This window comes from Leptosomus discolor, chromosome 1, assembly GCF_034619465.1.
Source record: "Leptosomus discolor isolate bLepDis1 chromosome 1, bLepDis1.hap2, whole genome shotgun sequence".
Taxonomy (NCBI): domain Eukaryota; kingdom Metazoa; phylum Chordata; class Aves; order Leptosomiformes; family Leptosomidae; genus Leptosomus; species Leptosomus discolor.
Window position 1 is genome coordinate 135,207,789 of NC_141391.1, and position 71,255 is coordinate 135,279,043.

The window sequence follows — 71,255 nt, forward strand, 5'->3', positions numbered from 1 at the left end:
TCTGCAGGAACATCTCACTTGTAACATGTTGATCTGATGGCTAAAGCCAATAGATTGGATCCACAGAGGCAGGACAATGTGAGTGCAGGGACAGAAAAGGTAGTGGAGTAGGGAGAGGAATCTGAACTCCATTTAAACAGGTCAATAACATGACCTTCAACCCACCCCCCTCAGGGTAGGGGCGGGGAGAGGAATAATTGAAAATTACCAGACTCAGAGACCCTTTCTGCTCACAGAAGGGAAGGATCAGGTCTGCAGAGATCTCATGATGCCCTTCACTGAACTAGTTCAATATCTAAAGTAAGAACTTGTAGCCACCACTTTTCTCCTGATCTGACTGGAAGGCTTTAGAGATCCCTTCAAAACAGGGAGAGAAGCAACAGAGAATAACAAAAGGAGACAGGCAGAAACAAACAGGAATTGCCAGTGACAAAGAGGGAAAGAGAGAAAGAAAAACCTGAAGGGCAGAGAAGGATAGACCCAGAGGAGGACAGAAAGAGGTAGAGCAGGAAGAAGAGATTGAATTCAACACACAACAAGGAATCTGCTCCTTCTCCTGGTGAGTGTACTGGTGAGGATGAACTGCAACTAGAAAGGACAAGAAGACATCAAGCAGCTTGAGTCACCAAGAGGCCACAGAAACACCCTGCGGGGATGCATAACCCACTCATGATCTGCTTTGTTTTAGGGTGTTTCTTATGGGTAAGTCACATCCCAGGTTCCTTCTTATGGGGTCTCTGCTCAGTTATGGAGTTGCCTTGGAAAGATGGAGGGTCCTTAGCAACTGACAGTCACAATAATATTGCTGATATCAGAAAGAACTGGACATATACAAAAGGCAGACATGCAGCAAAGAAGAATATTTGCTGCTATTCCAGAGACAGTAACACAGAGGTCAGGATACCCAAGGAAAAGGAATGAGAAGGGTAGGAGTGCCAGAGGGACAGAGTAGAATTCAAGTCAGAGTCTGTATAACATGAGGCAGGACATTTACACGTTCTTAATATTTGAGCATGGAGGAGGATCTACATTTGTGGCATGACATAGCTTGTGGTGGGGAACAGCAAATCTGTGGTGAGGGGGAAGGCAAGTTGGGGTCTGTGCTAGGAAGAGTGCTAAGCAGGATTTTAATGACTATGGGAAGTTAAGATATGAAACAATGCAGCTGACATCACAGTAACTTCAAATCTACAGCAGAATATATAATGGAAACAATTGAAGATAGATAACAGTAAGTCCTTACCAGAGGAGATTCAGACTGGTAATAGTTCAGGTGACAGAGATAAAAGTTGCATATGACAAAGACTTAATTCACTCTAGCTGTGTTTTGTTTGGTTTTCTCCTCCTAGTGCCCCCAGGTAAGCGGTGAGGAAGGTTGTCTCAACACTGAACTGTGAGTATTTGTTGATCTTGCACACTTTTAAGAAGGGTTATGACATGGTGGCTGACATCTTCCAGAAAAGCTTACTTTAATTGTGGCTATTGAAAACTCACATAAAATTTCTGTTCTTTTGAATTTGATATGTATTATTTACTATCTACTCAACATACTGATCATGTAGTACTCTTCCTGCTGCCTATTTGGATAACTGTAATGGTTAAGAGCTTTCTGGTGTAATTTTGATTGACAGAGATCATAAATTTGGAATTGAACTTTCCTTGAAAAATTATTTGAAATATTCTTCTTGGTGATGTCATTTGTAACAGTAACAGAAATCAAGATAAAACAAGTTAAAAAAATTGCCTAGGGGATTCTTTTTTGACTAAAAAAATGTCTTTAAAAACACACAGGCAGGTCTACTAACTAAAACTAAAGGAACATATGACACAGCATCCAAAATGTACCCACGGGGCCTGAAAGAAATCAAAGAGAAAGTCAGAAACAAACAAACAAAAAAAAAAAGGCAAAAGATAACAGGGTTGGGTAGGCTAAATTGTGAAAAAAAGTATATAAAAGAAGGGAAGTTCAGAAATTATAACATGATGCAGATCCCTAAGGTTTGCAAACAGATTGGGTAGGCACAAATATCACAAGAATAATTAAAAGATAAAGCCAAAAAGAAGGCAAACTCACCTAACAGAGATTGATGAGGATAGACAACTGTCTTCTCCATGAAGCATGGTGAGTTTCTCATCATTGTGCCATTTAGAAGCTGGAGTGTAATTGAGGAGCCTGAGGGGAGCTAGAAGAGAATACAGTAGTGATCTTCCCATTTATTTGGCATTCTGTGGCTAACTGTATGTTGTACCCCTTTCTCCTCAGCTGTTCAGGAACAGAGTGGGACCATTTGTGGTATATTTGGTAAGATGGCACATGTTTACTTTAAATATCTGCATCACTGGACAATTCTAGTAGCAAAGTCTGGGATTAAATGTGACCCCCTCAAGTGTGATGCCACCCCCACTTTCCCTTGGGACACTAGTGCTCTATAGTAGCAAGGCAACTCCTTAGCTATCACATCATATTTAACAAATGTTGACTTGCCAGCCTCCTTTTTTATTCCACCTATTAATTTAGTCAGGTGAACAATATTAATAAAGCATTCATGGCACAACATGCCTTTTAAAAGGCCCATTTTTAAAGCAATTTCAGTCTGATTCCTTAGTAATTCTCAACAGAGGAGATTAAAAAGGATGGTAGTTGTTGGACATCTACAAGGTTGCACTAATAAGAGTAGATGTCTGTAGATGTCTACTGCACTAATGCCAGTAGACTGAGACACACGAATTTTCCTCTCTGCTTGCCACTCATGAGGACACATCTGGAATATATAGTCCAGTCTTAGTCCAGTCTTGGCACCTCAGTACACAAGAGATGTTCACAAACTGGAGCAAGTCCACTGGAGAGCTGATAAAATGGTCAGGAGTCCAGAGGACATGATGTATGAGGAGGGGCTGAAAGGACCAGGTCTGTTGAGCCTGAAGGAGGCTAAGGGGGCAACCTAACTGCAGTTTTCCATGACCTATAGTGGATCTAGAGAGATCTCTAGATCTTCTCAGAAGTGCCCAGTAGAAGGACCTGAGATGACTGGCCAGGCTGCATCCAGGGAAATTCTAATTTGACAGAAGGAAAAAATTCTTCCCCCAAGGCTGGTGCAGAACTGGAACGGGTGTGTGGAAGGGACACAGGGTCTCCAACCTTGGAGACTGTTCAAACTCTGCTGGACAAGGCTTCAAATTACCGTGTCTAGCTTTGAGGTTAGCCCTATTTCAAGCAGGAAGAGAGCTCAAAAGCCCCCTGAAAAGAAACTCTGTCCTAATTCTGTGTCCTCTCCCTTTCCAGGCTGGTGCTTGTGATCGGTGGGCTGCTGCTCCTCTGTGGCCTGGTTTCCATCTGTGTGAGATGCTGTTTTCATTGCCATCAGACAGGGGAGGAATCAGGTCCTCAGCCCTACGAGGTCACTGTCATTGCTTTTGATCATGACAGCACCCTCCAGAGCACCATTACCTGTGAGTTGGCTTCGACAGAGGCTGGGGACCTCAGCACAGCCCAGTGTGAGGGGCTGCACTGTGAAAAGCCCAGATTGCAGCACCCCAAGGCTGACAGAGGGAAATTCATGGCAGGATGTGGGGAAAGCGGCATCTGTACATAGTACAAACTAAGGTGCTCACTAGGCTTCATGTAGAAAATGCAGCCAGATGGTAAATCAGCTGTGAGACACGTTTAGGTGGAATTAGGGCAGCTACGGGCCTCAGTGGCATTTGAGTTGTGGGTTGTTCACAAGGGTTTGTGGTGATTGACGAGGGGTAATGGTTTTAAGCTAGAAAAGGGTAGATTTTGGTTGCACATTAGGAAAAAGTTCTTTAATATGAGGCTGGTGGATCACTGGAACAGATTGCCCAGAGAGGTAGTGGAAGCCCTGTCCCTATTCATGGTCAGGCTTGATGGGCTCTGAGCAAACTGACCTAGTTAGAGATGTCCCTGCTTATTGTGGGGGGGTTGGACTAGATGACCTTTAGAGGTCCCTTCCAACCCCACACATTCTATGATTCTATGTTGCTGAGGGGGTTTCACACCCTTTTTAGGGAAGGCTGAAGGGGCAGGAAAAGGAAAACAGGCTGTGGGGAAAGAAAAGCCTGTGTGCTGCAGATATACTTGTCCTCCTCTAATCGCATGGTGCTTTCAGGATGAGGCAAACAGCTTTTTTCTCCTCCCTTTCAGCTCTCCATTCTGTGTTTGGGCCTGCTGCCAGGAGGATATTAGCGGTGGCACACTCCCACAATGCTGCACAGGGAACGCCACCCCTCTCAGCATCAGACACTCCTCCAGTCTACGAAGAAGCTCTGCGCATGAGCAGATTCACAGTTGCCAAGACGGGGCAGAAAGTGCCAGACCTGGATCCAGTGCCGGAGGAAAAGCCGCAGGCATTTGCTGAGGGCAAGGATGCCCAACCAGCCCTCCCAGGACACTAGTGCCTGTTTTTACTTAACAGCAAATAATAGAGAATAGTTACATACAGAGACTAATTCTTCTGAGCAGGGTTAGGAATATCAGATTAACCTCCCTGGTCTAATGAGAAAGGGGGAAAAAAAAGAGTAAAATAGTTTCAGATCCAGCATCTTTTGATGGCTCATTTTGACATCTCCTTGAGATAATTGACGATTTGCCCTCCCAATATCCATTTATTACACACACACACACATCACTAGTATCATGCTTTGCACAAACATGCAGGCAGCAGGATCAAAGTGCTGAGCCCCTTTGCAGGCTAGTGACCTGCAGGGAGATTGCAGATGCTGTCTCATTCTGCTTGCCTCCAGACTCAGTTTCCTGGGGATGGCAGAGAGGTTTTCACAACAGGAAAAACAAAGACATGCAAGAAGGTTTTAATACCTAATAATAGCAAACTTCTGGAAAGTGCCAACTATTTGTAGAAAATTTAAAAAAAAAAAAAAAAAAAAAAAAAAGTAGCTGTGTAGGACCACAATCTGCATGTAAACAAAAGACAGCATACATTGGTAGTTATGTGCAGTATGTGCCCTAAATGCCCTACAGGATATATAGAATGAAGAACATATTCAGTCTGGTTCTGAATAGAGTATATAGCAATTCTGAAATAGTAGTCACAAGCTCTTATATTCAAATTAAAAATCATGATGTATGTGCTAACAGATCAAACAAGGGGAGGAGCAAGGACACTAACCCTGAAATAAAGCTCAATCATATTTTAGTTGCATTTATATTGTATCATTTATTAATTGCTCCTAATTTGCTGTCAAAAGCAGATCAAATTAAATAAGACCATTTAAAATATTTAAGCCATTTCTCAAATAGAAATAATTTGTGAGTCTTTCCTGATTGATACAAATATGTTGATGGTTGGACTTGATGAACTTAGAGGTCTTTTCCAGCCTTAATGATCCTATGAGTCTATGATTCTATGTTGAATCATCCAAAAACATCAGTCAAACTGTTTGGATGAACACAGCTATGGACCACCTGTAAAGTGTTTTCTTGGACTAGGTATACATACGAAGGTAACTGTGGAATTGCATCAGTATTTTCTCTACCCCAGGTTCAGCAACTGAAATCAAGCAGAACGACAGCCAATATCAAATGATAAGCAGTCATGAATGATTTGCATGTATATGTTAATGTTGAAATGAAAAGTGTTTCTGAAGTAGCTGCATGGCCCTTTCTTCTGGAGTATCCAAATTCTTGCTGTTCTTAATATGCCAATCTTCACAACGCTCCTGCAAAAATACAGAAAATATGCTTATTTTGTGGATAAGGAGAACAAAGATCAGGTGCCCAAATATGTTTAGGAACCTAAGTGCTGTTTTGATTACAGCCATGGAGAATTTTAGAGAAGGTTGATAAGACAGCCTCAGGGATAGCATAAAGCAGAACTGAATGACCAAAACACCTTTGATGATGTCCCAGACCTTGTCCAGTCACGGGAATTCTGTATCCAAAGGAATTTAACAAGAGTCTTGATTTCCTAGGTCACAAACTTCTTCCTGAATTGCCTAGTTGTTACCTAACTACCATTAATGGGTGATGAACTGGAATGGAGTAAATAAATAAGTGATGTATAAGGTTATGTCTCTTCTGCTACACAGCACACCTGAAATAATAATAATAGCTGTCACAATCATAGAATCATAGAATCACAGAATCATAGAACAGTTTCGGTTGGAAGAGACCTTCATTATCATCGAGTCCAACCTTTCTCCTAGCCCTACCAACACCACTAAACCATGTCCCTAAGTACAACATCTACCCATCTCTTAAACACCTCCAGGGAGGTGACTCCACCACCTCCCTGGGCAGGCTGTTCCAATGCCTGACAACCCTTTCAGTAAAGAAATTCTTCCTAATATCCAGCCTGAACCTCCCCTGGTGCAGCTTAAGGCCATTTCCCCTTGTTCTATCGCTCGTTACTATGGAGAACAGACTGACTCCCACCTCACTACAACTTTCTTTCAGGTAGAGAGCAATAAGGTCTCCCCTCAGCCTTCTCTTCTCCAGGCTAAACAGCCCCAGATCCCTCAGCCATTCCTCATATGAGACACACTCCAAATCCTTTACTGGCTCGATAGCCCATCTCTGTACCCTCCAGCACCTCAATGTCCTTCTTGTAGACAGGGGCCCAAAACTGGACACCGTACTCGAGGTGCGGCCTCACCAGTGCCAAGTACAGGGGAATGATCACCTCCCTGCTCCTGCTGACAACACTATTCCTGATACAGGCCAGGATGGCATTGGCCTTCTTGGCCACCTGAGCACGCTGCTGGCTTGTGTTCAGCCGGCTGTCAGTCAACAGTCCCAGGTCCCTCTCTGCCTGGCAGCTCTCCAGCCTCTCCTCCCCAAGCCTGTAGCGCTGCTGGGTGTTGTTGTGGCCAAAGTGCAGGACCCAGCACTTGGCCTTATCAAAACTCATGGAATTGGCCTTGTCCCGGCAATCCAGCCTGCCTAGATCCATCTGTAGATCTTCCCTACCCTCAAGTAGATCGACACTTCCACCCAGCTTGGTGTCATCTGCAGACTTATTAAGGGTGCACTCCAACCTCTCGTCCAAATCATTGATAAAGATGTTAAACGAGAGTGGCCCCAGTGCTGAGCCCTGGGGGACACTGCCCGTGACTGGTCGCCAACTGGATTTAACTCCATTGACCACAACTCTCTGGACTCAGCAATCCAGGCAGTTTTTCACCCAGCAAAGCGTATGCCCATCCAAGCCAAGAGCAGCCAATTTCTCTAGGAGAAAGCTGTGGGAAACAGTGTCAAATGCCTTACTAAAGTTGAGGTAGATGACATCCACAGCCTTTCCCTCATCCAACAAGCGGGTCACCCCGTCATAGAAGGAGATCAGGTTTATTAAATAGGACCTGCCCTTCATAAACCCAGGCTGATGGGCCTGACCACCTGGTTGTCCTGCATGTGCTGCACAACGGAACTCAGGATGATCTGCTCCATCAGCTTCCCTGGCCCTGAAGTCAAACTGACAGGCCTGTAATTCCTCAGATCATCCTTCCATCCCTTCTTATATATGGGTGTTATATTGGCTGTCTTCCAATCTGCTGGGACCTCCCCAGTCAGCCAGGACTGCTGATAAATGATGGCCAGCGGCTTGGTGAGCACCCCTGCCAGTTCTCCCAGCACTCTAGGATGTAGCCCATCCGGCCCCATAGATTTGCGCACATTGATGTGGAGCAGCAGGTCACTGACCATCTCCTCCTGGATTGTGGGGGCAACACTTTGCTCCTGGCCCCGTCTCTTGGCTGGTGTTTCTATTACTAAAGACTGAGGCAAAGATGGCATTAAACACCTCAGCCTTTGTGGAACATCTACCACAGTTACCTATTTCATCAGCCGCTCTCTGAAGTCCAGTTCAAGCCTGACTTCTCCACCAAGCTGCAGAACATTTCCTGGAAGGCTCTTGTTTACTCCACAGTAAAGACAAGCAGAGACATTTGGATCTGCTGAACATGCGTCAAGCACTATCAAGCCCAGAAACTTCCTGGAAGCCTTCACAATCATTTCCAGCGGGAACATACTGTTTCTCCGCCCCCTCCACCCCTTTCCTCCTCCCTGCGAGCCCCGAGCTGTGCGGGCATTTAACACGAGATGGCAGCCCTGCTCCACAGGGCAGCAATCCTGCCTAGCAAAACAGGCATGCGCGATTTTTAGTAGTTTGCAATAACAATTACACCGTAATTTTTTTCTAAGATGTGCAATAAAAAGGGAAGTTTTAAAATTCTTACTGTCCCTCTCCTCTGCATCAAATGACATCTGCTGTCACCTTTCTCAGTTTCAAGAGGAAAAGTTACAGGTCACTTGTACCCAGAGCTGGGCGTTACCTGCTGATTTCAGTATTTTTCCCTTGACCAGGGCCAGTATTGTCTAACTCTCCTGTCCCTTCCTGTCTGCTCACATCTTTCTTTGCTTGTGTCAGTCCTAGTTGTTAGGTGCTAGAGCAGGCACCTTCAAGCTGTTTTTTTTCTGGCAAGACATTCCAAATATGACAAGTGACAATAATGATAGATATAACTTCACTTGCTCAGGGATTGTTTCCTACAAAACTGACTTCAGATGAGCACTCAGAGCCCATAGGACATGATAAAACACCAGATTAAAACAAACAAAAAACAGGGGAAAAAAAAAAAAAGAAAAGCAAAAAGTAAAACAGAAGCAGACCTACACACTGCTGAGTGGCTGGAAAGCTGCCCGGCGGAAGAGGGCCTGGGGGTGCTGTTTGACAGCCAGCTGAACATGAGCCAACAATGTGCCCAGGTGGCCAAGAAGGCCAACAGCATCCTGGCCTATATCAGAAATAGTGTGGCCAGCAGGAGTAGGGAAGTCATCATTCCCCTGTACTTGGCACTGGTGAGGCCACACCTTGAATACCGTGTGCAGCTTTGGGCCCCTCACTACAAGAAGGACATTGAGGTGCTGGAGCATGTCCAGAGAAGGGTAACAAAGCTGGTGAAGGGTCTGGAGAACAGGTCTTACGAGGAGTGGCTGAGGGAACTGGTGTTTTTTAGTCTGGAGAAGAGGAGGCTGAGGGGAGACCTTATTGCTCTCTACAACTACCTGAAAGGAGGTTGTAGCGAGGCGGGGATCGGTCTCTTTTCCCAAGTAACAAGCGATAGGAAAAGAGGAAATGGACTCAAGTTGCGTCAGGGAAGGTTTAGATTGGACATTAGGAAAAAATTCTTACTGAAAGAGTGGTTAAACTTTGGAACAGACTGCCCAGAGAAGTGATGGAGTCACTGTCCCTGGAGGTGTTCAAAAAACGTCTAGATATGGCACACTTTGGGACACGATTTAGTGGGCATGGTGGTATTAGGTCAATGGTTGGACTTGGTGATCTCAGAGGTCTATTCTAATGATTTTATGATTCTATGATTCTATAGAAGGTTGTGTACAAAAGCAAAGACCAGGTGTCAGTGACTGGAGACACTTCACTGTCACCCTCAGATCTGTTATGATTCAAAGATGTTGTCTCCTCACAAACAATCTAAAAATGGGGATGGAGTCAATAATGACCACATGTACTTCGTGAAAAAGCAGGATCACACCCCATACAAATATAGCAAGCTTACTTATTTACAGAGATAAACTGCTACTTGATACTGCAATTTGCTGTTGTTCAGATGGTTTTTTTTCCTCCATTAGTGGTGGTTCCATTTCACTGTTGAGTCTGGACATTGAATACACTTTGTGTGTTGCATTATATCAGCCAAAAAGTACTTGAAAATCTTTTCTGCTTTCAGCTTGAAAATTACACATTAAATACTATTAAACATTAAGGACTAATACTTTCATGCATTTAAATAAATATTCAATTAGCAACTGTTTTCCCTAAAATTAAGAGCAATACGGACATGAATTGCTCACAAATACAGAATAACATACATCGCAAAATAAACAAAAGGCTTCTATTAATCATTAAATAAATTTAGGGTTTGTTCAGCTGCTGTGTACAGCCACTGGTGTCAAGTTGGCTGCACTGGAGCACACATTTTCTGCAGACCACTCCAATATTCTGCACAACACAGAAAAGAATGCCATCAAAAGCAATTCTCTTTAGTTATGAATAATATCTGCAGCCAAAGATTCCTGTGCACTTTACAGACTTTGACCATATTGTCACACTGCCTATGCATCAGACGAGCCTTAATATTCACCTGTAGATGGGGAAAATGATGCACAAATTACTGAAGATAACTATATCATAACCAAGCCACTGACCCTTGGCTCATCTTTGGCTTGCTTGTTCACTCTACACTTGACCAAACACTGTGAAAAGGGTGGGGACCCGAGCAAGCATAGGACAAGTGATCTCAAAGGAGAAAGAGCAATCAGTCTCCACTGGCTACCTTTAGCCTGCATATGGATAATTTGGGCTGGAGCTACACGATGGGAACAAGATTACACCGACACCACTACAAAGGAGTTGTCCACATCACCCTTAGGTTCCCCTAGAACATGTGGTACTTAAAGACCAGTCTTCAGAAACACCCCACTGGCCCCACTGTTGTGTTGCTCCTTTGCTTTCACAGGACTGTAAGTAACAATGATACCCATCCCCCAACAAGCCACTCCAAACTGTTGGTTGAAACAAAGGGATCTCAGGCTTGTGTTATTCAGATCTGGGGTTTTGTCCTTTACTGCTGCTTTTCACTGCACAAGACGGTATTTTCCTTAATCTCTCATAATGTCATTTGTATGCATTTTAGCGACTTGAGCTAAGGCTGGGCCATGCAATCAGTTTGGGAGAAATGAGCAGCTTTTTTGTAAAAAATAAGAGGCTTTAGAAAATAGAGCAGTGAGATGGCAGTTCAGCAGAGGCAATACAGAGCCATTTCCTAGAGGAAAGGAAAACTTCCACACAATTAGCCATTGTTTGCTGGGAGTGACTAATCCTGTGCCCTCACCCAGGGCCAACATGCCCGTACTGGCACTGAGGCTGCTACAGATCCAGTGTCAAATGAAACTGGTGACCAGCCACAAGTGGTGCAGGAGAGACACCAGGCAAGGACTGTGCCATGGATGGACATCAAACAGAGCAGAATCACAAGTAACTTCAGGTACACCCTCTGTGGTTTAATCACCACTCACACTACAAAGTAGAAGCTTTCTGACAAAAGAGGTTTTGGTATGCTGAATCCACACTAAAGATTTTTTAAAAAATAGTCAGCCTATGGAGGCACAAATGGAATAATACCAAAGGGGAGGTACTGATGAAAGAAATATCCAGGGGAGGCCAGAGTCATAGGTAGCTGAACAGTAGCTCCAGGGGGCTGCCAAGAGGCATCCACCGAGACTATATCTCCAAGAAACACCGGGCAAATAACAAATATTTTTAATTTACAGAATTTTAGCAAGCTAGCTTCACTTCACAGTGAAGAGCTCCTAGCAGTGGCCCTGGAGCAGTGTTTGGTACAGCTCAGGCTGCAAACCTTGCCCCCAGATTCTGTGCAAACACTTTTATCTCCTGCTTCTATGGCTACAGCATTGGTAACACTCGGGGAATCCCTTTCAGAGTGAACCTCTGCCTACATGAGATGCAGACACAGCAATACACTATGTGCTCAGAGCTGTTCTGACACCCTAGGTTAAGAAAGAGTATATTGTTTTGACACTCTGTGGAGGACCACTTTGTGCTGGCAGTCCAGGGTAGGAAAACTAGCCAACCCCATTTCCAGTTCCTCCCTCTGGCACACAGACCCTGAATGTGGGGTGTCACATGCCCATGGGTTGACATTTTAATAAGAACTCTAAGTCAGATGATTAGCTGTTTGTCACTGCTTCTGCATGTATCATCTTCCTGCCTGCTGTTGTGCCCGTGATGTTACTGCTTTTATTGAGCTGGAGGAGAGGGCTGGGAATTCAGTGCCTGATGGGGAGGAAGTGGGGAAGTGGGAGGAGCGAGGCTTGTGGCTGCACATCCAGGTCTGCATCACCAGGGCAGGAAGAGTTCAGTAAGGAGATTTGTGATCCTCACGTAGGATTTGTTGGGGGAGGAGAACTCACTTAGCAATGCACTCGCAGGCCACATCTTTGCATCAGACCAGGGGAGAGCCCTGAAACACCTCTCTGATTTGTCAACAGAAATTCAAACTAGATGCTAGCTCAGCTGCCTTGTGTATAGTCCTGGAGATGGAAACTGTGATTTTCAGGACAACGTGAGTTTGCGAGCAGTCTGTTAAAATTGCCAGAATGTGTTGGTGGCCTGGGTGAAACAGGCTAGAAAATTTCCTCTCTTTTGTCCTTGAGGAAGAGGCATCTACATCACTACAGATCTTCAATACACTTTAGGAACTGTTATGCTGCAGGCATTTAGGAAGCAAGGAGACCAAACACGTGTATTACAGAAAGGCACAAAGCCAAAAAACCAGAATTTTCCCCAGGCCTAAACCCTGGGATTCCTTCAGTCTAGGCTATTCGCTATGGTACTGAACAAAAATAATGCCTTCCTTCTGACTCACCCTTCTGAGATGCTCTGGCACTCCCTGCAACCATGGGGAAATGTTGACATGTCCTAGGACAGACAGAAACAAGTTGATGATGCTCCCTGTACAAACCTTATGCACGTGAACTAGTGAAGGCTGAGACACACCAGTCTATGGCATTCCCACTGTGGGCTGCTCCATCCTTAAGAAATTTAGCCATGCACCTGTTGCAGCTGACCACTGAGCTGTACAGGAGGTGACACTACACCATACTGAATAGTAAAAGATCAGACACTAAAGCACCTGCCAGAGTTCTTGGGGACACACTTCGGCCTTCTAGATGCAGATGTCATGATTCACGTGAGAAAAATCCCACCCCAACATGCCTGTTTATTGCCATTGACCACAAAGGCAGTTTAAAGTGACAGGCTCAGCTGTACATGCTTACATTATAAGTGTAGGTGAGATCTCTATCCCACGCCCATTTACACTTCTGGCCAGGTGAGATTGTCTGGGAGTTGCCACCCCCTGAGCGCACCTGAAACTGAGTAAATGTGTTCCCTCTATGTGTCTCCTACTTACGGTCAAGATGAGAGATCACAGTGCACCAGGGCTTGAAGAGGGAGCATTACCAAAAGGCCTCTGCGTTCAAGAAGCAATGTGCTATTGAGTGCAAAGGTGGGTGGTCATCAACACACGACAGCTCCCTACAAGGCAGAAGGCACAAGCTAACACCCCGGATCTGCTGTGAGGATTTGTAACAGGCCCTTCATACCCCTGGTGTCAGGCTGAGTCCCACCCTGCAGGCAACTCAGGGGTGCATATCAATATACAGGTATAAAGCCACCAGTCTTAAAGGGCCAGCCTAAAGGATTTATATGAGCACTTCTAGAAAAAGACCAGGGCTTTATGTTCCACTGATCCTGTGTTTATTATTAAGGAGCATCCAGCTTGCTGTTCAATTTCTTCAGGATTCAAGCTGACTCGTTGCTATAGTCAGTATTTCTTCCTTCTAGCCATGCTGTAGGAGCAGAGCGCCAGAAAAATAGCAACAATGTGTTTTCCTACCCTTGTTCATTCTGGGTCAACACACTGGCACAGGCTTGAATCAGATACAGGAAACCTGGGTCCTCCCACCTCTGCCACTGGTGTGGCCTTGGAGAGTCGTTTTATGCATCCAAGGCAGTCTGCTGTCCCGCTCGGCCCCTAGTACTACAACTAATACCTCCTTGGAAGAGTTCAGCTTCTCTGGACGAGGCATGCAAAGAAAGGATTATTTGATACACTCCCATTGATTGTCCCCAGGGTAGCAGCAATTAATTTTTGTGCTGATTTGAGCATGCTGATCCATTAATTAATACCTTCTCTTTTGCTGGTCAGTAAACAATTGTGAGCAAAACTACTCCTAGAAAAAAAAAAAAAAAAACACAAAGATTTTCCAAGTCTGTATCAGGTGAGTAACTGGGCTAAAATTGGCTGGCTATCTTGGCTTGTTTGCAGACATTTCCCTTTAACTGTCAGCTGTTTGCACATTGCGTGACACACTTTCTGCCCCTTGTTGTTTAACTGAGAGGTTATAAACAAGGCAATAATCCAGATCCAACAGTCACAGGGACGGTCACGAAAACTAGCTTTTTTTATTTTTTTTGGCCTCACAGCCCCTTAAAGAACAGCTCAGGCGACCAACGCCGCGGAGCCGCTCGGGAGAGAGGGAGGAGCGACGCGGCCACCCCCGCAGTCCCGGGAGGGCGATGTGCCTGCTCGTGCCGTACTTATAACCCCTGAGTCATTCTGGGGGCGGCGGGGGGGTGTTTGCGGCGTCGCTCGATCCGATATTTATTTTGCTGCTTTATTAAAAAAATATATATCTTTTTTAACATTTTATTTGTGTATTTTATTATTTATTGCCGCGCGCGGGCTGGAAGGTGGGACACCCTTTCTCGCCCGCCGCCCCGATACGTGAAAGGCCTGCGCCCCCCCCCCACCCCGCCGCCCCACGGGCGGTGTGGACCCCAGCCCCGCCCGCAGCCACCGAGAGCCCCCGCCCCGGCGGCAGCGTGACAGAGCGGGGGGGTTGGGGGGTGTGGTGTGTACTTCCCCGTGACGTCACGGCTCCCAATTTGCCGTCAGCGGCTGGTGCGCTCCCGCGGCACGGCTCGGGGTTGCGCTCGGCTGCGCTGCGCTTGCGGGGGCGTGCGGGGGGCTCGCCAAGTCACCGGCCGTCGGGGAGGAAGGCGCAAGCAGCCCTCGGGAGGGAAGGTGACAGCCCGGCAGGATGAAGTTCCAGTACAAGGAAGACCACCCGTTCGAGTACCGGAAAAAAGAAGGGGAGAAAATCAGGAAGAAATACCCCGACAGAGTCCCTGTGAGTGTGGGGCGGGAGGGCAGCGGCGGCGGCGGCGGCTGGCCCAGCTTGCCTGGCAGCCCTCGGCGCTCTGCGCCTTCGTTTTCCTTGTCGGCTGTCGTCGGCGTCTTTTTTTTTTTTTTTTTATTTTTAAGGCCAAAGAAGTGAGATTAGTGAAGAGAATTGTGCTCGCGATGATCCGATTCAAATTCCAGGCTGCTTTTCTCTTTAGCGCAAAGCTGTGGCTATTTATTACGTAGGAAGGGCTGTGTTGGTGGGTGGGTGCGGGGTGTAATACCCCCTTTTTTGGGGATCCACAGTAACTCGACAGCGAGAATGCTGCTGATCTTTTTCTGGCAGCCTGCGTGCGTGGGGCTGGGGGGTGGGGAAGGAGCTTACCATGAGCTCAGTGAAAATGGAGGAGAACAATGAGTGAGTTAACCGGGTACTCTTCATAGAAAACAAGGTCTGTATCCGTGTGGTCTGGTACTTTCCCTTTATTTTTATTTTGCTTCCTTTTGGCCTGTCTTTTCGATATAGTCTTGCTCTGTTCTTTTCCTTTGCATGACAGAAAAATGATACTTTTTAGTCTTTTTACCTTTATGTTTAATCATCCTGTGGAGAAAACGTCGCTTGGAAAACAAGGTCATCTTCTAGCTAAACTTTGCTTCCTCATCCTTATGTCCCTTTGGAGTGCCTGTGGAAAACTTCTAGCTTTATAATTACTAATAATAATTGAAAAAAAAAGAAATGACAAATCGAATTAATTGTGATTTTTTTTTTTTTTTTTGGTTCCTTTCTAATAAACGTTTTGCAAATGTTCTTTCTTTCCATCCCCACTGGAGAGGGCTGTCCTAGATTTACTGCCCAGGGGTACTGCGTGCAAAATGACTTTAGACTCTCCAGTAAATCTAATGACAAGGGGGAACAGTTACACCATATGTTTTACCTGCAGGCTAACACCATTTTTTATCTTGCGAGTGTCCCTCAACTGGACTTGCAAAAGTTTTTGGAAGTCAGTATTTGGGCGCGTTTGTCCTAGCTGATTTTGGGACCCCTGGCATAGTATAGCAGGTTGAACATGCAGTGAGTCAGTCATGAAGTGTGTGCAGTTCTGTGGCTGATGATGAGGACCACAGAGGGCTCTGTAGGTCAGGAGTGAGACAAGCTGTAAACTGAGGATTAACATGGCAGATTGTACAGCAGAACCTGGTATATGTGTCTGGAAGAGCCATGTGGGGAGCCCATGATCAGACCTGGTCTGGCAAGAGGTAAAAGAGGTTGACAGGGGGTCATCAGCCAAGCTTTATGGAGAAAGCCAGGACCAGAGTAACAAGGTGTGCTGTAGTTAAGAATAAAAGATGACAACGCATGGCAAGGCCTAGATGTGAATTGTCCAGGGTAGCCTGTTGTCAGAGCTGCATACAGAGCAAGTGACTGCAGCAGACAACTGTTCTTTACATCACTCCTGTCTCTGCCCTTCCCGACAGCAGGATCCTTGACGATGACGTCCGTTTGGCTGCCTACACTGCAGTGCCCTGAGACAGCTTAGCATTTTGCTGAGGTTATACTGTTGGCACGGTCCCACATTACCACAGTCACCACCCAGCAACAACAGACATACAGATAATCTCTATCTGCCCTTTGGGTTTTCTTTGTAGGTTTGTGAAGGGTTTAGTGCTTCAGAAGAGATACCTGTGCTATCAGGCAAACTGACTACAGTTGATAGATTAGCAAGAGCACCTCCATTCCTTCCCTGCCTCTTTGGAAGAGGGAGATCTCCCTTAAGCTCAATGATGATCTGATTTAAATCTTTCCTAGGGGCTTAGAAGCCCCAACCCTCTCAACTCTTCCTCATAGGCATGACTTCTTTACCTTTATTGTCTAATAACCAAGCTACAAGCCACCATTTGAGTCAGGGTGGTCACATCAGTCTGCCAGCTAGCAGTTCTGCATGTCAGTAGTTTGCAAAATTGGAGGCAAGAATTAAATGTTTCTCTCCACTGCAAGTTATTGTGTTAGAAATTGCCTTGGTGGATGTACGGGTAAAAAAAATGTGCAACGTGCTGTTCAGCCTGCACCTGTTCAGTGAGGCTGTGGAACTATCCTTCCTTCATGGCATTTACCAACTGCATCTTATATGGAAATGCATGTCCTACCACAGACTTCCTGAAAGAGCTTGAATGCCTTGTACTAATTGCGGTGCTTGAAGTTCTTGAAGTAGCAGAGACAACCACTTTTCTATTTTAAAAACAAACTTAGGATTTTTGGGGGGGTTTGGCTGTGTTGGCAGCATCCAAATGGAGCACAGGGAAGAAACATCCAAGCTAGCATCTCTATGGAGTGATATACTTTGCAGATATTAACTCCTTCTAGGTCCAAGTGAACTTAACATGGCGCTTTGTCCAGGCTAAATACACCAAGCTCATCATCATAACATTTTTCTCTGGCATAGTGTCTCACTGACGTGTCAACACCATTTTGCTTCCAAAGAAGGCTTAGTCCACAGCAGTTCAGCCTTTGCCATTACACAACAGGTACAGTTGCTGATTTAGGTCACCGAAGAGCTACGGGAACATGGAGCCCTTAGAAATTAGCCCCACAATGTCTCAGATGGAGCATTTACAATTAGAGGATCTAACAGAATTAAAAAGTTGAGGAGGTTCAGAAAATCCAGCTTCTTACTTAGATCGTCAAAATGGCTTCTGCAGGACAAGCCACATAGATTAAATCATGTAATACATCTTTTACCAGTTCAAAAATACATATCACAAAAAACCAAACAAACAAAATCCAAAGAAAAACTGCCTGCATTTTTTTTTTATGCACAAACCCAGAAGTTCCAAAGGTTTCCAAGGCTTTTAATGGAAGGACATCAGATCACTTTGGAATGCTTCCTGCTTCTGAGGTAAACATTTTGCCTAGCTCTGGTAACAAAGTTATTCCTGTAGCAGAAGATGTCTTGGTCTGTTTGACCTTAAAGCTGCTGAGCTTCATATTTTTCTACATCATAATGACATTAGAATATAATGAGGGTTAGTATTTTGTGTCAAAGGTCTCTGTGAGTGCAGTTGCCCAGACAGTAGCCTGGTTTTTTAATTATTAGATTATTTATATGCATAAGGAAATGTCCATAACTGTATGAAGTAGGGAAAATAACCTGAAAGGATATGAATTTCAGAGTAGAAGATAACTACTGAAGAACTGGGGATTAAAAAAAAAAAACCAACCACCACTCCCCAATGAGCTGTAGTTTCTCTTTAATCCTTTGCTTCATTCTGGAGCACTTGGTAGTGGTGAACATAGAAATTAGGATGTGGGACTACTGGGAGTAGGGCTGATTTTGTGCCAGCCAGTTTGGAACTGTAACCTGGAAACAGTTCAGCTTACTTGTGATACTTCTTGTGTTCATGTATTAGCCTCCTGACAGATCCTTCATACAAAATTAACCTGCATTGGGACCATCAAGGTGACCTGATTATTTTTTTTCTTGGTCATTACGGTTTATTTTTGTGTCTGGTCCAGTCTCCGTTTTTTACTGTGCTTACTGCTGCACTCCTGGGCTCCCAGCACAGCTATTGCCAGTGATTTTAAGTCTTCTTCTCACTTACGTGGTTTTTTGTTGTTGTGTATTTGTTATAGATTAAATACATTTCTAAAGCCCTGGTAGCACCATCTGTCTCAAAGGGTAGTATTCTTTTCCACTGGTGCGTTTTGGTCCATTTCATTTTATGATACTCATGGTTTGTTTCTTGTGTTCGCTCTCTCCCTCTTTCCAGGTAATTGTGGAAAAAGCACCAAAAGCCAGAGTACCCGATCTAGACAAAAGGAAGTATCTTGTGCCTTCTGACCTCACAGGTAACAAAGTCTACCTCTTTTCTTCCCGATTTTCAGTGAGAAGGTCTCAGAATCACAGAATGGTAGGGGTTGGAAGGGACCTCTGGAGATCATCTAGTCCCAATGCTAAAGCAGGTTCACCTACAGCAGGTTGCACAGGACTGCGTCCAGGCGGTGCTTTTTACTCTAGTAGAGTACTTTTTACTCTAGAAGTGCTTTTTACTCTTATGTTCAGCACCAAGAAAATATCTAGGCAGGCTCAACATCTTATTGTTACCCCAGTTTACCTGGCTGTCCTTGTTATATTTATGTACCTTACAGCCTGGATTATAACATACAGAATTCTCTGAGATCTTCTGAGGTATCCTACTGACTTAGCTGCCATGCATGTGTCATAGCTGACTTCTAGCCATGATGAAAATGACTGAATTGTGTATCACAGGCAGTAGCATAATCATCAGTCAATGGTGACCTAGCTGCAGAGTTGCCAGAGGCTGCAATCCTTGTTGCAGGAAGAGGCACGTTCTTGAAATAGTCCCATCATTTTCCACCCCTGTGTGTCATGGCTACAAAGTTCCTTTTCCAAATGGTCATGGCCATTTTGTGTGTGATTACATTTCTTTTCATTTGAGAACAAGAATGAGTTAAAGAAACAGCATTTCTTTTTCTTGCAGTATATAATGGATTGTGGAATAGTTTCTTGTGCAACATAGCTCAAGCAAATAGTAAGGAATTTGTTTTCAGGAATTTTTCAGAAATGGTATGACCATTTACACCAATGCTAAATTCTCTAAGGTGTCTTTGATCTATAGTATTTAAAGGTTAAGCCAGTTAGAGGTCTTCCCACCAATCCCCACAGTAGACCATTTCATACTGTAGTTGATGGAGTGTGGATTTAGAGGGCGTGTGATCTGCGGCATGTACCTGAGAATTTGCCAGCTCCGAGTGGCTTAGATGCTAATGTGGTTACAGTCATGAAGTTACTGCTTTCTTTCCTGCATTGTTCAATTTTCCCTACTTTTTACGTACAGCACATGACTTCCACCACCAAAAGAAAACAACCATGGTTAGGGTAAAAAAAAAAACCCAAACAAACCCAAAAAACCCAAACCAAAATGTTCTTTCTGCTTCTAAGGCATTCTCCTCTGTTCCTTTTCAGTTGGCCAATTCTACTTCTTAATCCGAAAGCGGATCCATCTGAGGCCAGAAGATGCCCTGTTCTTCTTTGTCAATAATACCATCCCTCCCACCAGTGCTACCATGGGCCAGCTGTATGAGGTAAGCCTGGCCCATCTCTTTCTCCTGTTGTTGGAGTATCCAGAAGAATGCATATCCTCACTGAAGGACAACTGAGCATTACTCATCTGGCAGTGGGTGCAGCTTGGTCACAGATGCCTGAACATGGACCCCCTTGGCCTGGGCTGTATCCCATCATCTGTTTAGGGAAGTTCCATCCTGCAGTTATAAAGAGGAGCCTGGGGAGCCTCATCATTTTAACTGATTGTTTGCTAGTTGAAAGGGTTATTGTATCAGGTGGTGAATAGTTGCCTCAGCAGTGGTACGTTGATCTTACTACTTTAACAAAGTACTGAAATAAACCACTTTATTATTTCAGAGGAAAGATTGTGTCTGAGGCAGGGGGCGGGGTGGAACATATGCACTAGCTTTCCTGTTTATACAAAAGAGATTTCTTTTTAGCCAGTAAAAGAACACCGTATCACTGGGCAACCAACTGTCTATAAATGTGTTGTCAAAGAACACTTATTCTTTGTTCAGAATGACTTTTTGATCACTTGTACTGTATATGTGAGGACCTTGTAGGACATTGTGAACATTGCTGCCCAGCATTTCTACTGAACAGGGTTATCTGATCGACCTTAAAGGCATATTCTATGCCTATTGAAGGAATGTGCCTCAATTATATAGCCATTATATCATGGCCGGTTTGCAGCCTGATTGATTTCTCCTTCTGCTGTGTTAGTGTGTTTTAATAAGAGAGCTCCGGTATGGTGCTGTGAGCCTTGTTTGATCTGTCACTTTTTGACAATAACTGGATAATTTGTATGTGGACTGGTGAAGATCATGTAAGATTAACACATGCAGGGAGTTTTCCAAGTCTGGACATGTAGGAGGAAGGTGTGTCTTAACTGTCCAGAGCTGAGATCAGGACTCTGTTCCTGGCACTCTGCAGACTTTTTATGTCAGTGTAATCACTTAACATCTCAGCTTTACTGTCCATATGTAAAACAGGACTAGAAATACAGCCACTTGTCAAAGTGTTCTGAAAAATGACAAATATAAACACATTTACCAAACACTGAAGTATCTAGAGGTGATTTTTGACTTGTTAAAGCCTTCCAAGTCTCTCCATCTCAAGGCTGTACTAGTGCTGAGATTCTGCTGCACAGCCTGCAGCAGACAGAGGTGTTTCTGTTGCATGTTTGCAGCACACTGTGGCTGTGGGTTTTCAAGCAAATTAACTGTGTCCAGAAATGTGACATTCCTGAATTTAGAAGTAGAGCTGTGGCCAGAGAGAGGCAGTTGCTGTACACTGTCTTTGGTATGAGGAAGTGAAGCCTTTGATGTAAAGGGGGAGAAATGGCGAAAGAGAGGTTATGCCCTCTTGTTGTTACAGTGATCTCTTGGTTGGGCTTTTTCACATGTAGTGAGTTACAGGGCTTTGGTTTGTTACTTTCTCCCTTTCTCCCCTTGCAGGATAACCACGAGGAGGACTATTTTCTCTATGTGGCCTACAGTGATGAGAGCGTCTATGGCAAGTGAGCACCAGCCCCTCAGGCATGCAGGCGAGATGGACTGTTGGAATGGATTTAAAGGGGGGGATGTTGGAGAGGAGGAAGGAGGATGCCTGAGAAGAGGGGAAGAGAACTGGAAGTGAACCACATGCACAATGCCATCACCTTCCATGCATTAATTATAACCATTATTTTTTAAATTGAGGGGAGGGAGGGTAAGGGGGACAGTGTATGAAAGGGTGAACTGAAAGGCTAGCGCGTTCTGCGATGAGGGATTGGGAGACTCCACTGTTCATAGTTCTTCTCTTGCTACAGCTGGAAGTAGTTAGCCAGTATGGAGGCTGCTCGACAAGCCAGTGTGGTGGAGCTCCAGGAGAGTGACTGGGCAGGATGGCCATTTTTGTGTAACCCTTTCATTGGATATTGCCATGTATTGTATACTGACCTTGTCACGCCTTGCCCGTGGCACGGGCTGCACTCCTGTGAGCATTCAGTGAACTGTGAAGTACTTCAGTCTGGCTGTCACACAAGGCTGTCCTCTGCTGACAGTCCTCACTCCAACTGCTACCTGTGAAGTGTTCCAAGAGTATTGTGTTTCCCGTCACTTCCATGAGTATTAGAAGGGCTAACTCTGAGGGCTGAGAGCTCCTCAGCTGTGAGACGTGAAGATTGGGGAAAAGAAGGAAGGATTCTATTTTTTTTCCTTTGTTGCTTTAATTGCGAGTGCTGGACAGAAAATTTAGAGATGACCCTTTCATTCTTTTCAGTGAAGTCAACTGATAAACATGTAAGCACAGGGCTAGAAAGGTTCTCAAGAGAATGATTAGCCCACTCCAGCTCTGAGACAGGACTGAGTATACCAAACATGTCCACTGTGGCTGCTCATCAGACTTCTTCTTAGTGAACTTCACTGAGGCAGATCCTGGGGGCTGCTGAGATTGTTTGTTCAGTTCCTAGCTAGCCTACAAGTGAGAGAGCTTTTCTTGCTAATTAACTTTAGTCTCCATTGCTGTGCATTAAGGCAACTAACGGCTAACGGTCTTGTTATTGGTGAACACAGAAAATTATCTATCAGTGTTATCCTTGTACCAGTCTTCTGCTGATTTGAAGATGGCAAAAGTCCTATGGGTTTAGCCTTCTCTTCCATGTCTCATCCCTGTACAGCCCTTGCACCACATGCACAAGCAGAAGAAATCAGTTGCTCCCACATGTGTTTTGGTGGCTTTTTGTGATGGATGACAGTGCCACTCTTCACCACAAGAGAGGTGCTTTTAGACTTGAAGGGGAAGGGGAATAAATTCTCTGTAGATATTTTTTATTATTATTTTATTTTAAGCCAGTGTTGTTCTTAGAAAGGTGCCAGATAGATGCAGTCCTGTGCAGGCCTTATGCTGTCATGCCAAAGCAGTTTCTTCCCAGTGGCACAAACAGCAGATTTTCACATAACTGCTATAACTCTGATGAAGGGATGGGGTTTGTGAAGTGAACTGACTTTCAGGAAGATTCTGGGCTTTTATCTAAAAATCAGAGAACTGGACCTGAATTACCATTAACATTCCTACATTGAAGAGAGGGACCAAGAGGGAGGAAAAGACAAGAAGGATGAAGAATACAGGCAAATTACAAAGTAAGTTGGAGGCAGTTGCTCTATTTACATGAAGTTAGATCCCAGTTCTCTGCATTCCTCAGGAATGAGAAATCAAGATGAGTGCTCCTCTGATTATGGAAGACAGGAAATCAGGTTTCAGTCTTCTCTGACTGTTGTTCCACAGAGGTACACGAGGCAGAAGAGTAGGCTGGGAGTGTGAAGCAGGAGTCACTGGTAGAACTGTGTCAAGGTCAGAGAAGGCAGTGTAGTGGGGCAGGAGGGTCACTGCCTGTGTGGTATGGGAAGTAGCAGAAGAATGGGAGAGAAGGGAGGAACCGCAGAGGATGTAGACAGAGTAGTCATAATGGGCAGACAGAAAATAGGGGAACAAAGGATGAAATGGGTGGGTTAGTATCCCCAGGTTTTCGTCCTGAACTTCAGGTTTGCTGTTCCATTATGTGTTCATCTGGATTAGATGGGTTTGGATGTGTTGTACCTACTGCCAACTTAGATAACTTCAGTTTCTGCCTGCAGTGCTCAGTCCTCTCTTTTTGGCCCAGTCTCCTCCAATTGCCAGGCTCTTTTCACATCCTTTGGGTGCAAATCTGCATCAGTCTCTTGTTTTAGGAAGCTCTGAATGTTCTGAAGCAGAGAACAGACCCAGGAGGCTTTCTAGGGTAAAAGACAAGATGCGGGCAGATGGTGTACGTCTCTCTGCCAGTGTCCCACTTGCTCACACACATGCTGCCAAGCACGTGGTTGTGTGTTGTCTCAAATGAGCCTGTGCTTAGGCACACTCAGGGGAGAAAGAGTTAACATCTGGAGTGCTTGGTTTTGTGTTCAGACCTCCCCTCCCACTGCTGGGTTTGAGTGACATGTGTGGGACTCATCTCAGCCGTTTGTAGAGTTCACAGTTTAATTTAGTTATTTTATAGTTCTTTTAACTGGATTGTGGCATTTACTTCTGTTTTTGCGCTAGTCTGGTATTGTATGAGGTAATGATGGTAGTTCTTTTTTGTGTTGGTTAGCTGCAGGTTCTCGTAAAATAAAGTTCATACTACTTGAGCTAAATCAACCGATCAATAAAGATGCATTTGAAAAATCACAGGCTTGGTCCAAAATGGGTGACTAGCATGTCTTCCCGATGTGGGCTTGTAAATAAAGGGACAGCTTTGCCAGAACTTCTTGCTGCTGTTTTTTCCCACAACGCCAGATTTACTCTGTTCTGTCTACCAGGACAAGTCACTTCTCTCCTTTTCTTGGTTATGTTGTCACACACACCTGGCTGTGTCTTGCCGTGCCACCAACGTGAAGTTTAATTAGGTGTGGATGACATGAAGAGGTCTTAAGAAGCGTAATGGATGCACTGAGGCATTCTCTGCCATTTTAAGGCCCTGAACAGTCCTAGCCAGTTGAGAAAGTCCCAAGGGCAGCGCCGTCCCTGACTGTCCCTGCCAGGCCCCCAGGGCCACTCGTCGCCCTGCCTATGTCCCAGGACCCCATCGCAGCCCCCGCCAGGACTGTCAGCCCCTGTCGCAGCAATGCCACAGCAGGGCTGGTCTCCAGCTCCCCACAGCCCTGCCCTGCCCTGCCCAGCCACAAGCCCCACCAAGTCAGGCCCACAGGGCCTAGCCTCAGCCTGTCCCTGTCCCCACAGCCCTGGCATCACTGGGCCTGATCCTGACCCTGGCCTGCAGGTGGGATTCCCATCTTGACCTGCCTCGTCATAACGATGAGCCTTGTGGTTGGGGCTTGTGCTTGTGCTTGGGCCTGAGCCTGGCCACCATCCCTGGGCCTGCCCCAGTCCCCCTGTTGGGTGCAGTAGGATGGGTCCCGTGGTGCCCTGCTGGCCGTATACCTTAGGGGACCACTAGCCCTCACTGTCTCATGACAGCTCAGGCTGAGGTGGGATGGACATGACCAGCAGAAGGTGTGGGGGAGGCCCTGGGGAGGACGCTCCCGTGCCACAGGGCCCTCTAAAGATAGGAAAAGCAGAGATCAGGAAATCTGGGACTCCTTGAAAAGTCATCCTGCAGAAGCAGCAGGTCTAGGCTGCTTTTCCTTGTGGATATTTGTGCACTGAGGAGGAAGGAGTCCTGCTGGCAGCTGGCGAGACCAGCAGGCTCCATTTGCTCAGTGCCATAACTCCGCATCAGGCACAGGCAGCACGTGAGGAAGAAAGGGGTGCGTGCAAGGGAAGCAGCAAGAGACATACTGCTTCTTCCATCTCCTCCGTCCTCCTTGTCATCTGCAGTTTATGTGGGTGCTGCTGGCCAGAGTGGCAGAAACGGGCCATGACAATGCTGCGGAGGAGTGACTGTCTGCTCTCAGCCTGCCGTGCAGTGAGCGAGAGGGTTGCTTGGAGGACTGAAGTCAAGAATTACGACACTGAAACTCACAGGAACAAAACTTGCTAGGCCTAATGGGATCTTTTCTTCCCCAGCATGTGCAGGGTGGAGCCACAGTACGAGCCTCTGTTGCTAGTGCTGAGGGAGAGGCAGTAATTCATTCTGCACCATGTAAACTCAGAGCCTGTCCGCAGCAGCAGTTTCTGTGCTCACATCCACCATCATGACTAAAGCAAACTCCTCTTGTATGGCAGAAGGGTGCTGTGACTCCAGCCAGATGGGCAGATATCAGCTAAAATCTTACACATCAGTTGAAATAGTTTGAATTTCAGCTTCAAATGTAATGCATGTTTTGCTTTCTAGGTTGTGGTATTGTCTGCTGGCTCAAGTAGGAAACCACTATGGAGTATGCCTAAGCAGACCTCTCCCACTTCCCGTCTTACCCCTTTCCTAGGAAAATGGTGCATCAGTGATGTTTGTACCTGCCATGCTGCTTTACATGTTTGTGTCAGTGCCATCACTGAGAGAAACATCAGGTGGACACATTTGCTGAATGTAATTTGCTTGGTCCATATGTGAAATGTTAGCCTGTGCTTAAAGGCTGTCACCTTTATTCTGTGGGTTATGGAAATAGGATTGGAGCAAGGCCTGGGGGAAACTAGGGGCTCAGCTGGTTAAGAGAGGTTAAGTAATTAATACTCTGCTTTGGTCACTATCATTGCACCTGGGATCCTCTCTCCAGTCATCCTGATGCTTGCTTTGGAAGAAAACATTCTCCTGGAGCAGAGACTACCTAAGGAAAGATGGCCTGGGGCATTAGGGCCTGACAACGTCACCATGAAGGATATCTGGACTAACATAAAAGGTCCCAAATTATGCTAAAGACTAATGTTTTTGCTTCCATAAAACAGTCATGACCAAGATAAAAGAAACACTAATTAAAACAGAAATAAGACTACCAGAGGGCGAAACTCCAGCTCCTTCCTGTCACTCAAGCTCAGATAAACACTCCCCCAGGATGAGCCACAGAGTGTGACTACAGAGCTCATTGCTGGCAGGGCATTTGTAGGACTGACTCAGGCAGAGCATGGCTGACCATGAACATCAGCTGCCCCAGCTTGTGCTGCCAGTCTTTAGGAGGATGTTGCAAGTCCCGTGGTATGTGTTCCTGGAAACTTATAGGCATCCCAAGGCACAGCTCGTGCCTGAATATACATGTGTTGCAGGAATTAGTTAATATTCTTCCATAAAAGCTGGCTCTTGCAGCGCCTTTCTGTAAAGTAAGAGTCTGATTCTCCCTGATTTTGCACTCTGGCCAATGTCTTCTGGATGTTGTGTGGTTCTTTGGGAATTAAAAGATGGTTAATGAATGCTATAAATAGTGATATGTGGAAGCAGCAGGAGGACATAAAGGTCCTCATTTTCAAGTGAGGACATTGCTAGAACTGCATTAAGGTTGAATATACTGGATTATTAGCTGAAGGAAAAACTGATCTGATTCATCTCCCGTCCACTTCCCCCGCCCCAGCTTAGAGTAGTCTTTCTCAGAGCTCAGGACACTGTTTTGGCTTTTTGACACAATCCTCTCTGACCATCTGAGTGGTCTCCAGAAGTGTCCACACAGCACTTGAACCTAGAGAGCTTTCAGGAGGTAGCAGTCCCTGTTACCTTTAGTGGGACATTCTCCTAGCCCTTAGTGCCAATTCATACAACCTTTTCAGTCAGCATTTCTCCTTGTCTTTGCTAGCTTGCTGCTTGACCCCTTTGGAATAGTCTTCCGTGTAGCAGCATGCCTTTAGGTCAGTGAATGTAATCCCTAGTGTCTGCAGAGGATGTAACTTTTTGCTGTATATTGGGGCAAAAGTATCCCCATTCAGTGTTCCCAGCACATGCAATGTGTACATGGCAAGTCTCACAACTGCCACCAGAACTGCAACCTGTTTCCTTCCTCCTGGAAATCTGGCTTTGCTTTCCCAGATGTGATCTCTTCTGCCAGTGTTCAGCACTATGGAAGCTGTTCCCAAAGGACTGATGGGGCTGTCTAGAAGCACAGGGGTCTGCAAGACGGTGGCAACTGCCTGGGGAACTTGAGAGTGTCTCCTAACATGTCAGGGAGATCAGGAGTTGGTGGTATGTATCGTTGTCCAAACATAGAGTTATCCTCCCTGAAGTAAAACCTTTATCTTTTCTTCAGCTTGTAACTGAGACTGGCTCTGCCTCTTCGGTCTTCTAGTATCCTATTATTCCTCCAGTAGCACCTGCTCTTTTTCCCCTCAGGATCCAGCAAGATTAATAGGAACAGAACGCTTTCCTTCTCTCTCACAGGAGATGACAGAAAGCTGAGATATGCTCTCAGGCAGCAGCATCACCTACCTCCATTGCCTGGGGTTCAAAGACACTTTGCTGCCAAACATACAGTATGCAGGGCTGAAAATGCCTCACATCAAACAGGCAAAGTCATTGCACATCATTCCCAGAACAAATACACACCTGTGAACACACCACCTTGATCACACAGACAGAAGTGTAGGCTAGTGCCTGCACCTTGTGCTGGAAATACCACACCATGCTCACCCAGTTGCACTTGTACACACACATGCACCTTTTCCACCACACCTCACACCACATTAAATGCACACACATCTTCATGTGCTGCACTGACCACATCATGAATATTACCATGTCAAAACCCACTCTGTATCCTCAGTTGTACCCCACACAACAGTGGATTTGCATGCATTCCCATGTCAAAACCTGTGCACTTCCTATACCAAGCCTTGTATCGCAGCAAATATGCAAAACATACTGGTCTGATGGTGTTCGCCTGATGCACACGTAAGCAGAAGGGATGGAATGGAGAAAGTGATATGCACTGCACACTTAGAGTATAGTTCAACTTCCCACAGAGATACCAAGTTTGGAAAACAGGGCAGAAAGGAAAGAAGAAGGAAGATGGATGCACACACCAGACGTGACACTTTACAGGTCTGAAGTACAGCCACTCTGGCAAGTATAGTGTATACAGGCAATTAAGAAATAAAGCAAAATATACGCCTGTGTATACTGGCTTTCACCCAGCCCTTAGGATGATGGACAGACATGCATTGTGCGCTAACATGTATTCAGCACAACGGGAGCCAACAGCCATGTGCCAAAAATGGCCACTGGGAAGTGGCAATCAACAGGGAAGCACAGGATGGAAAAGACGCAGTCGTGGGCTTCAGGTGGTTACAAAAAAAGTTTGCAAAAGTAAAAGTAGGAGTGAAAAAGGAACCTGGAGTGCTCAGAGAAGGTACTGCAGTCTACAGCCACTAAACAGCCTCTTATCTATGGAAAGCAAAGGATGCCAAGAAAGCATCAGGTCATAGGAAACCTTGAAGGAAAGGAGCCCACTATCTGCGCTGTATTTCAGAGGTGAAGAAACCTCTTCCTCTATCCTTTGCAATTGAAGGTGAAAATTAGAGTCTGGAAAAGCAGGACCCTTCTGACTAGGAGTGGATTGGGTTGGAAGAACAAGAGGGAGGCAAAACTGGAGCATTAGCAGGTTGCGGAGTACAGAAGGAGGTAGTAGCCTGGTGGAGCAAGGTGTGGGAGGAGGGTAAGAACAGGCTAATGAAAGTACTCTAGGATATGAGTGAACCTGGCAGAATTGTGCAGGAAGCCCCGCACTGGAATAACACAGTTGCTCGAGGGCAGGAGTGAAAAGATACAGACAGCTTTAATGCCAAAGGTATTGCAGAAAAAACTCCACCTAGATTAGGTGGGTGGTGGCTCCAGCAGGTACCTGTGCATTCACACAGCTGTCACTACCAGTAGAACTGCAGCTGCATGTAGGGCTCATTTGCAAAGCTGAGTATCGGGTGAAGCCGTGGTTATTTACCTACCTATCTCTCTATCTGGTCCTTTTGTGCATAGTCATTACAGTAGCCATCCGAGCTCCCTGTGACCATTGTGTTATCTCACTGCTATCAATTAACCTCTATGACGCTGGGTGGACAGTGGTACAGGACGTCCTAAATGCCTTTGCCTGACATCACACAGGAAATTTGTGGCAGGGTGAAGGAGTGAACAGTTATCAGAGGGATGGTCCTTCTTTTTCTTATGAGGTATTCTGAGCCCAAGAGCAAAATAAGCATATAATTAAAGGAGTGATATCACCATGCAGATATGAAGGTCAATAGGGTCAAATATTTAGGAGAGAACAACTAGAAGACAATGGGCAAAACAAGACTTTTAGAATGAGAGCCAAGAAAGGCAGGAGTCAAGCTGCAATGCACTGTTGTAAGAATGCATATAAAAATGTTTGAGAAGATGCTAATACAGACTAGAATCTGAAATAAGTATTTTTCCATTTTACCGTGGTTGTTCCGATGTAACATTGGAATATTTCAGGTCTCACTCACAGTTCATTTGTTCCAAGGGGCATACAACAAAAAATGAGCAGTGACAGGTCTGATCATGTTTCATTAGTTTGCATTTTATTACTTCACACTTATATAACAAGTTCTATATGACCGTCTCAGTCCTTTCAAAAATACTGATCTATTCAGCCTCACGGTGGCCCAGTGGGTTAGCTCTTATTGTCTCCAGCCTGCTGTTGGGGAAATTGAGGTGCAGAGATATAAGCTGGCCATACAACGAATTAGAAGCAGAGTTTAAAAAAAAAAAAAGCCTTGTCCCCCTGATCTCTAGTGCCTCTAATAACAGGATTATACTCATTACACTGTAAAATTTGAAATGTGGATTCTGTACATTCATATTATCTTTCATTAATGAAAGAAAACCCTCATCATCTTTGGGAACACAGCATTGTAACATTTTGATGTTCTGCCATTTGCGGGCTGGAAAAGCTCCTATTTCTTTGCCAGAACCAGCAACAAGAAGGCAGCCCCTATTCTTGACGTGCTGCCAAGAAAACACTGCTGAATTGTCTTTGAGCAACAGCTCTCTTCAAAGCTCATTGATACATTTATCAGTGCCTTCTTTCTCTGGAACAAAAAACAAATCACAGTGCAAGCCTGGAAAAAAAAATGTCCATTTTCTTCTTGTCGTTTGCATTTTGTTGGATTTTCTGGCAACTTACAAGTACTTACTATCTGCTCTTCTATTTTATTATGAATATGTTTCATAAAATCTGCAAAAGGATTCAAATGGTTTAGGAGCCTAAATGTCATTTTGAAAGAATTTAGACATTTGTCTCTGGATCTTCGTGGCTGAAGACCCACTCACTCTTGAAAATGCTGAAATAAACAGAACACTGTAGCACAGACTTTTAGTGATATTTTGTTTTTCAAGCAGAATAATCTTGATGTTTTTGAAGCTATATAGCTATATGCCTCTGTGGTTGCCTAAAAAAAGCAGAGATGACACTTTTGGAAATGTTATTCATTTGGCTAAAAAAAAAATAAACAAGCATTTTAAAATCTAGACATTTGCTGTGCACGTTATGGGGATGAGTATTAGAATGTTCTACTGTTAGAGAAAAATGTCATCCACTGTCTTGGCATCAGAAGATGAGAAAGCACTTATCCAGTGGTAGAGACTGAAGTCCCTACAGCTATCTAATAAACTGGAGAAGCAAGATTAAATTAACATCACTGCAGTGACTGAGATAATTTTGCTTCTTATGAAAGGTTTCAGCTTAGTTTGACTCGAGGATATCCTGTAAGAAAACTGCATTTCCCCAATTCAACCCCAGGGCAAAATACCTTTTATTAAAACTCTGACTGTTCCAGAAGGCAGAATCAAGTTCATATTTGGACCAACTTCTGAGCTTCAGAAAAATAGCTGCTAAGGCAGATTCATGTTTTAGCATATTCTTATAGTCTATTTTAGCATATGTTTTTACTGTAGTATTCTCATATTTTTCCAGAAAGCAGAAAACACATCCAAGTAGTACATCCCAGGTAGCATGAGCTGCAGTTTGCAGTAGCACACTGACACTCAGGCATTGCAGGCTGGCTGCTCCCACAGCATGGACATTCTCTCCTCTTTCTGCAGCTGGTGTTGGGTTGTCCAGACTACAAAAATCTCCATGAAGGTACCTCCCTGCAAAGGACTCCTGGTCAGAGCCTGCCTCCTGGAGAGGATCTGAACATGCCACTTGGTCTAGCAGCACGTTCTTGAACAAGACAATGGAGAAACAATTTTAAAAGGAAAGTAAGCTGTGCTAGGCAATATAGGGTGAGGTAGCCACCAGAAAAGAACAACACTCAGTGACTTGAGGTCTAAGATTTATTTACTAAGGGAGATGGCAATTTCTAGCTGTGAAACACGCACACAGGCACTCTCTGCAGAGCACACAACGCCCCAAATGAAAACTCCAGTTCAACTGTGAGCGGCACCATGGACACAGGGCAACAACTCTGCACTAAGCATAACTGACAGGGTTTCTGCAACAGGGGGCTGCAGGGCTGCCATGTGTGGGAGGAGTCAGTGAGCTGCCCCGTGCCAGTCACAGCTACTTCCAGCTAACTCTGAAATGGGTGCAAGCAGCCCACGGTTCTCCAGAAACCTCAGCCTGGCAGAGCACGTGGCACCCGTGGTCCAACAGATTTAAGAAAGAGCAGCACCCACAATGGTGAGGAGGTATGTGAGGAGACACGTGGAAGAAGACATTGCTGGGGACATGGCTGGAGATGCACCCTTTGAAGGAGGAGCTCTATGCCAGAGCAGGGACACACCTGAGGGACTGTGGCTTGTGGAGAACCTATACCAGAGCAGGGACACCCCCAAAGGGACTGCAGCCTGTGGATCACCCGTGCCAAAGCAGAAGAAAATGAGTAAAACACATGGCCTGGCAGACAGAAACCATTATGTTCCAACCTCAGCCTCCTGCACTGCCTATCACATCCCTGAAGAGACTGGGAGAGACTGAGTGTAATGCATGGCAAAAACAAGGGAAGTTGAGACCAGGAAATGGTGGGAGTGCTGTTTGACTGAAGTTGAGCTGGGGGAAAGAGAAGGAAAGGTATTTCCCTAAATGTTTAATTGTTTACTTTTTCTTCTTTTTTTCTCAATATCCAAATCAGTAATCAAAAGTTTGCGCTAGCTGGCAATAAATTAAATTAAAATTCCTCAAGTCAGGACTGCTTTGGCCATGACAAATACACTTACTGCAGCTGGTAAAAGTGTCCAAGGCCTGCCTGGTGGCCCAGCTTGTACACATAGCAGTTCCAGCTCAAGCTTAGCCTTCTGTGTGATGCTGTACATCTGGGGATGAGGTTCCTTCCCTTAGTAACAATTGTTTTCACTATTTATTTCTGCTTAACTGAGATGGCCAGTAAGTCATCAGTTGCCTCCTTTTCAGGTCAGCCCATGCTGCTTTAGCTTTCTCCATATGTCAAACCAATTAATGGTCTTTTCGGGGGTCACTAATATGTTACAAGGATGTAAGATTGTTGAGAGTTCCTCTGTGGTCCTTGTTTCTTTCTGTGGCATACCTGAATCATTTGGAACAGGACAGATGGAGGTTCAGAGCTTTCCCCATGACAGCTATTTGTGCTTTCCTTGTTTTTCCCAGTACGTACCAGAATCATCTGAAGTGTTAAAGCTGGTAAAGCTGTTCAGGTCTCATTTTGTCTGAGTGACAGATTTTGGCAAGTTTTACCAGATGACAAGCCTAGCCTCCATTTCCAAAGGATCTCAAAGCAATCTACAGAGATTGATACTAAAACGGTCATCCTACTTAGGGAAAGGCAGCTGTTTTCTGAAAACAACCATAGATCAGCTAGCTACAGGGTAGAAAAGGGAGAATAACATCAGGTCTCTGAAGCAGGAGGTGGGGGTTTCTGTCTGCTAGAACTGGGTCAACACTTTCATAGACTCATCCACTTTCAGAAATAGTGATGATAGTTCACTATTATTCATAAGTTTAGTTTGAAAATTATTTTCTGTCTTCAAATAGCATGTTTTTTGATTGGAAATATGAAACATGTAAGCCATGAGTAGTGTGGGAGTTTTAAAACCAGAAAAATGGAAGGCTAAATTATGTAATGAAATAACCGAGAATAATTATATATGCTGGCTATAATTTGGGGATAGTGCGTTTTCTGGGGAGTTCTGTACTGCCTCTTAAAAAGTACAGAAAAAAGAGACAGGGTGAACTAGTCTAACCCAGTGTGAGAGAGACAGAAACCTTCCAGCTACTCCGGTTTTCCACTTTCAGACAATTGTTATCATAAGCATTTTCTATTAAAAACTCCCGTTTCAGTCAAAGAACTCAAATATCCGCTGTTTGTGTATGATATTTGTCTGCCTGATGGGGTGTAGGAGTTGTGCATCTCCAAAGTGTAGAACAGAGATTAAGTCACCCGATGGGACAGATTTGGTTAGTGCAGGACCCAGGACCACAACATTAAGTAGAATTCACTGCTATGAAGGTTAGAAGCTGTAACCAAAACTTGACTCTCCTGGGATTACAGTGTAAAGGAGAATAGCCTTATCCTTCCAGCTGGGTAACAATGACAGTAACTAGTAAACTCCTTTGGAGCAAGGAGTAGCAACAAGTCTCTAAAGGATAGGAAACAGTATCAAAGGAGACATAAAGGATTTACAGTGGAAAAAAATACTAGATGCTTGATCCTACACTGGCACTACTGAAGAGCTTTGATTCTGTTTCTATGAGAGCAGACTCTGCATGCAAAAGCAGACACAAGGTTCTGCTCTAGGCTACATTCATGGCACTGAAATTGGTAGAGTTGCACAGAGGCAACTGACAGTAATACCTTGCCTGGTCTGTAAGCATCAGCTTAAAACCTCTCTCCTCCTCTGGCATAAGAACAAATCCTTTGATAAAGATCAAGTTTCCTTTGTGTTAAAGACTGTTCTAAGCAACATTTTTTTCCTGGAGACTGTAAAACTCTTTTAACAGAATCAAATACGTTTGTGTCAAAATACTCAGGAACCTCTTCTGCCAAACCTGTGTGTTATTAGTAAATATTATTCCATTTATTTTTGTACAAGGAGATATTAATAGATTTCATAATGATCTCGTTTCATTATAATTTGCAAACAAAACCAGAACAACGTAATTAACTAGCAGGTCTGATTCACCTGTGTACATTATTTGAAGACAACTGACAAGACTCCAGTGAAGGAGTAATACAAAAAATTAAAACTGAATAATTTAGGCTTTTGCTGAACCAGATGAAGAAAAATCAAAAGAAATTAGTTAAAAATACCAAAATAAAAATCTGCAGAAATATTCTGTCTAATTGGAAGTTTACTACAAATAAATTACTTGCTCTTAGTTAATTACTGTTGCCAAGCATATTTTAAAGGTTCAAAGTGCAAAGAACTGCCAGGTCTGGCAGAATAGCGCTCATTCACATCTGCTCCTGTAGGAGGTTGATAAGCAAGAGTTATTTTAGAGATATTTTCTTCTTCTTTCCAAAATAACTGGATAAAATAACACCTACTCTCAGAAGTTCTCAGCTGAAAATCAAGTTGAAAGTTCCACCCCAAACCAGAACCATGAGTAGTGCAATAAATAGATATTTTGTCCATCCAATACACAAAATGTTTTGTTTCCAAGCAGAAAATCTGTTCCCCTTCAAATTTCAGTGAAAAAAAATCCTTTCTCTTTCAATGGGACCTTAAGAAAGCTTTGTGGTGGTTGTCTGCAGGTCTCTACTATGGATGCTTCAGCCTATGGATGGTGCACCCTCCACTTCCAATTTCAGTCATCATCATACATGTCAAGCTGGAACATGTTGGTGAGAGGTGATTAATACTGGATTTTGGGCTGGGTAGATCCTACCTGGAGAGACCCAGCTTCATAGAATATAAAGCAAGGCTGCTGCTTTTCTTTTGTGCTCTCAGTGGACCTAGCTGGGAAATAATGCAAGATTTAGAAAGGAAGATGGGAGCTAGATGGAAAAAACGTTCTGATTGGACTGATATTTCATGATGGGTCTTATTGGCCAGCAAAGCAGCAGGTATGAGACACTTGTCTGGGTCTGACATATGTCACCATGTCAGGGTGTTCACAGCCCTCAAACCCTTGTCCATTGAAAACCACTGATAAATATATCAGATAATTAACAGGTGGCTGTTAATAGCTCCTGAGAGCATCCTTCCCCACATTTCCCAGCAACTACCCCTTCAGTAGACATGTCTGCACAGCATCAACTATTGCAGATGATCCAAAGAAGTCAGATCACAGTGACAAATTCTATTCTGCCTTTGTGATTAATATTATTAAACAAAACAAACTACACATACAAATTCTTAAAGAAGAACTGGATTACCCAAACTTTTTTTTTTCTCTCCAGGGTTTTTTTTCCTGACACTATGTACGCAGCAGGACTGCTTCAAATTGTATCAAATACCATAAGAAATATTCAGCCACTTTTAGGCATTTAACACACTGCAGACAGCATAGAACAGAAATCTAACAAGGTTTCCACCAAGTCAGTGATCAGGAGAGATTGTCAGATGCCATAATGCTTGAATGGGTGTTGTCAAAAAATATCAGCATTTTGATGTCAGTCTTGCAAAATTGCAAATTACAAACAAGTGGGTGATAAACCAATTTCCCATCTCCTAGATGACTGTGGCAGCATGATTCTTGTAACAATAGCACCCATGGAACTACTTTAGAAAACAGATGAACTAAACTTGAGTAAATCCTCTTTTGTGGCCCACCCTCCCCTTGGTTAGGAGCGCCTTTTCTCAGCATAGCACTATCTTTCCCACACCACTACCTTCTTAAAATGCATTTTCATCTCTACGCTCCATGAAGCACTGGGGACTGAGGGTCACAGACTGTTTCTCAGCACAGATATGTTTTTTCCCTGTTTCCCTCCCTCTTACAACCAGTGAGCAGCTCAGCAATGCACAGTGCCTTTAAGAGAAGGCTGTGCTAAAATATTTATTTTTGTCTTAGATGGTGTAAACACTTGTTTTCTTTCCAGAACCCAAGTAATTTTCCACCCTTACAGTGTTGTTAGTATAGTAGTTTATGGATCTGTTGATTATGGAAAAGTCACAAGTGATACAACTTGCAAAAGTAACCCAAACCCATTCCTTTCATCCCTCAGACTCTACAGGGAGAACAGAGAACAAATTTCATGTGCTGGGAAAAGACTCGTATGTTCATGAGGTGCTATTGTGCATATTAAACAGGAGAGCACTCCTCAGATGCCGAAACAACACCTAGATGAGAAGAATTTACGTGCCAAGGATCCTGCCTGGTTTGCTTTACATTCTTTTTGGAAGAAATAGAGAAAACAACAGTATTTATCAAAAGGTATTTGAAGCACCTCTGCTGTTTTTCTCACATGCTGTGTTAGTTTTTGTAACTCAAAGTGAATAGCTATTAAAGAAAACTAATGAGCACAAAGGAATAACATTCACAAAGTGTTTCTTAATTGCTTCTGAACAGATTATGCTTTTAAAATAAACTCCTTTTGCATCCATACAATAAACACAGTCATGAAAGAGTTCTCTGATTGGAGAGTGTGCAGTGTAGGGCTGAAGCTGCTGTTTATTCCTTATTGTAAGGCACAAAAAATCCTTGAAGATTGACATGATGGCAGCTGAAAATTTTTAAATCCTTCCAAGGCAGTCAAGATGAGTATTTTGCAAAGCAGAGGGGCTACAACTGCTATAGGACTTTTTCTCCAGCATGTCATATCCCTCAGTTTTATTCTTAGTAGCATGATTTTCTCTACCTCGTTGATGGGGAGTTTGCCTTCAAAAGCCCTTTGTTCACAAACACGGGCTAGTCCTTATGTATAGCCAAAGGAAGAAAGGTCTTCTGTTCCAAAAGCAGCCTGGTGTCCTATGCCATCCTGTTTTATTTGAAATCTGAAGCTTGAAGACATCTTTTACTGTTACCTTTTCTAATCTTACTATAAAAGGCACATAAAGAAATGGTCCCTTGTTTGCTTCTCTGGGTACCCTTAGTTATGTTGGAGTTTATAGGGATTCAGCATGGAAGTGGCAAACGGGTGAGCCATACCAGGCTCTGCTCCATCACGAAAGTCTGTATACAACAGACAAAAAGTAAGATACACTTAATATTCTCCTAAGAGAAATCCCATGAGCTGTAGTTGCTGCTGTAGTTTGCACTGTCAGACTTGAATACAACCAAGTATTGCTTCATAGCCCTGGAAACGAGGGTTAGTAGACAAAGAGGGTAAGGCTTATCATGAGGCAGAACTCATGGCTGCTGTACTGGGAGCTCAGGACCGCAGAGGGGAGACATGAGACAGAGATGAGGACAAGAGCTATACCAGTAGCACTGTGCTAACTACTCAGAATGCTATTATAAAAGCCTTTGTCTGCCCAGGCCTGGAAACAGAACAGTCCTCCTTCCTTCTGAAAGAGAACATTCCCAAAGGTGTCTGCCTCCCAAAGCAGGTTTTATAAAAGTACAACATAACAAACGAGAATAAGATAACCTTGAAAACAAAAAACCCTCAGATTTCACTTGCTGGGCAGGAGGGGCTAAAATCTCCTCTGAGTGCTCTATCCTGTCAGGCTGGTTCTCCCCTGTCCAGTACTGCAGTTTTTCTAAATAATCAAGAAACACACTCAGCCCCTAGAAGGCATGAGGTTGTGCTAGAGGTCTGAACCCAGAGCAGATCACCTTGCTCTGCTCTGGTTTTAGGGCTCCCCCTTGCTGTGTGACCCCATGCCTGCCCCACCCCATCTTCTGGAAGCTCAGCATGTCCAGCCAGCTTTAGGGAAAGTACCACCTCCCCTTTCCTCAGTGGAGTCCCCTTGACTAGAGCCTACTGCAGCAGGGATGGGGTGACAGAGCAGTTTTTCTTGTCCTCCCACCTCTACCATCTGGCTATATGTCTTACCTTCCTCTCTCATAATCTATGGCCCTTCAGCATACCACCAGCGGAGACCACACATCCTACAGCATTGGTGTATGTAGGTCTGGGACAGAGTAAGACATTGGAGAGATTTCTAGACTACCTATCTCTCAAAGGTATTACAAAAGCTGTCTAAGGAGAGCTCCAGGCATCCTGAAACAAGAATTTATTTTTCAAACAAATACCCCTTTGACCTATAGAAATCTAGTTATGGTTCCTCTCATGTGTTCTCTTAACCCTACAGCAACACCTAAGCTCCTAGCCCTAGATAATGTGTTGCACCTTCTGATAGCCTGTGTGAGCTCACTTTCCATGTGAAGTCAGTGAGTACCAGGATTGGTGGTGTTGCATGCCCTTCTCACCTCCTTGAGCTGCTGGTTTGGATGGTGGGATAGCTACTTGATGAGTGCCCCACATATCATCAGATACGATGTGCTAATCCCCATATTTCTCCTATGGCACTCCCTGCAGAGATTTCACCACTTCTCTCTGCTCACACTTCACAGACTACTCTGAACAATAATGTGTTGCCATCCCTGAAACTTTCCTAATTCTTGGTGACACTGACTTCTTTACAAGGAAAGGGAAATGTTAGCAGCTTTCTGAAGTCCTGTGTGGAAACAAACTTAATCTCAGGGCTCATTTTTGGTGACTAGGAATGAACCGTGAGTAGTGAGATCAGAGCAGAAACCAGATCCTCTGATTTAACTAATGATTCTCAACTAAGAGCAAACTTTAGAATATAAGATCTGCCTCAGAACTTTTCAGAAAAATCTCATCTCAAGAAAACCAGTAAGTCCTATAAAGGTATCTGCCCTGTAATACTCTCATTTTGTAGCAGAGGAAGAACTCCAAACAGAGAGAAGGACTCATTCTTCTTACACATCTGCTAAATGCCAACCTGGACCCAGCTCTCTGGCAGAACCACACAGAGCACCATACTTCAAAACCTGAAACCAGGAATACTGCTGCTTTTACCAGAACTGTAACCTGCAGCCTATCATGACCTTCTAGACAGTAAAATTTTCAGGAAAGAGATTCTGGGGAAAACATGGTCTCATTGAAATCAATGGAAAAACTCCCTTTTAGTAAACACATCCTCATAAAGTCAATTTTATGAAACTCTTACAAAGGTCCTATCACAGCCTGGAGGTGTGGAAAAAGAAAAATTACGTAATATATATATAGTAATGATACCAATGCTACACTGGACCAGTGTAAGGGCCTTATGATCTCTGAAAGTACTTAGAAATGTTTGAATACTGGAGAAAATTAGTTGAATATATACCTAAACAGATTTTGCCAGAATTTCTTGGAAAATTATTTGCTTTCTTATTAGACTGTGGATGGCAGCTGACTGCAGAAAAATGTCTTAAAATAAATTATGCAGTCCTACAATAATCCTAAATAAAGATTATTGGAAGATGAAGTATTGTTAAAATAAAGTCGAACAGAGTTTAGGAGAGAAAACCTGGGGTTTTGGTTACAGGGAGGCACCTCAGCTGCAATGGTGGCTCAGTTCCAACGGGAAGCAGCTGAGAACGGGCTTTCAGCCAGGAACCATCCCATCCCCCTCAGGTTGGGGACAGACTTTCCTTCCCTCTGTTAAATATCAAAGAGCTGAGAGACTCACACCGCCCCCGGGGTGTCCAGGGAGAAGGCAGCTACCCAGCACAGACCTTTCCTCTGCACAGCTTTCAAAAGACTCACCTGCAAGACTCAAAACAACCCTGCCTGTTTGCTTGCAAACCTCATGCAGGATTTGTCAAACTGATGGAAACCTCCCACTGTTTGGGCTGCTATGTGATGTCTACCTGCATTAATCTCACTGAAGAGAAAAACTATCCTTCAAATTGGCATTGCAGCAAAATGAGTAACCTAAAACAAACCTACAGTTTTACAAAACTGTCTTTTTTAACTCAATTTGTGATTACAGTTAACAAAAGTTATTATTTCATTACCACTGTAATATAAATATAGGCGTTGTGTTCTCTTCACATGGGGACATCTGATGCTGCTGTATTAATTTTGAATAGCAGAAGGCACCCTTCACACTTTCAAATTAGCAGAGAAAAGACTCATATGTACAGGTTATATATTGTAAATTTTCACAGGATATTCCTTGGCCTGCTGCCACGATGGACACACTTTTTTTGGTGCTTATGGAATAAGCTTCCCCCAAACTGGTACTCACCATTCCACTACGCAGCCAGTGGATGTAACAGGAGAAGGTTAATTACACAAATTCCTGCAGGCAAAGCATTAAACCATTCATAAATACATTCAAAGGTATGAAGCTTTCTTTAAAAGCTTTGCAGAACAATGGTTGAGAACCTGCTCTGTTTTCTAATCCTTGGTTTGTTCCTAATATAAACAAAGTACAGCAGAATTAATAACCAGGGTTTATTAGTGCTAAAAGTTATTTGATCAAAACATCTGTGTTTGCTAATCTAGTAGATGATTTGAAGGAAATTGTTGGTTTGGGGTGGGTTTTTTTTCCTGATACGTTCTGTAATATAAACATAGATGAAAGAGTATAATAGAAAATTGACTTATTCTAGAGTGACTGGCAATTCATCCAGTCATCAGTGTTGAGAAGATAGAGCTCTGTCTTAGCAATCTTTAAAGATACCTTTAATTGACATAGACTGTTTGGCAAGTTTGTGTCCGAAGAGCATGAAAAAGAGGCCTATTTCTCCACCTTATAAGAGGATACTTGGGTATGTGTTGTCAAAAATCCTAATAGGCAAGATAAAGCCAATTGTAGATAAATAATTTTCTGCAATATTTCAGAATCTCTGTGCTTTGCCCTTCTGTGCAGGTATTCATCATCTCCACTTCTTGTGTGGTGCTGAACCTCCAGAAACTGTCCTGAACAGTAAAAATGACCAGTGTTTTCTTCAAAATGAAATGCTATCACAACATACACTTTTAGAAGTATAAATCAGGTACATTGGATGGACTAACATGATATCAAAACTCTAAGTGCCCCATCACTGCCATTTGCACTGAGTAACAAACAAAGAAATCAACACTGTGCTTCTATAAAGTCTTTTCATTGAATTCTCGAGCTTGAAAGCTGTCAGGGAAGTCCTCTCCAACAATGGTCTACCTGAATAACAATACCAGCAATAGAAACACTTTCAACCACAAAGGATTTACCATAGCCATGTTCTATATACCTCCAGAAAAAGGCTGGAGTATTGAAGTAAGTCTTTATGCACCGTATGTGATTTTGGCATGTATATCAACCTCCAGGAAAAATGCCTTGATGATACACGATCTGTGCAAGCAAAGAGGAAGATTTATTTGCCTGATGATGCTTTCAGTGGAAATCATCACTACTAATACTAGAAGATCTACCAAGATCCAGATTGCTCGCCACGTCAAAGCTATAATCTCAGAATAAACCTCTGCAGATTAGGATAGAGTCCCAGGTTAAACCTGTGCACTTGTTAACTTTGCATGTTGACTACAAATGCTTGACTGCTGAAGGAAGCTGGCAACCCTGCCTGTGAAACACAGAACTGCAGTCCAAACAGATGGTAACCATGTGTGAAAATGAGACAGGATTTCTTAGGCTACATCCATGTTAGTCAATCAAACAGTTCTGGGACAAACTGGATTTGGATTCTTACCTTATGTCTATGTTGTGCACCACAGTGCTGGTGTCTCTCTTCCCTACACTAATTTGTCTTTCTGAATAAGAAGCAAAAGAAGACCTAGTTCTGCAGCTGACAAGGTATCACCTTAAGCCACAGCATCCACCAGGCTTGGTGCGAAAAACTGGAGCGTCCCTCCAATAAGTCAGAAACTTGTCCTACAATTACCAACAAGAGAGGAGAGGTGGCAGGGACACAGACATGGGCCATCAGCTCTGCCAGCCATGTTACTGCTCTCAGCTCCCAGCAAGCCATCCACTTACTACAAAGCAGCTGGTCCTTGCTGCTCCCTCAGACCTGGTCTCAAACCATCCAGCTTGCAAGTTAGGCAAAGCTCTGTTTTGAGGGACTCTGGTTTTGAGTTTATTAGCCTATGGTTATGGAGCCCAAGCCAGTGTCGACAGCAGAGAACATGCCTGGGCACAGTCAGTTCTTCTAGAATAGATGCGGCCGTAGAATAGCATCCTTAAAGTCTCCTGATAGCACATTTCAGAGGACACCTGGTGAAAAGATCACAGAAGTGCTGCACAGCAACAATTCACACTGCTAATGGGCATATGGGCTATATAGTCCTACATAAATTCTGAGTCCAGTATCTGAAATACCTCAAGGGCCAGAGATAGGGAATTTAAAGCCATGACTACATACAGCACTGGCAAATGCACAGAGCACAATTGCTACAGCACACTGCTGAACGCAAGGGAACGGACTTGAGTGTGTGAGGACTCCTGTGGTTTTCATTCCTGGTTTTGGTAATTATATGACAACGTTCCAGTCTAGAAACTCCAGCACTACCACCAGCAGTACTGACAGTTCATGTCTCAACAGGACAACAAAACCAGCAGCACCGATACAACCTCATTTTCAACAGTTGATCCTCTATATCTTCCTCTCTATTTGCCAACACAACACAATCCCGTAGTCAGGGAAAGGAGAGAAACAAGTAAGTTTCCAGAAGACTTCAGAACAGCAGACTGGCATGGGCCACCTTGTGAGCTGGTGTACAAGCATGGCATTCAAAAATGAGAATGAAAAGCATGCAGGGCAGAGGGTAGTGAATCAAAGCTCTGGTGGTGAAGAGGCATAGAAAAGGGGATTGCCTTTGATATGGATGGTATTTGGACATGCCACCTGGAAAAAAGGCAGTAGGGTTTAGGGATATAGAGATGTTAGGAGTGAGCCAGCTAATCTGTCTGGCAGACTGAAGTGTCTTTTGCATAAATAGGAATAAGAGAAAAAATCAGTATCAATACAAGCTAAAATATTATGAGAATTTGAAATTCTTTAAAATATTTGTGAAGAACACAGGAAAAGAATCATTTACTACTTTTGCATAAATCTGAATGGACCTTACATTTTTTTTAACATCAAAGGGTTCTTCAGGTAAACATGGCAACAGCGACTGTTTTGTCAACTCAGGCATCCTGGGTGATATGCTAGAATTTCCATTTTATCAGTAAAGAACAGCTGTCTTACTGTAACAAACATACTTCTTTCAGATAATTCTAATTTATTTTGTGACTGATAAGGGGCATGAACCTAACAACACAACCATCACTATTTTAAGAAAAACTGTCATTAACTACCACCACAGTGTCACTAAAATGTCATCACAGTCATCCCATCAGGTAATCAAGGTGTTGTTGTGCAGCATAGGACTTCGGGTGACTGTAGCCTACTTGTCACAAAAACTGGAATTGTATCTATCTGTCCACTAGATCCCATGGGAAGAAGTGCTGGGTGAGGGGTATGGTGGGACTTCTTTAGGGAGAGAGCTGCTCTGGAGGAAACCTGGAGCATGTGACAAACGGACCACTCAGTCAAGGGATGGTGCAGTGTACCTGGATCATGGGTGAGGGCCTAAGGACAAAGGGGCTAGAAGATGAGGGGCTGCACTTATTTGGCTACTGACAAAAGTAAATTTGTCAGCCTAAAATCCCTCAGGCAGAGCTGGGGTAGGAACCTGTATAATAGCTGTAGCTGTCCAAAGGACACTTCCTAACACAAGGTCCACAGGCGTCACTGAAGAGATTTCTCACAGATCCACGGGGCAGGGAATTCACAGCTGGAAGCATGGATGGCACCTTCCAGCAGAACGGCGCAGTTCTGCACAGGGCTGTTGAACTGGACCCTGTGGGAGACACAGGCAGAGCACACAAGCAGAGGGACATTAGAGAGGGATCCCCGCTTTGGCAGAGGGAACATGTCACAGGTCTGCAGGTAGGAGGCTCGCTGCAGCTGGACTTCATGACCTCATGTCAGGGAAAACACATCCTGGGACACAGGAAATCTGGCAGTGGGGCTTGCTATGCCCAGAGCTCACTGTGAGACTTTCAGTTAGTCAGTCTCATTCTGGGCTCTCCATTTCCCATCACTAAAGAGAGAAAAGTCCTGTCCCATGAGGGATTTTCTGCTATTCCACAAGGCATTTGGAGAGCTTGGGACAGAAAGTGTCAAGTTTTCCCATTTAAACTTGTTGTACGGATATGAGGAAAGTGAAAGCCTCTGCTTCATTAAGATTATTGAATCAATCATAGAATCATAGAATCATTAGGCTGGAATAGACCTTTAAGGTCATCAAGTCCAACCATTGACCTAATACCACCATGCCCACTAAACCATGTCCCAAAGGGCCATATCTACATGTTTTTTGAAAACCTCCAGGGATGGTGACTCCACTACTTCCCTGGGCAGCCTGTTCCAGTGTTTGACTACTCTTTTGGTAAAGAAATTTTTCGCAATGCCCAATCTAAACTTCCCCTGGCACAAGGGGAAAATAAGGAGGAAATACTTAACAGAAATCCACAGACACAAACTTGGTGCACAAGGAATTACACAGGCAATGGCAAAGACCAGAAGTCTTCAGCCACTAATTGATGGGCCATCAAGAAACTCGAGGCACAGCTTTGGAGAGGAACACCCTGGGCTTTGTAATGCATAAGAAGGGGACAACAAGAGGAGTAGGAGGTTTTGGGATATTCAAGGTGGGCCTATGGCACTGTGCAAAACTTGTTGAGGAACACTTAGGGGAGGGGGGGTGACAGAGAGGAGGGGATGGGTCATGTGTGAGCAGTATCTGATGACTGTGCAAGCACTTGTCTGACCCAGCCCTGCCCCTAATCACTGCAGTCTGTCCTGGCTTCTCATTAAACCCTTCCTTTGCTGTGCCCCCTGAAAGCTCACTCCTGGACCCATGTGTGTCAGTGCTGTAAGGATGAGGTGCCAGCAACTGGGGGCACCTGCGAGTGGACGTGGTGCTGGTCAGAGGGGTCAGAGGGGGTGCAAGACCCCAGGTGGTAGTGCCAGGTGCTGGGGTGGGTGAGGAGCAAAGCCCAGCCCCTGGCTCCAGACCAGCATGTGCGTCCTGGGCACAGCTGCTGAGGGTACTGTGGCGAGTGAGCACCAGAGCTGGAAGAGGATCACAGGTTACAGCCCGGGTGCCAGGTGCTGGGGGGAGAGTGCTTGTGTCTTTCCCCAGCCTGGGGTGCGTGGGCTGTGCATGTGCAATTCCCTAGCAGTCTCTGAGCTTCACTAATGCTTTTTCTGAAGACATTAGATTCAACCATACAGGAAGCATTAGCTTCACAAAAACCTTTGTTGCCTGATATATTGCTCATAGGAAGGAGTGATTAATAAGAAAGGCAATGAGGAAGCTCTGAGTGCCTCTCTTCCACAATGCCATATATATGTCATAATGCCATTTGTTTGTGTGTCTCAGCAGATAGGTCTGTTTTGCAACACGTACATAGGTTAGGAACTTAAGCAAAACACATCCATTTCTGTTTGCTTGGTTGGTTGGGGGGGGGGTGTGGTGGTTTGCTGCTCTGGTTTTTGTTTATCTCAGACTCAAGATTTCCCATGAAAATACAGAAATACGGTAACAAAAAGTAAACTCATCTAAACAGAACAGCATTTTTATGGTGTGCCTTTCCACAGTGTACAGTGCTGCTCCTATCTCTTCACTTCATCTTGAAGTCAAGTTGTGGTGAAGAGCTGAGATCTGCAGCTCAGCTGCGTACATGCAAGATCACATACACGCTATTGGTACAATAAAGAAAGGAACAGCTGATCATGACCTGACTCAGGTACAAATATTTGATTGCTTTCATTCTTGTTACAATGATTCAGGTGAAAAGTAATGAAAGATTTCTTGGGTGGCAACAGCTCTGCCTTTCCACAAGAAAATATTCTCTTCTTACCTACCCAAGCCCCATGCACCTCCTCCATGTACTGAATTTTGAAATACTAATCAAAGGAAACTGATCAAACCACTGCTGCTCACGCTGACAGTGAAATCTTAAATAAGTCTATGTGGAAGGTGAGAGCATCCACTTCATTACAGTCATCTGATCAAGGACTGTTTAGATACCAAAGAGGAGGATAAGTGACAGAGACACAAACCCGGCGCACATAAAATAACAGAGGCAATGGCAAAGACAAAAAGTCTTCAGCCACTTGTTGCTGGGCCACCAAGAAACTCCAGGCACAGCTTTGGAGAGGTACACCTTGGGCTTGTAACCGATAAGAAGTGGGGGGAAAGGAGGAGCAGAAGGATTTGGGATATTCAAGGTAGGCCTGTGGGACTGTGCAAAACTTGTTGAGGAACATTTAGGGGAAGGGGAGCAACCAGAGGGGATGAGGTAAAACAACGGATAGGTCATGTGTGAGCAGCTGCTGATGGTGTGTAAGCACTTGTCTAACCCAGCCCTGCCCCTGATCACCTCTCACTGGCGTCAGAGTGGGTACAGGGCCCCAGGGCAGGTGATGGGCTCAGCCCAGCCCCGGGGTCTGGACCAGTGTGTGTGTCACAGGTACAGCTGCTCGGGGGAGCGGTGTGAGTGAGGGGCTCAGCACTGGCAGCTGGAGCGGGACTGTGAGTCACGGCCTGGGTGCTGGGGGGAGAGTGCTTGTGTCTTCTCCCAGCCTGGGGTGTGTGGACTGTGCATGTGCAATACCTTAGCAGGCTCCAAGGTGGACTAGCCGGTGAGTAGGAGTCCCTGGGTCTGGCAAGGGTATCAAATGGGCAGAGGGTCCATGTTGGTATTTGGGGCTTCCTGTAAGTGTGGGGTGCCTATGAACAAGTGTGTGAGTGCCTGGGTCTGCTTGCTAGCAAGCACCGAGCTGGATCCACTGGTGAGTAGGACACACGTGTGGCAGGTAAGAGGGGCTGGGATCTCAGCAGGGGTGTCAGATGGAGACGTGCCTTGCTGGTACTCATGAGTCCATAAAAATGTGCTTGTGTTTGTGAACTTAGAGAGTGTTGTGTGTGTGCCTTCACTAGTGAACTTCAGTCCTGAGCAGCCAGAGGAAGGGGACTGCACTGCCTGTAACTAACATTTGTGTGAGTCCTGGTAGTGTTATCCGTAGGTGCTATTGAAGCCATTGTCTTGCCTGTGGCCATCTGTATATCTAGCAGTGCCAGTGTCGTCTATTTTTGTGTGTGCATGTGTTTCTGGAATACCAGCTCATCTTTACTACTGGTTGAACCTGCAAACAGGAGAGCAGCAGATGTGTTCTTCTGCCTGGGACCTGCCAGGACCTCAGATGCACCAGTCTGGGCTCCAGTGGCCAAGCAGGAGGAATCCCTGAGCCCCAGATCTGCTGGAACTTAAACATCCCTTATCAGGAAGATGATCAGAATTGTGTGTATTAATTTCCTGATATGTACCTGTTCATTTATCCCTTCAGTGAACTCAGTTCATTTGCTGAATTCCTTGCACAGAAGCAAAGTTGTCTTCTTCCCCAGTTCATTGTACTTAATGCCTTGTCTTTTCTATGTTTTTAATGGTTTCTGCTAGCACATGTAATGTGACAGTCAAGCTTCTGGTCGGTAGTTTTAAGACACTTAAAAAGTGGTGCCACATTTGCCTTTCTTTTCTTTTGGGTTGGGACACATTCAGGAAGTTACTGTGGTGGGTTGAACTTGGCCAACATCCAGCCACTCACTCCCGCCCTTCTCCAACGGGACAGGGAGAAAATAGAAGTAAGATGAGAGGACTTGTGGACTGAGATAATGACAGTTCAATCGAGAAAAGCAAAAGCTGCACACCCAAGAAAGCAAAGTTTTTTCACTACTTCCCACCAGCCAGCAGATGTCCAGCCAATACCAGGAAAGATGGGCTAGGCACACGTAGTGGTTGCTGGGAAGACAAACGTCATAGCCACGAATGTCCCCCCTTCCTCCTCCTTCCCCTGACCTTGGCGTTCCCTCTGTTGTTTCTCACTCTTTTAATCCCTGAACTGTCTTTAATACATTTCCCCAGAGATGCCACCAGCCTGGCTGAGGGGCTCAGCTGTGCCCTGTGGTGGGTCCGTTGCAGAGCCAGCAGCCCCTGGTCTCTTCCTGCAGAGACCACCCCTGCAGCCCCCCATTGCCCACACCTTGCTACAGACACCCAGCACAGTTGCATACTGTACCCAATGCATTCACGGGGAGCAGAGAAGGGGGACATGCTTCGGGAGCAAGTGCAGCTGCAGGCACCAGCTTCCATCACCAGGGCAGGTGAAGCTCGGGCTGCACCACAGGCACTGCCTGCCTTGCCCTATGCACAGTCATGTCGCAGCTTCCTACTCTTAAGAGCTCAGTTTGGAAAGGTGGCATTATTTCTTTTCTATATACATTCCGCCAGAGGGTTGTGGGAGTTTTTCTGGTTTGCTTTTATTTTTTTTCTGGTCCTGGTGCTACTTCACAGAAATAATCTATTTCCTAAGGCTCTCTTTTTACCTCCTGTCACTCCCTTTAGTTGCCTGCTTAACGCCTGTACTTTCTGAACTGTCACACTTAAACTGACATTCTTTCAACATGATTTTAAGTAAATTGTTGTCACCTGTAACCACATTATGTAGTTCACTTCTTTTAAAGACATATGGCATTGGCTGGTTGGTTTCTTGTTGTGATGTCCCCTCCCAGTTCAGGACTGCAGCTGCGTTACTTCCTGAGGCTGTGCACCCATGTGCAGGTGTGTGTTGGGGCGAGGGACAGAAGGAGACATGGAGAGACAGTGAGAAATAGCACTGTGAGGATTGTAATAAATAATAAATAAAAAATTAATGAAGACACCTCTGTATGGTAGTGAAGTTTTCATCTGCACTGCTCTAGACAGGAACAGAGACTTTTATGAATGTGAAATGCTGTGTTGGTTTTTTTCTGAAACTGTCATACATGAAGAAGTAAGCAAGAAGAAATCAAGACACCAGGCCAGGCAGTTGCTCCTTCCTTCCCTCCATTACTTACATTGCAACCACTGACTTTGGATCTCAGCGTCAGCAGTACCATGCCTGCATCCAGGAGGCAGCACTGCAGGTCTCTTCTCATGTTAGATGGCATTGTGTGGATATATTAAAAGATTAAACATATTAAAAGATCAGCCAGCTAAGTCTCTTCCTTTTGGAAGTAACCTTTCCACCCACATGCCCCCTGCAAACACTCCCCTCGTCTTTTGTTGAAAAGCCTGGTTTCAAAGATAGTTAAGGAGCATAGTAACTTTGAACTATGTATGTCAACATATAAGTTGCTGACATTCCCTGTACCAAGTAAGATATGATTATTTTGGCAGCATCAATCTGTTTTTTCTTCTCCTTACTTGTTAAAATAACACTTGTTATTTTAAAATACTTATGGGTTGTAAGACAACATTTCTCTCATTAAAAAATGGGACTGACCCATCTTTTTTTCCCTGTTTACTTGCTTAAAAAGTAAAAGTCTTTTTTTTACAGCAATAATGAATTTATTCAGGTGGCACAAAGCAAAATCAGGGTCCAGGAACATCACAACCTAAAGGGTTACCTGACCTGTGTGTGTGCAGAGATTGCAAATGTGAGTTCACGGGATTCTGTAATACACAAGAACATGGTGGCTCTATCCTCTGAATTTCTCTACTTTATTACAGATTACCACAAATCACCACTAGCAAGTATACATACGATTAATGAAGCAAATATTTATGTATCAAGTTATTACAAATTATTATTTGCAATCAATAGTGTAGAAGCAATTAAGAATAGCAGCAATCAAGAACAGCAGCAGCAACTGCTGCCTCTCTGGGGTCTGGGTTGAATATGTGACAAGAAAGCATCCTACCTTGGTACAGCCCTCGGATCCTTACCCATTACTGCTTTTTCACTTAGGCAGTGATGAAGCTGCAGTAAGAAGTCCAAGTGCGATCAAAGAGACTTCAGGGCCTTGGGACAACTGAATAAGGGGTCAGGAGGACAAGCAGTGTTACCCTCTACCCTTCCAGTTACAGGGAAGGATGCGGGAAGAAAAAGGAAGACCCAGCAGATCAATACCTGGCTCTGGGCAGAATTTTGGGTGCTTTGATTATGGGTCAGTCTACATGACACTAGGCCTGCTGGTGACAGATGGGGTCTGCCTGTTGCAAAGGGGAAAAAGGATCTTTGTGCAGGAGTTAGCAAAGCTCACTGAAAGAGCTTTACAGTAGATTTGAAGGGGGAAACAGATAAAATCAGGCTTGCAAGAGATAAGCCTAGAGGTAGAACACCAATATTTGAGGGACAACATGCTAGTGAGGTCCTTCAGTCTGCTCCATGACGTGCTGAGTACACTGGAGCATGTTTGAAATGTCCCTGTACTAATGCGTGCAGCACCTTAGCCACGTCAGTGGAGGTAGAGGATGGAGATTCACAAGGCAGCAAAGACGCAAGGGTTGTTGATGCCATTAGAAACTACAGAAGCACCTAAAGTCACATAGGAATTAGGGCTTCTCACCCCCAAAAAGGTGGCAGGATCAATAGCCCAAATGAAGTACATCTAGACCAATGCCTGCAGTACGGGCAACAAACAGGAGGAGTTGGAAGGCATTGTGCAGCCGGAAAACTATATATAGTTGCAATCATGGAAACATGGTGGGACAATTCACACAACTGGAGTGCTGCAATGGATGGTCATAAGCTTTTCAGAAGGGATAGGCAAGGAAGCAGAGGTAGTAGGGTAGCCCTGTATGTTAGGGAGTGTTTTTACTGTCTAGAGCTTGATGATGGTGATGAAAAGGTTGAGTGTTTATGGGTAAGAACTAAGGAGGAAGGCCAACAAGGCAGATATCATGGTAGGAGTCTGTTACAGACCATCCAACCAGGATGAAGAGGCAGATGAAATATTCTATAAGCAGCTGGGAGAAGTCTCATAATCACTAGCCCTTGTTCTTGTTGGGGACTTCAACTTAGCAGACATCTGCTGGAAATACAATATAGCACAGAGGAACCATCTAGGAGGTTCCTGGAGTGTGTGGAAAAGAGCTTCCTGACACAGCTGGTGGGTAAGCCAACTAGAGAAGGTGCCCCACTGGACCTGTTGTTTGTGAACAGACAAGGACTTGTAGGTGATATGATGGTTGTAGGCTGTCTTGGGCACAGAGATCAGGAAATGATAGGTTTTGATTCTTAGAGAAGTAATGAGGGGGGTCAGCAGAACCTCCACCTTGGGCTTCTAGAGGGCAGATTGTGGGCTCTTGAGGGGCCTGGTTGACCAAATGCCTTGGGAGGCAGTCCTGAAGGGCAAAGGAGTCCAGGAATGCTGGACATTCTTCAAGAAGGAAATCTTAAAGGCACAGGAGCAGGCCATCCACATGTGCCAACAGACAAGCCGGACGGGAAGAAGACTGGCTTGGCTGAACAGAGAGCTTTGGCTGGAACTCGGGGCAAAAAAAGAGAGTTTATGAACTTTGAAAGAAAGGGCAGGAAACGCAGGAGGACTACAGGGATGTCATGAGGTTATACAAGGAGAAAATTAGAAGGGACAAAGCCCAACAAGAACTTAACCTGGCTACTGCAGTAAAAGAGAAGAAAAATGTTTCTATAAATGCATTAACAACAAAAGGAGGGCTAGGGAGAATCTCCATCCTTTATTGCATGCAGAGGGAAACATAGTGACAAAGGATGAGGAAAAGGCTGAGGTACTTAATGCCTTCTTTGCCTCGGTCTTTAATGGTAAGATCAATTGTTCTTAGGGTACCCAGCCCTCTGAGCTGGAAGACAGAGAAGTGGAGCAGAATGAAGCCCCCACAATCCAAGTGGAAATGGTTAGTGGCCTGCTACACCACTTAGACACACACAAGTCTATGGGGCCGGATGGGATCCACCCAAAGGTACTGAGAGAGCTGGCAGAAGTGCTTACCAAGCCACTTTCCATCATTTATCAGCAGTCCTGGCTGATGGGGGAGGTCCCAGTTGACTAGTGGTTAGCAAATGTGACCTACATTCACAAGAAAGGCCAGAAGGAGGATCCAGAGAACTACAGGCCTGTCAGTCTGACCTAGGTGCCGGGGAAGGTTATGGAGCAGATCATCTTGAGTGCCACCATGTAGCACATAGAGGACAACCAGGTGATCAGGCCCAGTCAGTGTGGGTTTATGAAAGGCAAGTCCTGCTTGACTAACCTGACCTCCTTCTATGATAAGACGACTCGCTTAGCGGACAAGGGAAAGGCAGTTGTTGTTGTCTACCTGGAGTTTAGTAAGCTTTTGACACCATTTCCCACAGCATTCTCCTGGAGAAACTGGCTGCTCATGGCTTGCACAAGTGTACTCTCTGCTGGGTAAAAACTGTCTGGAAGGCCAGGCCCAAAGAGTTGTGAATGGAGTTAAATCCGGTTGGTGAGCGGTCATAAGTGGTGTGCCCCAGGGCTCAGTATTTGGACCAGTTTTAATATTTTTATAAACAAACCAGAGAAGTTAGAGACATGTGCACACCTGCAGGGCTATGGTCTTATTGACATCATGGAGACATGGTGGGATGGCTCCTGTGACTGGAGCGTTGGAATGGAAGGATACAGACTCTTTAGGAAGAACAGGCAGGGGGGACAAAGAGGGGGTGTTGCCCTCTTATGTCAGTGACCAGCTGGAGTGGATGGAGCTCCGCCTGCAGATGGATGAGAAGCTGACTGAGAGATTATGGGTCAGGATATGTGTTGGAGGGACAACACAGCTGGGCAGAAGCAATTCAGGAGGTTTGTGGAAAGCGTTGATGATAATGTCCATCTCCAAGTGATAGAGGAGCCAACAAAGAGAGGAACTATGCTGGACTTTGTTCTCACCAACAAGGAGTGACTGGTGGGGAATGTGAAGCTCAAGGGCAGCCTTGGCTGCAGTGACCATGAAATGGTTAAGTTCAATATCCTTAGGGCAGTGAGGGTGCATAGCAGGCTCACTACCCTGGCCTTCAGAAGGGCAGACTTTGGCCTCTTCAGCGATCTGCTTGGTAGAACACCATGTGATACAGCCCTGGAGGGGCTTCCCATGGAGGGAAGAGGGGCCCAAGATAGCTGGTTAATACTCCAGGATCACCTCCTCCAAGCTCAGAAGCGATGCATCCCGACAAAGAGGAAGTCAGGCAAAAACGTCAGGAGGCCTGTATGGATGAACAAGATGCTCTTGGACAAACTCAAACATGAAAAGGAAGCCTACAGAGGGTGGAAGCAAGGACAGGTAGCCTCCAAAGAATACAGAGAAATCATCTGAGCAGACAGGGATCAGGATAGGATAGGAAAGCTAAAGCCATGACAGAATTAAATCTGGCCAGGGACATCAAGAGCAACAGGAAAAGCTGCTATAGGTACATCAATGGTAAAGTAAGACTGGGGAAAATGTGAGTTGTGTCTGGAAGGAAATGGGAGACCTGGTTACCTGGAATATGGATAAGGCTGAGGTACTCAATGTTTTTTTTGCCTTAGTCTTCACTGGCAAGAGTTCCAGCCACACTGCCCAAGTCACAGTAGACAAAGGCATGGACTGAGAGAATGAAGAACTGCCCACTGTAGGAGGAGATCAGGTTCGAGACATCTAAGGAACCTGAAGCTGTGCAAGTCCATGGGACCTGATGAGATGCATCTGTAAGTCCTGAGGGAACTGGCAGATGAAGTTGCTAAGGCACTATCCATTATATTTGAGAAGTCATGGCAGTCCGGTGAAGTTCCCTCTGGCTCGAAAAGAGGAAACATACCCTCCATTTTTAGAAAGGGAAGAAAGGAAGAGGCAGGGAACTACAGGCCGATCAATCTCACCTTTGTGTCCGGCAAGATCATGGAGCAGATCCTCCTGGAAACTATGCTAGGGAACACGGAAATAAGGAGGTGATTGGTGACAGCCAACATGGCTTCACTAAAGGCAAATTGTGCCTGACAGATTTGGTGTCCTTTTACACCAGGGTTAGAGCACTGGTGGATAAGGGAAGAGCAACTGACGTCATCCACCTGGACCTATGCAAAGCATTTGAGACTGTCCTGCATGACATCTTTGTCTCTAAATTGGAGAGACATGGATTTTATGGGTGGACCACTCGATGGATAAGGAAGTGGCTGGATGTTGACACTCAAAGCATCATGGTCAACAGCTCGATGTCTGAGTGGATACCAGTGATGAGTGGCTTTCCTCAAGGGTCGGTATTGGGACTGGTGCTGTTTAACGTCTTTGTTGGTGACATAGACAGTTGGGTTGGGTGCACCCTCAGCAAGTTTGCCAACGACACCAAGCTGTGTGGTGCGGTCAACATGCTGGAGGGAAGCGATGCCATCCAGAGGAACCTTGACAGGCTGGAGAGGTGGGCCCATGCAACCTTCATGAAGTTCAACAAGGGCAAATGTAAGGTCCTGCACCTCGGTTGGGGCAATCCCTGATATCAATACAAGCTGGGGGATGAAGGGATTGAGAGCAGCCCTGCCGAGAAGGACTTAGGGGTGTTGATGGATGAAAACCTGAATATGATCTGGTGATGTGCATTTGCAGCCCAGAAAGCCAGTCGAATCCTGGGCTGCATCAAAAGAAGCGTGGCCAGCAGGTTGGGGGAGGTGATTCTTCCCCCCTACTCTGCTCTAGTGAGACCCCACCTGCAGTGCTGCATTCAGCTCTGGAGTCCTCAGCACAAGAAAGATGTGGACCTGCTCAAGAGAGTCCAGAGGAGGGCCACAAAGATGACCAGGGGGCTGGAGCACCTTCTTTATGAGGACAGGCTGAATGAGTTGGGGTTGTTCAGCCTGGAGAAGGGAAGGCTCTGAGGAGACCTTATAGGGGCCTTCTCGTACTTAAAGGGGGCCTACAAGAAAGATGGGGACAATCTTTTTAGCAGGGCCTGTTGTGATAGGACAAGGAGTGATGGTTTTAAACTAAAATAGGGTAGATTTAGACTGGATATAAGGAAGAAACATTTTACAATGAGGGTGGTAAACCACTGGAACAGGCTGCCCAGAGAGGTGGTAGAAGCCCCATCTCTGGAAACATTCAAGGTCAGGCTGGATGGGGCTCTGAGCAACCTGGTCTAGTGCAAGGTGTCCCTGCCTGTGGCAAGGGGGTTGGAACTACATGATCTTTAAGGTCCCTTCCAACCCAAACCGTTCTATGATTCCATGATCAATGATCTGGATGAGGGGATCGAGTGCACCCTCAGTAAGTTTGCAGATGACACCACGTTGGGTGGGAGTGTTGATCTGCTTGAGGGTGTAAAGGCTCTTCAGAGGGCTCTGGACAGGCTGGATCTATGGGCTGAAGCCAATTGTATGAGGTTCAAGAAAGCCAAGTGCCGGGTCCTGCACTTGGGTCACAACAACCCATGCAGTTCTACAGGCTTGGGGAAGAGTAGCTGAAAAACTGCCTGGTAGCAAAGGACCTGGGAGTCTTGATCAACAGCCAGCTGGATATGAGCCAGGTGGCCAAGAAGGCAAATAGCATCCTGGCTTGTATCAGAAACAGTGTGGCCAGCAGGGTTAAGGAAGCGATTGTCCCCCTGTACTTGGCACTGGTAAGGCTGCACCTTGAACACTGTTTAGTTTTGGGCCCCTGTCCTGGTTTCGGTTGGGATAGAAATAATCTTTCTTCTTAATAGCTAGAATAGTGCTACATTTTGGATTCAGTATGGGAATTGGTATGAGTAGAATGTGGATAATATACAGATGTTTTTAGTTGTGGCTAAAACCAAGGACTTCTCAGTTTCCCATGTCTTGCTATTGTGCAGGTGCCCCAGAAGCTGGGAGGGAGCATAGCCACAGCAACAGACCCAAACTGGCCAACAGAATATTCCATATCAAACAATGTCATGCTCAGTATATATAGATGAGGATCGGCCAGGAAGCTCTCTCTCTGTCTTCCGGGATTGCAGTTTTGGGATTTTCTCTCCTCCAGGATCACTAACCTGGAACGGGCTGGGTATGGGTCAGTGGGTGATGAGCAATTGCATTGTGCATCTCTTGTTTGTATATTCTACATTTACTATTACTATCATTATTCTTTTAATTAATTTGGTTTTAACTCAACCTATGATTCTCCTTACCTATACTCCTCCAGTTCTCTCCCCCATCCCTTGGGGCAGTGGGAGAGTGAGCGGCTTCGTGGTGTTTGGCTGCTGGCCAGGTTCAAACCATGGTAGGCCCTTACTACAAGGAAGACATTGAGGTGCTGGAGCACATCCAAAAAGCAACAAAGCTGACGAAGGATCTAGAGAACAAGTCCTATGAGGAGCGGCTGAGGGAACTGGGGTTTTTTAGTCTGGAGAAGAGGAGGTTGAAGGGAGACCATATCGCTCTCTACAACTACCTGAAAGGAGGTTGTAGCAAGGTGGGGGGCAGTCTCTTCTTCCAAGTAACAAGTGATAGGACAAGAGCAAATGGCCTCAGGTTGTGCCAGGGGAGGTTTAGATTGGACATTTAGGAAAAATTTCTTCGGTGAAAGAGTTGTCAAGCATTGGAACAGGCTGCGCAGGGAAGTAGTTGAGTCACTACCCCTGGAGGTATTCAAAGATGTTTAGATGTGGCACCTAGGGACATGGTTTTGTGGTGGACTTGGCAGTGTTAGGTTAACGGTTGAACCCGATGAACTCAATGTCTTCTCCAACCTAAATGTTTCTATGATTCTGTGACTATGACTCTATTATTCTAACTATATACATAATATTTCAGGTTACGACAGACTAGTAAAGCAAACTTATCAATAATATAACAGCAAATATACTTATGATAGATTACTTATATGCATATAAAGGTATGTTCATAATATTACTGGTACCAAGAGCATCAAACCAATCCCAGAAGTGGGACCAAATCAAACCGGCCCCAGAAGTGGGACCAATAATATAACAGACAGAAGCTCACTTCAAAGATCATCCACATCACAGAGATGGGAGCAAGCATCCACAGCAATGGCCCAATAAATTGCCTAGGGGATCGCATAGAAAAGTTTGCACAGGGAGTTCAACCTGCTCAGGAAAAGAAAAAGTTTGTGCAGCATGGGAAGTTCGCAGAGACACAGGCTCCATTTTGTGTAAAAATTAGGCAATTTGATATCACAGAGACGTAAATGGGTGTAGGACACCACCACCTGGAGCAGCCAATAGAGGCAGCTAATTTCTGTTTTTCACTTGGGGCAGCCGATAGATGATGGTGTTTTCTGTTCTCTCAGATGTGTTTTTATTTTTCCAGACTGTTTTCCTGTTCTTGGAGCTAGAACAGATAATGGCAGTTACCGATTCCTGCTTTCTCAGGGTGTTTTCCCCTTTTGCCAGACTATTTTTCACATTTCCAGATGTTAAGCTGCTGTTGCTGTTACAGTCCCTTGTTGTTGCACTTGTCGATGGTGTCTCCGTTTCCTAGGTACCCAGCTGTGCTTCAGAGATGCCAGCTGCACTTCTCAAGGATGCTTCTGGTTCCCAGGCCTCATTCCCAGGCTGACAGGCATTGTCTTTGACAGTATTTCAGCAGACATCTTCTTCTGTTTAATAATTTCTCCCTTATAAACACGTTGTCTTTATGGCTGTTCAAATTAAGGAAGAAACTTGCATCTCTCGGAGAAGTCTGAGACTTGCAGTCTAATTTGATGTGGCCAGCTCTAAACCTTGAAGCTGGTTGTGAACCTTCCCTAAGAAAATTTTGCAGTATTGCAGAACTTGAAACACAAATTTTCCCAGGTTCAGAGCTGAGCTGGGACAGTGGGAGAGGGAGAGAGATCAATTTCCAAAGCTGTACTCTGGTAGCCTGGCTCCTATGCTAGGACGTCCAACACCTAGGTTTTCTTTATTGTTTCTGAAACATTGGGTTTGGATTAAAGACCAGAATCCATTTGTGGCTGCCCTCACCATATTAATGGGTTTATACATATACATAAAAGTGAAAAAAATGTGATGAATGCCTAGTTTGCATTTCCTGACTTGCATGCAGTGTGTGCTTCAGGCTGGGCAGAAAACAACAGAGGCAGTAAGCTAGCATCATGCAAGAACCTCCCTCGTCACTCAGCAACTTAAATAAACACTGAAGTGTAACACAGTGAATAAACACTGTCCTGACCACAATTGTTCTCAGAGTTGTACTATCTACTGCCTTCAAGCCTCAGCTTATTTTGAGATATTGTTACCAATTCCAAAATCCTGCAGAGATGCTTCTGTATAACTGTAACTACTCAGGTTTTTAACATCTGCACATTGCACATTGCATAAACCATCATGATCTGCAAGTAATTTGCAAGAGTTTTCAAGGCTGCATGAACATGTATGTGGTGGAAGAACAGCTGATAATCATGAACTTTCAAAATGTGCTCACAACACAGCTGCCAGCAGAAGCCACGACCTTGATGTGAAGTTCTGTGTCCGTCTTCCCATGATTTTCTGTTTCTCGTTTTAGGATTTTCCTTTCTCTCATTTTGGTTTTGGTGATGCAGTAACCACAAGCATCTTCTGCCTAGCATTAAGATTTTGAGTACATGTGTCCACAGAAAGACGCAAATGAGAATATCATATATTCTTGCCTGGTCGCAAAACATGCCTTTGATAGCATGCCGCAAAACTCCGAGTCTTCAGTGAAGCAAAGCAACCCTCTTGCTACTTCATCCATTACATTTTCCTAGACCTGATTTCTGGAGAAGAAAGAAGAAGATACAATTGAAGGTCAGAGATGGGCACTGGTGCTGCAAGAAGACTATAGCCCTGGTCAGCAAACTCGGGAACATGTACCACGGTTGCGTTGCAGGTACAGTATAACGGCAGGACTATCGGCCACACATCTTGCTGCTGTCGGGTACAAGACAAAAATCGAGCAATGCCACTTCAAACAAATCCAAAACAAGAAATGTCATCAGGCATAAAATAGACCATCTGGAGTATCTCAGCATGCATGCTTTCACTGTGCCAGCGTGAACAACATGCCTGGACAGGAAGCAATCACCAAGCATCACAACCCCCTTGTTTTCAAAAAAGGTGCTTCATTTCAGGCCCCAACGTCTGCCAAAGTGTTGCCAACCACGTCTGAAAAGATAAATTTGCTGCTTGTTACATCATCCATAACCACAATCCAGACCTGCTTCCAGTGTGTCTGTCCTCTCACAATCCTCCCTGACATCATTACCAGGAACCCCACTTACAGGGCAAGATCCCAGTGCAGGCAAGTGCTTTGGCCAGTGTGAGGTAACTTGGCAGCTTTACCTGTGGAGTGAAAAGCAGGCTCTGTTACAAGTAACAAAATAACCTACACTGGAATTACAATGTGGTGCCTGGCAAAAAACCCCCTATCATCAGCTAGGGGATTATTTTTCTAATTTAATTTCTTCTGACTTAGTCCACAGACTTCCACAGAAGAAAGCTCTTTCAAACACTTTTGTCCTTACATTTGCCATGTAAAGCAGGTCACTGAGTAATCACATGGCTGTACTGTAGCCACATAACTCTGGATGTGCCCTGAGTCAGAAGAAGCTCCTCTCACTGAAGAGGTAGTTATCATGCTTGCATTCAGCAGCTCCTGCAAACAGAAGTTGTTTAATTAATATGAATCACAGTAGCACCTCTTCCTACTCTGAATACTCCTGGAGGAATTAGGCATATCACAGCAAATGTTGCCCTGAAGACAAAATATCTTAACATGCGCTAGCACAAACAGATGAAGAAGCCAGCTATTAACAATTAAGAACCAAGGGAGAGCATTTTCCATATAATGTCCTGGTTTAAGATTAGCATGAAGAACAGTTCCAATGCAGGTACTGCTCTACAGTCTCAAACCAGGCAACCATGCTCAAAATCACTGATTTTTAAACAAAGTCAACACAATCTTAGCTTGGCTACCTCAATGTTATTCTACTACACTGGCAAGATCTTCCAGGTCCTATTTTGACATATCGAATTCTCCCTGGGCACTGCACTGAAGGGCTCTAGATGTCATTCCAGAAGGGAATGTGTCTCACAGATTAAACATGCATTGTGTTATTAATGAAGAAATAGGGAAAGAATAAGTCTGCAGTGACTGGCAGAAAGCAGGAAGAAAGACACAGCATAGGTCTCATGACAGGCTTTGGTCTCCTGCTGTCATCCTAATACCACCTAGCATGTGAGCAACAAGCTTCCCAATGAGCAGATCCAGCACCTTTGGAAGGTACTGGATGTAGGCAAGGGTCATCCTGTGGCAGCAAGAAGACACAGTAGTTTCTTCCTCTGCCATGAACACCTCCTCAACTTCTTTAATCCTACCCGGGCTCTTCACTTCCTCTTTAACAGTTCTTTTGCTCTCAAATCCTTTGCTTCTACCAAAAATTGCTCCAAGAAGAAAAACTTCAAATTTAGAGCCAATCATTCATTGACTTATGTGCACCAATTTAAATTCTAATCTAAACAGGATTACAAACATTTCATGGCATCTCTTGTGGTAGTGTTGCAGCTCGAGCCGAGCTCTATTATACACTGCTTCCTCACACCATAGGTCTGCTATGAATTTCCCAAAGTCAGAAGTAGATACTGTAAGTGTCCTGGGTGTGAAGCAGAGGGCGAAGAATTGTCGCCATGCATGCTTCAGTGTCTGATGAGATAGCAGTTGTAAATACCATGGTAGAGGCATTTGCAATGCACAGAAAATAACCTCTAACACAGGACACCTCAAAAGCATCCAGCAATGCTAAGTAAAACAGCAGCAGGGGAGAAGAGTTTCCAGCCTAAATAACACTTACCAGCCACTCAGCTGCCAGCAAAGGCTAAACCTCACCACTCACACTTCATGATCTGCAAGCTCACACAGTCTTAATAGCTCAGGAACAAGTCCAGGATTAACTTTAAATCTGCACCTTCAACAGGAATAAGAAAAAAAAACAGTGCTGAGTAAGAAACATTTCTTAAACTCAAGAAGGAAGTAAGAAGGAAGATGCATGAGTTGCAAGATTCTTGGAGTCCAGAAATTTTTACTTCAGCTGTAAAATAGACTGTCATACTTGCTAGATTCAACATTTCCAGATCTTGTCACCTTGTCTAATATTATACGGTATTTCACATGCCAATTGCATTTTTACACCTTCCATGTCAGATTCACTCTAATCATACAGAGGCATGCAGAAGAAAACGTTGTGGTTGTGCCTTTCATACTGCATTTCTTCAGCTGCCGCTTACTGGCTGCTCAGCTATAGCTCAGCTATAGCTCAGCTACAGGGCAGGGAGCTCACAACTCACAAACCAGCAACCACCAAACCCAACTGTAAAGAAACCAGCCACACAGCAAAGCGAGATTTCAGTAACGATTTTCTGAACAATTATTCATAACTGAGGTGTATCCCATCACTTACAGCTACAAAGCCTAGGTCAGATGCCATTCCAACATTGGACCATCAAGAATGGACAGTAATTTGCAATAGGGGGTCATAGCAAATTGCCAACACTTTTAACAGGAGCAGCAGAGCCATGGTGGATAAGACCTGACAGCATTCTCTGACTCCAATGTGTCACTCAGCCTGACAAAAAACAGGTATTCATTGTCGGTTCCAAATGATTTAATGTCACTTTGGCAGCGTTCTCCAAGAGTCCTTTTTTTACCTGATATCTATCTGTTCTGAGTCAGACTCCAAACTGTGCTGACTTTACAGATCTGAAAAGTCACCCATAGCCACCCACATCTTTCATGTTGTATGCACATCTTAAAAGACTGTGATCTCTCCTCGTGTCACCTGGCCAAAGGCACCTACATTGGCTAAAGTCAGCTCTTTCTCTACAGCCGTTAGCTATATCTAGCAACTGAACAGAAACGCTCCTGCCACACAGAATGAGTCTTGGAAGCACACATTTTGGCTCCACACAGTATTTAAAAAATAGTAGTTTCTTAGTTTGCACTAGCTGCAAAACTTTTAAAGCTTTTCTCAACGTCTCTGCCTATTTAGTCTATTTTAACTACCTCTCCAGAGGATAAGGCCTTCAAGCATTCTGCCTTCACTTCTTTTTTTTGGAACAAATTCCAAAAATATGTAATTATTTTAACATGGATAAGCCCAGTCATGCCCTATATTAAGCATGTTTCTTGGTCATCTTTGCTTTCTGACATCTGAGAAACTTCCCCTGCCTTAGTGAGAGCGACTGCTGCAGTGAAGCACGAATGATCCTTGTTATTAGGGTGCCACCTCAGAGCATCTCTGATAGCAAGGGCTGCTCTAGCAAAGATAAATAAAGAGCAAAAAATGCAGGGTGATAGTGGCAGGGGAAAGCAAACCAGATCTAAAGCATTGGTGAAAAATTGGAAATAAGCTTGCAAGGTGAATGAGCTTGTAACTTTTGAGCTACAGGTGCTGACAAGGGAACAGAAGAGCAACACCTCTAATGCAAAACACAAAGCTACAGAAGTAACATGCCTCTTGCAGAAGTGGGGGCTGCTTAGAAACAGGGCAAGAGGAAAACCTCAGGCCACCTCCTTCTTTTGTCATAGGTAGAAAGACCCATTAAAGCAGTCTATGAATATGAGACTAATTCGTGAAAAAAAATAGCGCTTCCATGTGTCTTAGAGAGTTGGGGCGGGGGGTGTGTTTGTGAATTATTGTACTGATTTCTTTGAGTCTCCTTCTCTGGAGATACTCAAGACCCATCTGGATGCCTTCCTGTGTGACCTGCCCTAGGCTGACCTGCTTTGGCGGGTGTCACTCAGTGGACTCGTGATGGTTTGTTTGCTGTGATCTCAAAGTGCAAAATTAAGGCAACCACCCTGAAGGGGTTTGATTCAATCAAACACTGAAACTTTATTGTTCGCCAGTAAAGCAGTGTGCAATAGGTAAAGAGGGGGAAAGGAAGGTAAAAAGTAAAAAGAGGAAGGAGATTGATAGCTACCACTGCGGGTCCAAGGCGTCCCTATGGTCCCAGGTCCAGGCAGCGTCCCGCCAGTCCTAACGATCGTCGTGATCCTTGGTGGGAGCAGCTTCCAAAGTTCAGGTGCTGAGGAGCCATCTTTTATGCCAAGTAGCACACCTTGCTCCTCCTCTGTATCTCCGCCTCTTCTTGGCTCCATCGATGCTGATTGATCCTTCTTGATAACAGTTCTCAGGCTCGTCCCTGGTACTGGAGAATGGCACGGCACTCTTTAGCCAAAACAGAGCCGTCTTGACTCTGCAAGCCTCCCTCTTTTGGCTGTTATCTCCCCTCACAAGGTTTCTAGAAGGCAGAAGCAGATACCAGCACTCTTATCCTTTTGCTGTTTTTCTGCCAGATGAAGAAGTTGCTTAGCTCTCGTCCTTGCTCTGTCCAGGGCATAATGACCTTACAAGCCTGGCATTCCATTCCCAGGATCAGCAACTGCTTCTCAGGCAGGCCACTGCAGACTTATGTCAAGATGTTAGCTTAACTTTTAGGGTACTTTACTGTCCATATCCCTGATGACAAGGTTGAGACAGTGCTGGTTTTCAGACTGACTTACAGCAGGGGAGTTGGACCAGATGATCTCCAGGAGGTCCCTTCCAACTCCTGCCATTCTGTGATTCTGTGATTCTGTGATGGTGCAGTATTTGCTATAAATAAAATGACAAGCTGTAGGAGGTAGCATAAACAAATGCACTCTCACATCCTCATGACTAAACCACAGCCCTCACCAAACACCAGTTCTGTGACCATGGAAGAGCAAGTAAGAGCACTGCAGTATCTCTTTTCTGTGTGTTTAAATAGGAATACTTTACTACATGCTCATTGTAGCAGGAAAAAGATTTATGGAGGCCTAGAGAGTTCAAAAAGACTCTTAAAAAGCTAATGGCTCATTTGTGGTTTCAGGAAATTCCAAGCATGGTGCAGCCAAAACTGCACCATGAATACTCAGTATCTGTGCATCCTGTCTGTTGTCACTCTTTGGACCATAACCTTTTTTTTTCTCTCTGCCTGCACTGGACAGAGTTTCCTCATCCTTAGAAGAGCTGCTGGTGCTAATTCAGTCTCTCACTGAAAAGACAATCAAATGGTTGAAGAAGGCAGGTAGCAGAGCGTGGTGGTTTGGTGTCTGGTGGGGTTTTGGCAAGGTTTTGGTAGTGGGGGAGAAGGCTACGGAGGTGGCTCCTGTAAGAGGCCTCGAGAAGCTCCCCCGGCTCCAGTTTTGGCCCCACCTCTGGCCAAGGCCAGGCCAATGGCCCCTCTGCCAATAACTATTTAAGAGTGAAAGAAGCGGCTCATTGTGTCTCTTTGTTCTGTTTGTGTTGGTGAGCGAAGGGGGATGGCAGAGGGACAGCCCTGCGGACACCTAGGAGCAGTGAGGAAGCAGAGGGGGAGCTGTGCCGGAGCAGGGGTTCCCCTGCGGCCCGCGGGGGGGTGGCGGCTGAGCCCCCGCAGCCCCTGGAGCCCAGCGGCGGCCCAGAGGCCGCCCTGCAGCCCGCGGAGGGCCCCGGGCCGGAGGGGCAGGGACCGGGCCCGGAGCAGAGCGCGACTGCGGCCGCGCTGGAGCCGCCCGTGGGTGGGAGGGCGGCAGCCCCGGGAGGGACCCGCGCTGGGGGGTTCTGGGGAGCTGCGGCCCCGCGGGAAGGACTCGCGTTGGGGCAGCGGGAGGAGGAATGTCTGCCGGGAGAGGGACCCCGCGGTGGGGCAGGGGAGGGCTGCGAGGGCCCCTCTGCCTGAGGACAGAGGAGCAGGGGAGACACCTTGTGCCGGACGGACTGTGACCCCCATTCCCTGCCCCCTGCGCTGCGGGGGGCAAAGAGGGAGCAGAGCTGAGCCCGGGGAGACCGGAGGGTGTGGGGGGAAGGTGTGTTGTATTTAAGATATGGTTGTATCTCTCATCAGCCTTGATGGTGGTGGTTGTTTGTATTAAATGTATGTTGCTATCCCCGAGGTGAGTCTGGCTTTTGCCCGTGACCATAGCTGGTGAGTGAGCCCTCCTTGTCCTTTATCTCGACCCTCGGGCCTTTTTGGTTGTATTTTCTCCTCCCCATCCTTCAGGGGACAGCGGTAGGGGTGAGCGAGGGGCTGCGTGATGCTTTTGTTGCCAGCTGGGTAGGCTCAAACCATAACACAGAGATAAACCTTTATCTGTAATGAAAGGCATGCAACATCTACATTTCAGAAAGACAGTGAAGCAGTCCACTAGTTTCCAGTCTCCAATCCCGTATAAGCAGGTACATTGAATGCTAGGCAAATAAAGACAATGCATACAATTTACAAGCTGCGCTGCTGAACTGCTCCTTCCTTGTCCTGACACAAGTGAGGCCAGACAAACTCACTCTCAAATGAGCAGTAGAATGAGGCGAGACAGCTGTTGTTAACCCTAACGCTCGCTACCTCTCAGCAGACCTAATCTGCTCAGGCACAGGGTCTCATGGCTTCAAATATACCGGGGACAGCAATGCAACAGCTGTGTTGGTTCTCTGCATTTGTTCCAGATGGAGGAATTCTTCCCTCATGTTCTAAAGAAGCTTCCAGGCTTAGACCCCAAGCCTACGGCATCACCATGCAGAAAGTAGAAAGCTTATTTCAAAGAAACAGTAAACTTGTGCTTCTGGTGATGGCAAATTGTCAGAAGTATAGGAAATCAGAGAAGTTGAGTCCAGGTGCAAAGTCCATTCTGCCAGTTCTGCGGGAGCTGTGGCACCTCTGCTTCACACTAAATCAGCAGGGATTGACTGAATTATGCAGATGGCCCTGCCATCTTGGAGTAAATGTCAAAATAATAATCAGAAGTCAACATTTTTCATTGGAACAAGATATTCCAAATAAACAAATAAAACAAAGTCTGTCATTGAAAATCTGTGCTTCTCCACAAAACAACTGTGAAAGATTTTCACCAAGCCCTCAGTGGATTCATTAAAGAGGAATTCATGTATGAGTCTACACTGATCCTAAAAATTTAGACCCATGCATGAACGGACACTGCCATGTGGAAAAGATTTATATATAGGCTACTCTAATTAGCATGAAGTGTAGTTAAAATAGGGTAACTCCACAGGTATAATTCCTTTTATGCCACTGTAAAACTTAATCTGATTTAGATTCAGTAACTTCCAAACCTATGTAAGCTAGCCTGGGGAAAAGGCAGTCGAACCAGAATAAGATTGCTCACATTGATAAATAAGCCACTTTATTGGAAAGAAATTAAATTTAGACCTTATCATATAGCAGAAAAAAATATCTTTCTGTTGGCAAATTCATAAGAAGGGTCTTGGCACAGATTTGCTCTGAGGGGAAACTAAAGCAGATCTTTTGTTAGAGGCTGTGAGGTGCTCAGCATCCTGAATTCCCACAGATTCCCTTGATCAGAGCTTTGATAACAGAAACAAAATATGAGGACTCATGTAAACCAGAACATTGCTTTCTGTGATGTAACAAGATAGGGAGCTTTGAGAACAGTGATGCATTTGTCACATTTATCTCTCTGTTTAACAAAGCTCCCTGTGAACCACTGTGCGTTATTCATTGGGTCTGCAGCAGCACTATGGATGCTGTTCATGGTTCTGAGATTGTATTACATGTCTGAAACACACCCACCTTGCATGGGCAAGACCTTTGAGAATATTGAACCAAGAAAATGCTTTTTTAATTAAAAGTTTATTCACAAAAAAAATAGTATCAGCTGACTGCTAAATGTGAATTTGACCTAAATTCACCAGGTGGCTTTGAGCATGGTTTTGAGTGAGGGAGATAGAAGAAGATGTTGTTATTTTAGGATTTCGAAAAGTGTTTCAGTTCTTCAAGCCAGATTTACACCGTCAGTGGTTGTGGACATTATGGTGGCGATTAGCTAAGACCAGAAGAAAAGTCAGAAAGCTAACTGAGCACTCTTTAATGGATTTTGCAATGTTCTGGTTTATAGTGGTGAAATATGTGCTGTATGAACTTACACTTTTATTTCTGGTTGGAAACATAGTTTCTTACAAAGCCTAACTGATAGGTTATTTTGCATTTAAAAGACAAGACTTCTTAACATTGTCTTTAGAAGAAGACCAATTCATTTTGATAGAAACCAGAATCTAAGCTCCTTTTACAGATATGTATGTTCAATATCTAAAGTGATGGTTGAAGACTTCCTTCAGGATAAATATTCCCCTTTAGAAGAGCCATTGTTTAACTTTTTTCACACCACCAATTTTCAGCCTGGCATCCTACATGGCAAACACACCTAATTTTGGCCTTATAGGATGCTGCAGGCCTGCAACTTCTTCTGAAATTGTCAGGGATTCAACTACATGAAAGACAAGCCTAATGAATCTAACTGACTGTTATTGTGTGGGTTGCTATGCCCTTCAACTTCAAACACATACAGGGGGCATGCTAATTGGAGAGTTACTAAGTGAACATTGAATCCAGTCTTCACACAGAACAGTAAAACTATTCCTTTAGTGTGCATTTATTGCTTTTTTACAAGAACCTTTATTGCTCAAATAATTAGAGGGAAAAAAATTAAGGCACTGTCAACTTAGAAACCACAAACAGAAGTCAGACAAGAAAATTTGTTTCACAGACTGATTCTGCTTCTTTTGAAACAAAGGAAAAATGTTCACAGCTTCAAGTGCCTCTGATTTTTTACAAAGATGGCATGTTCGTTAAAATCAATGGCCAAATATTTTCAGATAAGCTTTCTGCAGCTTACATTATAAAATATGAATATTGAACAAGCAAAACCCCCACGTTTTTGATTAAAAAGACATGCGCTCTTCCAGGCAGACACTGAAGACATACAGGTGTATTTCCACTGGGACTTCAACCCCTCAGCTGTCCTGGGGCAAGTCTTAGCATAGGCACTACTCACATTTCTGCAATAGCACTGGCACAGCCAGAGCCTACTCATAACCTGAACAGGCAAATCATGTGCACTCATGTACATCACCAGTGCAGCAACCCTAGTCATTGAAATCTTTAGTGGAAACAAGTCTGGGACTCACATTAAAATGCATCCACTGATCAATGCATGGCATGTAAATGGCTTACAAGAAAACAACGTACATAGAATTTCTCACAGTATTATTTTAAGCTGAATCTTCAGTTCATATTCAGCAGCTCACTGGGCATGAGTTCATATCCTTCACATGATCACCAAAGTTGTCTGTGTTGTTCATAGGTGACTCCTTGAAGTATCTGTTATCAGCACAGTAATCACAAAATGCTACATACTGTTGCACTTGTCATAGGGTAGCTAAGAAGGTAATGTTCAATATCCAGATCCTCACTGCAGAAGTCATATAGCAAAGATGTCACCACAGAGATGAATACAGTCTATGGTATATTCTCACCATAATCACACAACAGTGTCACTACGCATGCTTATTCACATCATATGTTGTTTTTACTGTAGATCAACCTCTGTTACTCCGTGTTTCCACAGTAGTTGTTATAACCGTGGACAGATGTGCCTGCCCCTCCCCAAATAATTAACCCAGCAATTAGCAACTCAAAAGAGAAGCACATGGACAAATGACCTGCTCTGCTCAAAGGAATGATTGGTTAAGGACCATCCCTGAGAAATTCAGGTCTGTAAGGACATTTTCCTGAGACGAGCATGGGATATTACAGCTTTTGTCTTGGAGTACTCACTTGACCCCACAGCTACTAGAGGGAAGGTACAAGGTACATTGTACATGGTGTATTAGATTAATGTAACTACTTCTGCATCCACAAATATGCAGGGTTTTGGTTCTTTTTTTTTTTTCTTTTTTTTTCTTTTTTGTTTTTTTTTTTTAAATACAGTGCCCATTCTCCCACGGGAAGCTAGAGTACAAAGCACTGGAGAAATCCCAGACATCTACTGAACACTTAAAAGGCAAGAACACAACTGTATTGAACAGGTCCTTAGTGAATAGACAGAAAGCTATCCATTTTTATTACCTACTCTGTACACTTTTTCCTACAGGGCTGAGCCCCATAGCATATTCCCCAGGACATCTCCTCTTTTGAATACTCAACTAATGTAGTTTCCTGGGACAGAAAGGATGGGGAGAGATTTCCAGAAACCTCCTTGTGGTGGTTTGACCCTGGCTGGACACCAGATGCTCACCAAGATGCTCTATCACTCCCCTTCTCAGCTGGACAGGGGAGAGAAAATGTGACAAAAGGCTCATGGGTTGAGATAAGGACAGAGAGAGATCATTCACCAATTACTGTTATGGGCAAAACAGACTCAATTTGGAGAAATTAATTTAATTTAATACCATTCAAAATCAGAGTAGGATAATGAGAAATACAAACAAATCTTAAAACACCTTCCCCCGACACGTCCCTTCTTCCCGGGCTCAACTTCACTCCCAATTTCTCTACCTCCTCCTCTACAGCAGCGCAGGGGGGCAGGGATTGGGGGTTGTGGCCAGTTCATCACATGTTGTCTCTGCCGCTCCTTCCTTTCCGTACTCTTCCCCTGCTCCAGTGTGGGGTCCGACCCACAGAAGACAGTCCTCCACGAACTTCTCCAAAGTGGGTCCTTCACACAGGCTGCAGTTCTTCACAAACTACTCCAGCGTGGATCCCTTCCACGGGGTGCAGTCCTTTGGGAAGAGACTCCTCCAGCATGGGTCCCCTGTGAGGTGACAAGTCCCGCCAGCAAACCTGCTCCAGTGTGGGCTCAACTCCTCACAGGTCCACAGGTCCTGCCAGGAGCCTGCTCCAGCGTGGACTTCCGACGGGGTCACAGCCACCACCTGCTCTGGCACGGGGTCCTCCACGGGCTGCAGGTGGCAAACTGCTCAACCGTTAACCTCCATGGGCTGCAGGGGACAGCCTGCCTCCCCGTGGTCTTCACCATGGGCTGCAGGGGAATCTCTCCTCTAGTGCCTGAAGCACCTCCTTCCCCTCCTTCTTCACTGACCTTGGTGTCTACAGAGTTGTTTCTCTCACATATTTTCACTCCTCTCTCTGGCTGCTCTGTAGTATTTTTTACCATTTCTTAAATAAGTTATCACAAAAGTGCTACCAATGTCACTGATGAGCTGAGCTTTGGCCAGCTGCAGGTCAATCTTGGAGCCGGCTGGAACTGGCTCTATTAGACATGGGGAAAGCTGTCATCTCACAGAAGCCATCCCTCTACCCCCCCTTGCTACCAAAACCTTGCCACACAAACCCAATACACTCCTTTAACTCAAGTTTCTCATTACATTTTCTACAGTTTCCTAAATCCACTTTGCTCCCAAATGACCACTGGCAGAATGACATCAACAGGTTGATTTAATAATAATAGTTTGTTGTTTCTGACATGGAGGAGAGATGTGATATATGTAACATGTTTGAAAAACAAAGGGATCCCGCCCAACATACACACCTCATTCTGACTTTGCAAAGTGTCTAAAAAGGGCAAACTCAGAGACTTCTCTTTTAGCAACATGTGAAAGGGTCCTTCAGAGTACAGTGTATTCCCTCACTAGACTGTGCACATCAACACCAGCAACACGAGCGTAGAGCTCAGGAACCACTGGCTCAGGCACCTGCAGTACTGCATGGTCTTTGCTGGTCTTTATAGCTGTTTGTAAGGACCGGATCAGGTCTGCTGGAGAAGGCCGGTCAGTTGCATTCCACTGCCAGCAGGACTTCATGATGCCATACCTGTAAGATGGAGAAGCAGAGAAGCACTTGGAATGAGAAGCACCAACACGTTTTACTACAGTGCAGTCATCTCATATTTAAAATGTCTAGAGACCTCCTCTTTTTCTGCTTCATGTAAGTTCTTTCAATGACCCTTTGAAATGTGCAGCTGCATAATAATGTGTGAAGACAAAGGCATGTAGTTGTTTGCCAGGATGTCAACTGTGAGTACGGGAAAAGGGAAAAATGTTTGGTATTCCCTTTTGAAACAGCATTATGGAAGAATATTAAAAGAAATTACATCTTCACAAAAGAAAATATGATGTCTTAGATCTTGCCTGTGGATGCTTTGTTCATTTCAGGGAGAATTCCACAACTTAGAGGAGAAAGATTACTCCAGAATAGTCCTGCACCTTGCAGGGAAGCAGTGGAGCAATGAAATGCAAGGACAGACAAAGAAACGGGGAAAAAAAGCAATTTTCAAAAGCAGGAAAGAAAGGTTTTGGCAATCAACGTTTCATGCAGCTGAATCCAGTAAGGAGATGTGGCAGACATGTGAGAACAAGTCTCCTCAGTTAACAGGTTACCATTTTGTATAGTCTAGACTTCGAGATCTTCTGTAAGATCTAGTTTTGTATGTCTCAATTCCATTTAGCTCTACAGATCTCAAGTTCAATTGTCCATAAAGCAAGTGGCTTACATGGCTTTCTGGCAGCTTGAGGGCTGCTTCATAATGTTCTGTCTCTGCAGGTATGATAAGATGTCAGAAGGTGTCACCTCAGGATATGGTGGAGCACCTGGAAGG

The 71,255-nt window shown here is 44.8% G+C and overlaps 3 protein-coding genes across 4 annotated transcripts in view; 2 read left to right on the forward strand and 1 right to left on the reverse strand.

The window, feature by feature from the left end:
• The first annotated feature begins 654 nt into the window (after positions 1-654).
• On the forward strand, positions 655-4,413 carry TMEM52B (transmembrane protein 52B). Its single transcript, XM_009961869.1, has 5 exons — positions 655-702; positions 1,350-1,393; positions 2,264-2,302; positions 3,284-3,450; positions 4,163-4,413. Exons 1-5 carry the CDS (start codon positions 655-657, stop codon positions 4,411-4,413), a joined length of 549 nt encoding a protein of 182 aa, XP_009960171.1.
• Positions 4,414-14,613: 10,200 nt separating this feature from the next.
• Positions 14,614-21,511, forward strand: GABARAPL1 (GABA type A receptor associated protein like 1). 2 transcript variants are annotated; one of them, XM_009951438.2, is made up of 4 exons: positions 14,614-14,767; positions 18,526-18,604; positions 19,743-19,861; positions 21,299-21,511. In XM_009951438.2, the coding sequence occupies exons 1-4, from the start codon at positions 14,678-14,680 to the stop codon at positions 21,362-21,364; spliced, it is 354 nt and encodes a 117-aa protein (XP_009949740.1). In that variant the 5' UTR covers positions 14,614-14,677; the 3' UTR covers positions 21,365-21,511. The 2 variants fall into 2 exon arrangements, with proteins under 2 accessions (XP_009949740.1, XP_086321687.1); XM_086465561.1 differs by lacking the exon at positions 21,299-21,511 and having other exon boundaries at positions 19,743-20,022.
• A 48,755-nt stretch (positions 21,512-70,266) lies between these two features.
• STYK1 (STY kinase 1) overlaps positions 70,267-71,255 on the reverse strand; it is a 6,596-nt gene continuing 5,607 nt past the window's right edge. Inside the window, exons 8-9 of the mRNA XM_009952844.2 lie at positions 71,151-71,247; positions 70,267-70,471 (exon numbers count right to left, since the gene is read on the reverse strand). Of these exons, the coding sequence (XP_009951146.1) occupies positions 70,267-70,471; positions 71,151-71,247 (302 nt within the window). The remainder of the gene's footprint in view (positions 70,472-71,150; positions 71,248-71,255) is intronic.

What these genes read in the sequence shown, in the direction of transcription:
- TMEM52B (XM_009961869.1), top strand. Translation starts at nt 655, where the DNA reads ATGCATAACCCACTCATGATCTGCTTTGTTTTAGGGTGTTTCTTATGG. An exon ending in GACCATTTGTGGTATATTTG is followed by an intron (nt 2,303 to 3,283) that starts GTAAGATGGCAC and finishes CTCCCTTTCCAG; the next exon opens with GCTGGTGCTTGTGATCGGTG. An exon ending in CCTCCAGAGCACCATTACCT is followed by an intron (nt 3,451 to 4,162) that starts GTGAGTTGGCTT and finishes CCTCCCTTTCAG; the next exon opens with CTCTCCATTCTGTGTTTGGG.
- GABARAPL1 (XM_086465561.1), top strand. Translation starts at nt 14,678, where the DNA reads ATGAAGTTCCAGTACAAGGAAGACCACCCGTTCGAGTACCGGAAAAAA. An exon ending in AATACCCCGACAGAGTCCCT is followed by an intron (nt 14,768 to 18,525) that starts GTGAGTGTGGGG and finishes CCCTCTTTCCAG; the next exon opens with GTAATTGTGGAAAAAGCACC. An exon ending in TGTGCCTTCTGACCTCACAG is followed by an intron (nt 18,605 to 19,742) that starts GTAACAAAGTCT and finishes GTTCCTTTTCAG; the next exon opens with TTGGCCAATTCTACTTCTTA.